This window comes from Oncorhynchus kisutch, linkage group LG30, assembly GCF_002021735.2.
Source record: "Oncorhynchus kisutch isolate 150728-3 linkage group LG30, Okis_V2, whole genome shotgun sequence".
NCBI classification, from domain to species: Eukaryota; Metazoa; Chordata; class Actinopteri; order Salmoniformes; family Salmonidae; genus Oncorhynchus; species Oncorhynchus kisutch.
The window spans coordinates 30,311,806-30,377,561 of NC_034203.2; the positions used below are offsets into that span (position 1 = coordinate 30,311,806).

The 65,756-nt window shown below is 42.9% G+C and overlaps 3 protein-coding genes across 4 annotated transcripts; 1 reads left to right on the forward strand and 2 right to left on the reverse strand.

Annotated features, from left to right (window-relative positions):
• Positions 1-1,346: 1,346 nt before the first annotated feature.
• Positions 1,347-25,599, reverse strand: LOC109874867 (afadin- and alpha-actinin-binding protein). Of its 2 annotated transcripts, none has more exons than XM_020466904.2 (14): positions 25,399-25,599; positions 18,130-18,248; positions 17,792-17,964; positions 17,342-17,554; positions 16,944-17,054; positions 16,571-16,706; positions 16,326-16,401; positions 15,978-16,197; positions 14,913-15,060; positions 11,101-11,240; positions 8,402-8,578; positions 4,610-4,727; positions 4,342-4,492; positions 1,347-2,990 (listed from the first exon to the last, which is right to left on the reverse strand). In XM_020466904.2, exons 3-14 carry the CDS (start codon positions 17,933-17,935, stop codon positions 2,837-2,839), a joined length of 1,788 nt encoding a protein of 595 aa, XP_020322493.2. In that variant the 5' UTR covers positions 17,936-17,964; positions 18,130-18,248; positions 25,399-25,599; the 3' UTR covers positions 1,347-2,836. The 2 variants fall into 2 exon arrangements, with proteins under 2 accessions (XP_020322493.2, XP_020322494.2); XM_020466905.2 differs by having other exon boundaries at positions 18,134-18,248; positions 25,399-25,589.
• Positions 25,600-32,447: 6,848 nt separating this feature from the next.
• bcl10 (BCL10 immune signaling adaptor) lies at positions 32,448-35,850 on the reverse strand. Its single transcript, XM_020467646.2, has 3 exons — positions 35,515-35,850; positions 33,941-34,229; positions 32,448-33,761 (listed from the first exon to the last, which is right to left on the reverse strand). The coding sequence occupies exons 1-3, from the start codon at positions 35,563-35,565 to the stop codon at positions 33,319-33,321; spliced, it is 783 nt and encodes a 260-aa protein (XP_020323235.1). The 5' UTR covers positions 35,566-35,850; the 3' UTR covers positions 32,448-33,318.
• A 23,406-nt stretch (positions 35,851-59,256) lies between these two features.
• On the forward strand, positions 59,257-61,663 carry LOC109874728 (CCN family member 1-like). Its single transcript, XM_031810106.1, has 4 exons — positions 59,257-59,365; positions 59,784-60,131; positions 60,335-60,543; positions 60,731-61,663. Exons 1-4 carry the CDS (start codon positions 59,257-59,259, stop codon positions 61,022-61,024), a joined length of 960 nt encoding a protein of 319 aa, XP_031665966.1. The 3' UTR covers positions 61,025-61,663.
• Positions 61,664-65,756: the final 4,093 nt, after the last annotated feature.

Sequence of the window (65,756 nt, forward strand, 5' to 3'; positions counted from 1 at the left end):
GGGGCCTTATATGTTTGCGGGTAGAATAATAGTGGTCTAGGACCTTCGTCACTAGTGGCGATAAAGAGACGTGTGGATGGAAGTAGAGGCATCACATCTTAATGATGCTGTCGATTTTAATTCCGCAGCAACCAGAAAAGAAGCATGGTTTCCTGCTTGTTTATAGTCTTCTACAGTTTGTTCAGTGCCAGCTTGTTTTTCTTGTCCTGAGGAATATACAAAACATGAACACCTGCTTTTTCCATGAGAGTGACCAGGTGAAAGCTATGATCCCTTATTGATCGAACTTGTTAAATCCACTTCAAAATCAGTGTAGATGAAGGGTAGGTTAAAGAATGATTTTTAAGCCTTGAGACAGACATGGATCGTGTATTTGTGCCATTCAGCTGGTGAATCTGCAAGACAAAATATTTAAGTGCCTTTGAACAGGGTATGGTAGTATGTGCCAGGCACACCGGTTTGTCTCAAGTGACCGCAACTCTACTGGGTTTTTCCACGCAACAGTTTCTAATGTGTATCATGAATGGTCCACCACCCAAAGGACATCCAGCCAACTTGACAACTAGGGGAAGCATTGGAGTCAACATGGGCAAGCATCCCTGTGAAACTCTTGACAGCTTGTAGAGTCCATGTCCCAATGAATTTAGACTGAGGGCAAAAGTGGGGTGCAACTCAAAACTAGGAAAGTGTTCCTAATGTTTGGTTAACTCAGTGTATACCGCAGTCACGATAACAGCTAAAAGCTCACGAGGTAGAAAAGTCAGAATTTGACCATCAGGTATTCATTCCACTGCGCTGTAGACAGCAAACCATTTGCTGTTGATGAAGAGGCATACCCCTCTTCGATCTCCCTGAATCCAATGTCCTGTCCGCTCAGTGAATGGCGAATCCATTGAGTTGGATAACCATGCGAGGCATCTGTCCAAAAGCCATGTTTCAGAAAAGCAGAGACTATTGTAGTTACCAGTCCCATTGAAAGCAAATTCGCAATTGGAGGTCATCCATCTTATTATCAAGATTATCTATTGGCCAAAAGATTGGAGGGAAGAGGTGGCCAGTTTTCCCTTAATCTCTCCTGCCTCTTTCGCCGGCCATTCCTGGTGTAGCCTGAAAATGCGGTCGGAATTACAGAGCCCAGAGCAGATGAGTCAAAGTTGAAGCCAGAATTGAGGTTAGTAACTGACAATGTGATGTTCAAAAGTTATCAATCATAAGTGATAACGGATACATTTAGTGCAAAAAAAGAATCATAAGACTGCAGCCACACAGTATGGTGCAATCTTCATGACTCCCATCATTAACCGCTAAGGGGTGCTAAACACCAAGCACAAGATGTAGTAGAGATGTCAGTTAAAAATAAATACATTTATTGCAGTTTCAGAGCAGCATATCACTTAACATTAAACATTTAGAATAAAGTTAATTAAAATAATATTAATGATCTGGGGTGAAAACAATGTGTAAACATTCAGGACTAGGCAGTAGCCAATTGATAGCTTTTCGCACATTTTCGGAAAATATCTGGTTCGTTCCACAAAAAAAGTGCTTTTTGCATCTCTTGAAAGTCCAATATCTTGAAAACTTGACTGCTGACATGCGACCAATGACAAAAAAAAAAAAATGTAATACAGAAATATCGTTTGAGTGGATTTTCTGTTTAAGTAGAAATTGTGCACCAATATTGTATTTTAGAAGTCTGTTATATTAAATTAAGTTCTCTTTCATGGAGAATAAAATAATTCCTATTTTTAATGAGTAAAGACCTGCTAAAGTGCCAAAATTCAGCATTTTGATATGTCCCTCCATGCACCCTCAGTGACTAGGAAGATTTTAACCAACATTTCACCATCATTGTAAAGCCCTAGTTATTGTTGCTTTGATAGCCATTTCTGAAGATGATTTATTTAATGGATTAGTGATTCATTTGCTATCCCTCATTTTAAGGTCAACCCTGTTACATGAACTGAGCTCTTGTTTTAATGAAACTAATCCTTTTTTATTCTAATGAAACATTGAACATCTAATAGTAAAATCATACTGTAAAAGCAGGTGAGCTGGTTCTATTCTTTTTGGCAATTTTCTGGTGTTTTGTAGTGAAACTGAGCAGGTCGAGCATAACAAGTCAACCCTGCTACCCATAGATACAGGCTAGAAAAAAATGTAACAATAAAAAAATGGTGAAGCTTGCATTCAATTGCCACTCCCTGTTGCACACCACAAACTTCCATTCCCCCTGTCACAAGGACATTAATGGCTGATATAGGATGACATCGTCAACCCTGTTACTATATTGGAAACTTAATAAGCAATTACTATAATCATTTGTAGATTCAACACCTCTTGATAGGAAAACGTGTTAAAAAAAAGTTGAACATGTGCCATTTATGATAGAATGTTAAAATTGTGACAAATTTGTTGACCAAGTAACTTATCTAAAAAAGGCACAGAACTGGTATTAGCAGAACCCTGATTTACCCAAATCAAGGTTTGGCTGCCACTTCACACTTAGACTTGGAGATGCTTTACTCAGTAAAAATCTAAAATAAAGAAAAACAAAAACAAATCTACATGTTCATTAAAGTTCTGATTCAATCGAGTTTTGGTGAACAACGATGTACCACTGTTCGTCCTGAGACAGTGGTGGTGTTGAAACATGGGTCATGTTCATTAGGGCACACAACAGTAAACAAAAATGAGTGTGACATATTGGACAAATCCAGGAAGCCCTTCCGTTACATTACATTTTCTTCTGTTTGGTGCCTAATGAACACGGCCTTGGACTGCCATCTGAGTGGTCTGTTGAGTCCACAGTAATATAAATGTCACTGGAGTGTCTTCAGGTGAGGCTGTTTTCCTCTAACCCTAGCGAGAAGATACTGCAGCAGTCTCCACCTCCGTATCTGTCCCTGGACCTGACCCGAGAATCTTCTCTACTATGGATGGTGTTGGACTCCTGCCAGCTCCCTCGTTTTGAACTGCCTCTGGAAGAGCTGAGGAATAAAGCACAAACAAGGGTTGATCACAAACCACACAGAGAGAGCCTTACAGTGGAGAAGGTGAAAAGCTTCAAGTTCTTCGGAGTACAAATCACTGACAATCTGAAATTGTCCACTCACACAGTGTGGTGAAGGCACAATAGCGCCTCTTCAACCTTAGGAGACTGAAGACATTTGGCTTTGCCCCCAAGACCCGCACACAGTTATACAGATACACCATTGAGAGCATCCCGTTGGGCTGTATTACCGCAACCGCACCACCCCCAAACCCTGGGCTCTCCAGAGGGTGGTGCGGTCAGCCCAACGCATCACCGAGAGCACACTGCCTGGCCTTCAGGACATCTACAGCACCCAGTGTCACAGGAAGGCCAAGAAGATCATCAAGGACCTCAGTCACCTGAGCACGGCCTGTTCACCCCGCTATCATCTAGAAGGCGAGGTCAGTACAGGTTCATCAAAGCTAAATAGCCATCACTAGCCGGCCTCCACCAAGTACCCTGCCCTGAACTTAGTCACTGTCTAGCCGGCTACCACCTGGTTACTCATCCCTGCACCTTAGAGGCTGCTGCCTTCTGTACATAAACATGGAACGCTGGTCACTTTAATAATGTTTATATACTGGTTTTACCACCGTCATGCAATCTCCATAGACAAACATTGGCAGTAAAATGGCCTTACTGAAGAGCTCAGCGACTTTCAATGTGGCACAGTCATAGGATGCCACCTTTCCAACAAGTCAGTTGGTCAAATTTCTGCCCTGCTAGAGCTTCCCGGTCAATTAAGTGCTGTTATTGTGAAGTGGAAATGTCTACGACCAACAATGGCTTAGCCACAAAGTAGTAAGCCACACAACCTCACAGAACAGGACCACCGAGTGCTGAAGCACGGTCTGTCGTCGGTTGCAACCTTCACTACAGAGTTGCTGGTACTAAATGTTTCTACATTTCTTAATTTCATTTTTTACTTTAGATGTGTGTTTTGTTAGATAGTACTGCATTATTGGAACTAGGGAGACGAGCATTTCGCTACACCCGCAACCAAAGAAAATCTGATTTGTGATGATCAATATTCTATTGATTTACTTCCCAGCACTGGTTTAAGACATTGATTTAAATTTCATGTGATTTATCCCAGTTTATTCTGTTGTACTGAGCCATTTACTATACGTTAGTTTTCTTATCTTTTATTATTTCTTGTTGTTGCATTGTCGAGAAGGTACTTGCTAGTAATAATTTTCTTGGACGATGTATACCATGCATATCCCATTTATACAACTAATAAAACTTGAAACACGTGTCAAACTTCAAATGACTGCCTATGACAATAGCAAGCTGGGATGGAGCACCTGCTGCTGTCTGGTATGAGGCGTAGTGTGTGGTAGAGATCAGCTGTGGAGGGCATGCCAGCGACAGCTTTAGGAGTGGAGAACGCAGCGTACGTCCGGGATTTGGTCAGCCTGGCTGGAGTGGAGGGGATCCTCATATCGGGCTCACTACCTAGAAAGGAAAACACAATTATGACCAACCATGCATAAAACAAACCACACATTAGAATATTAATGTACTTTTAAAAATTATTATTTTGAAATACTGCAGCATAAATATACGACATACTAGTTGTTAAGGCATGTTGAGTTTCTGATGCAGAATGTCTTTTTCGGTCCACAAATGGAGTCATGTTCAAGAACTGATTCTTGAGCCACGAGGCACGGTCTTCCTCGAAAGCCTTTTTCTGTGAAAACAAAAATGGACAAAACATGGGCTAAGAAGCAGTTAAAGTTCCAATGCAGACTAACATTTTTTTCACTCAATTATCAAAAATAAAAATTTCTCAAGCAAGATTTTTGCTAGGACTGTCTGTGTGGTCTGAGTAAGGAGTGGAAAACTGAAAACTAGCTGTTATTGGCAGAGTTTTGAAACTTTTATTGGTTTATTAAGTCATTTATTACCTGGTGATTACACCATCCTACCAAAACAGGCTGAAATTTCAGGTGGTCTTTTCAAACAGCTCTTACACTAAAAGGGCATCACAATTTTACAGTATTATTCCAACTAGGGCTGTTAAGTGGCCGTATTACTGCCACACCAGCGGTCACGAGTCATGATGGCAGTTCAATTCCACTTGATAATTAATAATAATAATAATAATTATTATTAATTAGGCTTTTCCAAGCTCCGATGCTGCAGATGGTCATTAGTAGCCTACCAAACTTGCCATTTGCCTGGTACTCAGCACTCCATTGTCCCTCTTATCACTCTGTCAATGCAAATGTTATCGAAAATCTAAATCAAAACACTTGAGCCCATGAGCTCATGTTGCGCAACATTTCTATAGGCTATGCAATTGTGAGAAAACCAAATGATGGACTCTATTTAAAAAAGGATCACAACAGCTTCTATAGGCTAGGCCTACTATAATTATTTTTCAACTTTCTTAATATTAAGCACATTGCTTCTCTTTACATTACGGCCACACAAATGGGATGCCGCTGGTGAATTCGATACATTATCAAGTGCTTGTCAAATTGTGAATGAGAGACTGATGAAGTAAAAAAAAAAAAAAATCTGAGCTTATGCCTTTCAAGCTACTTTTTTTCAAATCCTCATTAGAGTCGCATCATGCAACCTTACAATGTATTAAAAATCAAGATATATAGCCCAACGTTTGTAGAACTACTAAAGTTACATTAACTCAATTAAGCATATAGGAGTACCTATGTCTTTGGTTAACCGCTCAACACAATAGCTGCATGTGTGCACTCCCTCAAGTCATTGAGAAAATATTTATATTTTATTCAGCCATTTTCAATTGTATTCTTCATACTATAATGCCAAGGAATTCTAAGCAAATCGTGCCTGCTAAATTAACTAGTGGAGCCCACAGCCATTTGGCATAGCCAGATCAGGACAATGCTATTCTGTTCTTCTGAAATAGACATTTTCTTCAGATCATGCTTCTTTAGACTTGTCTAAAATAAAAGTACTTTATAGTGATGGTGTAGGTTATATTACATGGATTTATTAGACTTTAAAAATGTTTTAACTGTTCCAAAGGTCTGCATAAGTGGCTTGTAAGCGATGTGTGGAAGCCAGGAGATGCTAAATATTATTAGTAGATTTGGATAGAAAACACTGAAGATCTAAAACTGTGAATCTTGTCTGCGAGTATAACAGAACTTATGTAGCAGGCGAAACCCCGAGGACAAACCATTCAGACTCCCAATGAGTTTTCATTGGGAACCCAGATTTCTAAGGGACCTTCTTGCACTTCCTACTGCTTCCACTGGATGTCACCAGTCTTTAGAAATTGGTTGAGGTTTTTCCTTTGTGTAATGAAGCAGCCCTGTTCAAAACGAGGGTCACTTCAAGTGTACCGATAGAGGTGCGTGACCAGAAATGTAGAGTCAGTTTGCTTTCTTCCTGTATTTAACACAGATCATCCAGTCATCAATTTGATTGATTATTTACTTAAAAAAATACCTAAAGTTGTATTACAAAAGTAGTTTGAAATGTCTTGGCAAAGTTTACAGGTAACTTTTGAGATATTTTGTAGTCACATTGCGCAAGTTGGAACCGGTGTTTTTCTGGATCAAACTAGCCAATAAAATTGACATTTTGGATATATATCGACGGAATTAAGCGAACAAAAAGGACCACTTGTGATGTTTATGGGACATATTGGAGGGCCAACAAAAGAAGCTCGGCAAAAGGCATGATTTATATTCTTATTTCTGTGATTTGTGTCAAGCCTGCAGGGTTGAAATATGCTATCTCTTTGTTTACGGAGGTGCTATCCTCAGATAATAGCATTGTTTGCTTTCGCCGAAAAGTATTTTTGAAATCTGATATGTTGGCTGGATTCACAACAAGTGTAGCTTTAATTTGGTATGTGATTTCATGAAAGTTCGATTTTTATAGTAATTTATTTGAATTTGTCGCTCTGCATTTTCACTGGCTTTTGGCCAGGTGGGACACTGGCGTATCCCAGAGAAGTTAATTAACAGTCAGTTATTTGCTTGACAATCACCAGCGGACAACATGTATTGACCGCCACAGCCCTGATTTCAACCCCATCAACTCAGCAAAAAAGAAACCTCCTCTCACGGTCAACTGCGTTTATTTTCAGCAAATTTAACATGTATAAATATTTGTATGAACATAACAAGATTCATGAGACAAACTGAACAAGTTCCACAGACATGTGACTAACAGAAATGGAATAATGTGCCCCTGAACAGGGGGGGTCTGGGGGGGGGGTCAAAATCAAAAGTAACAGTCAGTATCTGGTGTGGCCACCAGCTGCATTAAGTACTGCAGTGCATCTCCTCATGGACTGCACCAGATTTACCCCTTACCCAAGATTTTTTACCCCTTTTTTCTCCCCAATTTCGTGGTATCCAATTGGTAGTAGTTACAGTCTTGTCTCATCACTGCAACTCCCGTACGGACTTGGGAGAAGCAAAGGTTAAGAAGCCATGCGTCCTCAAACACAACCCAACCTAGCCGCACTGCTTCTTGACACAACGCACATCCAACCCGGAAGCTAGCCGCACCAGTGTCGGAGGAAACATCGTACACCTGGCGACCTGGTCAGCGTGTACTGCGCCCGGCCCGCCACAGGTGTCGCTAGTGCACGATGAAACAAGGATATCCCTGCTGGCCAAACCCTCCCCAACCTGGATGACGCTGGACCAATTGGGATTGAGGGATTGAGATCCGGGCTCGTCGCTGGAAATGTCAGAACACTGACATTCCTGTCTTGCAGGAAGTCACGCACAGAACGAACAGTATGGCTCGTGGCATTGTCATGCTGGAGGGTCCTGTTCGGATGTACCAAATCCTGTGCAGGCGTTACGTGGTCTGACACTGCGAGGACGATCAGCTGTCCATCCTGTCTCCTTGTAGCGCTGTCTGCAGTTCTCATGCCTCCTTGGCACGTTGACACAGATGAGCAGGAGAACTGCAGATGGCACAGTTGAGGCATGTTGACACAGATGAGTACGGACCCTGAGCATGTTTCTTTTGGTGTTTTTCCAGAGTCAGTAGAAAGGCCTCTTTAGTGTCAAAGGTTTTCATAACTGTGACCTTAATTGCCTACCGTCTGTAAGCTGTTAGTGTCTTAACGACCGTTCCACAAGTGCACATTCTTTAATTGTTTATGGTTCATTGAACAAGCAGTGTATAAACCCTTTACAATGAAGAGCTGTGAAGTCATTTGGATTTTTACCAATTATCTTTGAAAGACAGGGTCCTGAAAAAGGAATGTTTCTTTTTATGCTGAGTTTAGTATGGATATACATACAACACAGGAAAAATTAATTTGACTGTACTGGGCCTTTAAGTGACACATCTTGGCCAAATATAATTCTTCCATCTCGAGAACTTTCCAAAAACAAAAATGGATACCTCATATCCGAGGCGAATGGCAGCTTCAGTGAAGTTCTCCCTCTCCCTCTCAAAGTTCTTCCTTTGCTCGTCAAAGAGCCTCCACTCCTCTTTGAGACGCTCCTTCTCCTCCAGAGTGTAGCAGTCATTCAGAAGAGCAGCAGTCTCATCATCATAGCAGGGAGAGTTTAACTGCTGCTGCTCACACACGGACAAACACAAGGAAGAGGAAACAGACATAACATTTGACTGAATAACTCCTGTAAGTGTATTAGACTAACCTCATCCCCAGGGCATTGCGCACAGCACATAAGTCTGGGGCGTATTCATTACACCAACTCTGTTGCAAAACCTTTCCTAAACAGAAGCTAATGAAATGGAGGGACCTACCAGAATTTGTCCAATACCAACTCATTTAGTGAAGCCCCAAAATTGCCCTACCTGTAAGCCTGTGTTTCAGACATAAGTGGATGGCAGGCAAATGTTCTACTTTTAAACTCTCACAAAACAGAGATGCTAGTTCTAGGTCCCAAAAAACAAAGAGATCTACTGTTGACTGACAATTAATCTTGATGGTTGTACAGTCATCTCAAATAAAACTGAAGGACCTCGGCGTTACTCTGGACCTTGATTGCTCTTTTGACGAACATATCAAGACTGTTTCAAGGATAGCTTTTTCCATCGATGTAACATTGCAAAAATCAGAAACTTTGTCCAAAAATGATGCAGAAAAATGTATCCATGCTTTGGTCATTTCTAGGTTAGACTACTGTAATGCTCTACTTTCCTGCTACCCGGATAAAGCATTAAATAAACTTCAGTTATTCTAGCAGCCATGTTTAGCACTCTTGGCTAGAACTCCAAAATTTGATCATATTACTCCAGTGCTAGCCTCCTTACACTGGCTTCCTGTCAAGGCATTGCTGATTACGGTTTTACTGCTAACCTACAAAGCACTACCTATCTTTCAGATTTGGTCCTGCCGTACATACCTACACGTACGCTATGGTCACAAGACGCAGGCCTCATTGTCCCTAGAATTTCTAAGCAAAAGGCTGGAGGCAGGGCTTTCTCCTATAGAGCTCAATTTTCATGGAATGGTCTGCCTAACCATGTGAGACGCAGTCTTTATTGAAGACTCATCTCTTCAGTAGGTTGAGTGTAGTCTGGCCCAGGAGTGTGAAGGTGAACGGTAGGGAACTGGAGCAACGAACCACCTTTGCTGTCTCTGGCTGGCCGGTTCCCCTCTCTCCACTGGAATTCTCTGCCTCAAACCATATTACAGGGGCTGAGTCACTAGCTTACTGGTGCTCTTCCATGCCATCCCTAGGAGGGGTGCATCACTTGAGTGGGTTGAGTCACTGACGTGATCTTCCTGTCCGGGTTGGCGCCCACCCTTGGGTTGAACCATGGGGGAGATCTTTGTGGGCTATAGTCAGCCTTGTCTCAGGATGGTAAGTTGGTGGTTGAAGATATCCCTCTAGTGGTGTGGGGGCTGTGCTTTGGCAAAGTGGGTGGGGTTATATCCTTCCTGTTTGCCCCTGTCCGGGGGTATCTTCGGACAGGGCCAGTGTCTCCGACCCCTCCAGTCTCAGCCTCCAGTATTTATGCTGCAATAGTTTGTGTCGGGGGGCTAGGGTCAGTCTGTTATATCTGGAGTATTTCTCCTGTTTTATCCGGTGTCTTGTGTTAATTTAAGTATGCTCTCTCTAATTCACTCTGAGGACCTGAGCCCTAGGACCATGCCTCAGGACAATCTAGCCTGATGACTCCTTGCTGTCCCCAGTCCACCTGGTCATGCTGCTGCTTCAGTTTCAACTGCTCTGCCTGCGGCTATGGAACCCTGACCTGTTCACCGGACGTGCTACCTTTCCCAGACCTGCTGTTTTCAACTCTGTAGAGACAGCAGGAGCAGTAGAAGGAGAGATACAAAAATATAAATCAGCAATGAAAAGACAACTGACATTTACTCCTGAGGTGCTGACCTATTGCACCCTCGACAACCACTGTGATTATTATTATTTGACCCTGCTGGTCATCTATGAACATTTGAACATCTTGGCCATATTCTGTTATAATCGCCACCCGGCACAGCCAAAAGAGAACTGGCCACCCCTCAGCCTGGTTCCTCTCTAGGTTTCTTCCTAGGTTCTGGCCTTTTTCCTAGCCACCGTGCGTCTACACCTGCATTGCTAGCTATTTGGGGTTTTAGGCTGGGTTTCTGTACAGCACTTTGTGACATCAGCTGATAAGGGCTTTATAAATAAATTTGATTTGAAATTAGATTTTAGTTGCAAAAATGTTTGAACTAATGATTACACCCCTGGTACATCAATGGTTCAAAGTTGGCCTTAGTGGGCGTGATCTTACTGAGTAAAGTGTCAATTTAATTTTAGCGAATGACACAACTGCAAGGTGTGGCTCTGTGTTTGTGGTGTGCTAGCGTACAGTGGAGGGTTAGGGGGAAGGTGTTGTGGGAGATTGGTTGGTAGATTAAGCCAATGCATATGCACCAGGATGTTCTCCCGCCCTTTCTGTATTCTCTAACGAAGGCCAAGTTCGACGCGTTGGTCCACCAGACCCTTCACGCATTTGGTCGTAAGTGTCTGGGAACAAGATTAGTAAGGCTCAAATTCAAGGCAATAAAACCAGATGTACTATAGATATTTGTAGCTCGGTTTGAAAAGAGAGCCTTGGGTTGTGATGTGGGTCTTACTAACCTGTAGGAGCTGCTGCTGTGTCTGGATGAAATCTTTACACTGCTGGACCTCCAGTCTCATCCTCTCCATCTCCTCCTCATGGATCTGTCTGGGGACCAGCTCTTTACCAGCACGCTGCTGGCTCTGCTGCACCAGGGAGGCTGATGACACAACACATTCTGATCAACGGTGAAGAAATATAGAATGTTTTGGCAGCAGAATAGTTTCAAATGCCACAGTACTGGTAGTGATTTTAAATTGATTGTCATGTACAGTACCTACATGTAAGAATATTTTGAAGATAAATACACAATGCAGAGGACTAAAGGTCAAGAGTACTAACAATCAATGGAAACAGTCATTTTTCCTGTAATAGGGAATTAATGATCAATGGGTCAGAGACACGTGAGGAATTTGTCAAGGCAGTGAGCCTGAAACAGGATACTTGTTATTAGGCCATTGGCCCAGTTTTATTGCAAGGACTTCTAATTGGTCAACCACAGGCTAGGGTTATAAAACTACATCCAGTCCCTTTGTTCTGTGCAGAGAATCACTGAGGACAGATCTGATTTATCCTCTTTGAATAAACCAATTTCTCCCCCCGATTTGCTTTGGGGTCTGTTATTGAAGAGTAACATCAACTGCTAACACTTGGTGCCTTGACGCGGATGAATTGGTCTTGAACACGGAAAAACTCAATTGTGTGGGAAAGAGAGGGCTGAGCACAACCCACAGGATTCAACTCTTAATCTCCTGATTGACTGCTAACATATTGTTGGGTGAGTCTAGACCGATATCATTTAAAAGAACCAAATTAGGTTAATATTAGTGCATGCAATGAGTGATACACATCTGTGATGTACAAGGTTTGGGTCCTTTGCTCTAGGTTTGTTAAATCTCTATTATAGGGATTCAAGTCCTCTATTTAAAAAAATGTGAGTCCTTTTTGTGAAACCTTTTTGCATAGAAGTGAGTTGCTAGTTGAGTAGCAATTTTTACACTTGGGTAATATAAAAGACTTCAATGTTTTGAAGTAAACAAGTTATGGGTAACCAGGCCCTACAGAAACAATGTGTTTGAGAAGGAAGTTTGAGTCCGAAGGGTTAAATAAATACAGTTGAAGTCAGAAGTTTACATACACCTTAGCCAAATACATTTAAAATCAGTTTCACAATTCCTGACATTTAATCCTAGTAAAAATGTCCTCTCTTAGGTCAGTTAGGATCACCACTTAATTTTAAAGAACGTGAAATAGACTAATATTAGAGAGAATGATTTATTTAAGCTTTTATTTATTTCAACACATTTCCAGTGGGTCAGAAGTGTACATACACTCAATTAGTATTTGGTAGCGTTGCGTTTAAATTGTTTAACTTGAGTCAAATATTTTGGGACGGTTTCCATAAGCCTTCCACAATAAGTTGGGTGAATTTTGGCCCATTCCTCCTGACAGAGCTTGTGTAACAGACAGGTTTGTAGGCCTCCTTGCTCGCACACACTAAATTCTGCCCACGGATTTTCTATAGGATTGAGGTCAGGGCTTGCGATGGCCACTCCATTACCTTGGCTTTGTTGTCCTTAAGCCATTTTGCCACAACTCTGGAAGTATGCTTGGGGTCATTGTCCATTTGGAAGACCCATTTGCCACCAAGATTTTAACTTCCTGACTGATGTCTTGATGTTGCTTCAATATATCCACATAATTTTCCTACCTCATGATGCCATCTATTTTGTGAAGTGACCCAGTCCCTCCTGCAGCAAAGCACCCCACAACATGTTGCTGCCACCCGTGCTTCACGGTTGGGATGGTGTTCTTCAGCTTGCAAGCATCCCCTTTTTTCACCAAACATAACAATGGTCATTATGGCCAAACAGTTCTATTTTTGTTTCATCAGACCAGAGGACATTTCTCCAAAAAGTACGATCTTAGTCCCCATGTGCAGTTGAAAACCGTAGTGTGGCTTTTTTATGGCGGTTTTGGAGCAGTGGCTTCTTCCTTGCTGAGAGGCCTTTCAGGTTATGTCGATATAGGACTCATTTTACTGTGGATATAGATACTTTTGTACCCGTTTCCTCCAGCATCTTCACAAGGTCATTTGCTGTTGTTCTGGGATTGATTTGCACATTTACCACCAAAGTACGTTCATCTCTAGGAGACAGAACGCGTCTCCTTCCTGAACGGTATGACAGCTGCGTGATCCCATGGTGTTTATACAGATGAACGTGGTACCTTCAGGCATTTGGAAATTGCTCCCAAGGATGACCCAGACTTGTGGCAATCCACAATGTTTTTGAGGTCGTGGCTGATTTCTTTTGATTTTCCCAAGCTGTCAAGCAAAGAGGCACTGAGTTTGAAGGTAGGCCTTGAAATACATCCACAGGTACACCTCCAATTGACTCAAATTATGTCAATTAGTTTATCAGAAGCATCTAAAGCCATGGCATCGTTTTCTGGAATTTTACAAGCTGTTTTAAGGCAATTTAGTGTATGTAAACTTCTGACCCACTGGAATTGTGATACAGTGAAATAATGTCTAAACAATTGTTGGAAAAATTACTTGTGTCATGCACAAAGTAGATGTCCTAACCAACTTGCCAAAACTATAGTTTGTTAACAAGAAATTTGTGGAGTGGTTGTAAAACGAGTTAATGACTCCAACCTAAGTGTATGTAAACTTCTAACTTCAACTTTATATAACCAGAGATATATATTATACATTTTTTGAAGTTAATGTAATGCCATTTTTAAGTTCGAGAACCACTGGAGAAGGGCAGAACAGCTCCTCCGGATGTGAGCATGAAAAATACATTAATGTCACGGTCTAGTGATATGAAGAACCATTTCAAAGTGGAGAAGTGTAGGCAAGCAATAAAGAAATATTCTGTCATTGTTGACAAAGATGGAATCTGTCTGATATACAAAAAGCTTGGGGAAAATACAGAGAACGTCTAACTCGTTGACAAAAACAAGATGGTCTAACTGTATTAGCCAAAGTAAAGAAGCGGGATGAGAAATGCCCTGATAAGCGTGATCGGACGTTGGAGAGATAGATAGTTTGAGGGCTCTTTGTGAACAGATAAAAGAAGAAATTCAACAATTACAGGTGAGGGTCGTAAAAGCAGACGTGTACGCGCTGTAAGAAACTACATCCTTATCATGGGTTACAGTTAATAGTTGATACCGGCTGGTCACTTTAAGGACTTTGTGAATGATTACCTTGACAATAGGACAATTTAATATTATTGTCTTGCAGACAATTATTTATTTTGTGAGTTCTCTCCTAATACAGGATTTGGTAGGAATCGTAAGAGACATCATTACACCTGTTAACACTTATTTTCTATAACTTTGTTTGAAATCTATTTCTTATTGTAACAAGAAGTAAAATATGCCCTTTGTGTTTAATCAATGGAAACAGTAGTTTTTCTGTAATAGGGAATTAATGATCAATGGGTCAGCGACATGGGAGGAATTTGTCAAGGCAGTTAGCCTGAAACCGGATACTTATTTGGCCAATGGCCCAGTTTTATTGTAAGGAATTATAATTGGTCAACCACAGGCTAGGGTTGGGTTATGAAACTACATCCTGTCACTTTGTTCTTTGAAGAGAATCAGGGGAGAATTAAAATCTACCTCTCAGCATAACATCTATGATTTGTCCTCTTTGAATAAACCCATTTTTCTCCCTCTGATTTGCTGTGCAATTGAAGAGTAACATCAACTGCTAACATACAACACCAGTTAATTCCCAGAGAAAACCATTGATAACCACTGAGTTACAGATTTATTGTTAACTTCTTTGGTAATATGGGTGATGTGATGATGTCTGTACCCTGGCTGTCCAGTCTCTCCATGTGGCTCTTCAGTCTCCTCCATTGCTGCCGGATGCTATTGGTCAGCTGCTCTCGGGCGTGTTCACATGACTGGTCCAGGGTCTCTCTACTGCAGTCGCCAACCTCCTTATCCCTGTCGGAGCTGGCCTGAAGGCACAACAATGATAACCAGATGTCACTCCCATACGTAATGTAAAGTGCTTAGAGATCTTGTAAGAGTATTATCAAAATGTATTAGGTCTTGCATCTACAGTGAGCTCCAAAAGTATTTGGACAGCGATACATCTTAATGTTTTGGCTCTGTACTCCAACACTTTGGATTTTAAATTATACAACGGCTATAAGGTTCAAGTGCAGATATTTTTAATTCAAGTTTTTTTTCTTCATACATATCAGGTGAACCATTTAGAAATTACAACACTTTTTGTACAAAGTCCATCATAGGGGACTAAAAGAATTTGAACAAATCACATATTTATATTAGTGGTCAAAAGTTTAGTATTTGTTCCCAAATTCCTAGCACGCAATTTTTTTTATTTATTTTACCTTTATTTTACTAGGCAAGTCAGTTAAGAACAAATTCTTATTTTCAATGACGGCCTAGGAACAGTGGGTTAACTGCCTGTTCAGGGGCAGAACGACAGATTTGTACCTTGTCAGCTCGGGGATTCGAACTTGCAACCTTTCTGTTACTAGTCCAACACTCTAACCACTAGGCTACCCTGCCGCCCCAGCAATGATTAGATGATTAGATTAGATGAAGATTGTTGGATGCATTTGCTGTTTGTTTTGGTTGTGTTTCATATTCTTTTGTGCCCAATAGAAATGAATGGTAAATAACATGTCATTTTGGAGTCCCTTTTATTGTAAATAAGAATAGAATGTTTCTAAACAATTCTACATTCATGTGGATGCTACCATGATTGCAGATATGATAATTACTTTCTCAATCATTATCCAAGATGAATTCCGTAATCATAGTAACATCCACAATAATGTAGAAGTTTAGAAACATTCTATTCTTATTTAAAATGTGTCACTGTCCCAATACTTTTGGAGCTCACTGTACTGTCACGTAGGGGACTTCTGGTACTCAGTTCTAGGCTGTCTTCCACATGGTCTCTGAAGCTGGAGCATGGTTTCCTAGGACTAGGACTCAGAATGGACACCATCTCCCGCTTCATCTGCTGCAGCACCTTCTTCAGCTCAACGTTCTCCAGCATCAGGGCTCTATGACGAACCTCATAGTCACTCAGCAGGGACCTGTACATCTCCCCCTCATGTCTACAATAATGGCAAATAAACACACCCCCATCAAAGTGGCTTCTCCAAAGCCATGTAGGATTTGTTGCATCAAGCGTTGATGAATGCACTTAAAAACAGACATGGTTCAGTTTGAGGAGTATTGCTACCTGGCCTCGACCTTTCCAGTCTTCCATTGGCTTCTCTTCCCATCAGCCCGTCCCAAGTAGTTCAATACGTCAATCGCTAGTAGAGATAAAAAGAAAATGAGGGACTTTTTATAAAGACAGATCGTTTTTCATGGGTGTTTATTTTTAATTTTTAAGATACTTGGTTGCAAAGATCCACATTTCCAACAACCTTTGGAATAAGGAGGTGGAAACTATGTATTGAGAACATGGTCCAGCACACCTACCAAGTTTCTTATCCCTCTTTTCCACCAGTAGCTGGTTGACGCGTTCTTTGAGTTTGGTGCTCTCCCTCTCCTTCCTCTTGGCATCATGGCTGTACTGAGAGGCTCTGCTGGCGATGATGCTCTGGAGCTTCTGCACCTGGGGTGTGTTCAGTAGGGAGAAAACATTTTGAAAAGGGGAAGTACTACCTGAACTTGTCCAACATGAACACAATTTCCTGTTGCATAATGCTTTTCTACGGTGTGCCCTACTGAACACGACCCTGGTTTGACAGGCTCACACACTGAAACTACATTTCCCATGGATGATTGCAGTTAAATAAGCATATCATTAAATATAGAGTGTAATGATTAACAATTTTATTACAAAGTCTACCTCATCTTTTTCAGTTTTAAGGCAGTTCTGCAGAGTCTTGATTTTGAGTTGCAGCTGCCTCTCTGCCTCGTGCAGTCCTGACGTCTCTCTTTTAGAGAGCTCCAGCTGATCCTGGGAACAAACACAAATGTACATGTAATGTCAACATTATATAGTCTAGTGTATGTGAATGTGCTCACCTTGACTAAGACTAAGTTATCCTATAAGCAGTAAGCAAGCACCTTTCACCCAAGGACAATGAACTGTACATCGGAAACATAGTAAAATGAGTGTCAGTGTTGTTGCGGTAAACCCCCGTCTCAGTGTTTCTCCTATCATTCTATAGGTGCGCCAACCTAGCTTTCTATTGACAATATGCACCCTGTCTGGAAAACGATGTATGGGAAAGACAGCCTGACCTTGAGTCTGGAGTTGGTGATCTGCAGGTGTTCCAGGGCGCTGGAGCTCTTCAGACTCTCCGCCTCCTGCTCCTGCAGGCAGTGTTGGCTGCGGCGCTGCATCTGGAGCAGCTCATACATGCTGTTCAGGGCTGGCACAGTGTTCAGCCCCCCGCTTACCTCTGGTGAGCTGGCCTCAATACATGCAGAGGAGAACCCCAGAGAGTCCATCTCCTGTACAAGGTCCCAAAAAGAGGGCAGACAAGTAGGTTAGCACTCAGAGGATTCAGTGCATGAGATAAATGAAGCTTCAGATACACAAAATCTCAAATCAAGTAGTGAAGAAGAATATTGATACCTGGCTATATAAACAAGCAAGCAGCACATTACACAATGCGACCTTCAGAGTATTGGGAAAGTATTGATATTCTAAATGTAACCTAAATAATAGCCATTTCAATGGTGCAGTACCTGATTAATGTAAGAGATACACCGGGGAACATTGTCCTCAGTGCAGAAGGCACTTAACACATTGTAGGAACTCTTGGTCAGTGGCATGGTGGAGGAGTGCATTGTAGGAAGGTTGTTATGATGCCACGAGGGGGACATAGTCATTCTTGCTATGCCGGAGAGCTCATGGGTTTCTAAACATAGTAGGGAAATGCAGAGAACAACCAATTGATACATTAAGAGTTGACACAGACTGGCTGACTAAGAGGTTTAAAACATTCTAAAATTAGGTAACAAAAATGCATCCCATAAAATCAAACAATTCCCCCCCCCCAGAGACGCTATTTGAATTAACTTACCTACTGATGAATCTATAGTTGCTGAAGTCCACTAGTTTTCCATGCCAACACAGCGTCAAGATAGTAGGGAGATCATCTGTGAGAGACCAACTGGAGGCTTCCCTCACTGGAACAGAATCCTGAAATAGAGCATCAAGCAGCAAGCCAATGACATAAGCGTCTAATGCAGGATAATCTGGGTTGATTCTTCAACACCATGCAGGATTAACCGTCATCTGTGTGACGTGCCAGCATGGGACGGGCTTTCAGGCCTTGTTACACTGGACTGTAGAGTGATACTTTGAGCTTGAGTAAAGAGGGTTTACATGTTAACTTCAAATCAAATGTTATTTGTCACATACACATGGTTAGCAGATGTTAATGCGAGTGTAGCGAAATGCTTGTACTTCTAGTTCCGACCATGCAGTAATCTAACCTAACAATTTCACAACTCCCCCCTTATATCACACACACGTGTAAAGGAATGAATAAGAATATGTCCATAAAAATATATGAATGAGCAACAGCCGAACGGCATAGGCAAGATGCAGTAGATGGTATAGAGTACAGTATATACATATGAGAAATGTAGGGTATGTAAACATTATATAAAGTGGCATTGTTTAAAGTGGCTAGTGATACATTTATTACATACATTTTTTCATTATTAAAGTGGCTAGAGATGGGTCAGGATGTTGGCAGCAGCCACTCAATGTTAGTGATGGCTGTTTAAGTCTGATGACCTTGAGATAGAAGCTGTTTTTCGGTCTCTCGGTCCCCGCTTTGATGCAGCTGTACTGACCTCGCCTTCTGGATGATAGTGGGGTGAACAGGCATGGGGTCAGGTGGTTGTTGTCTCTGATGATCTTTATGGCCTTCCTGTAACATCGGGTGGTGTAGGTGTCCTGGAGGGCAGGTAGTTCGCCCCCGGTGACGCGTTGTGCACATCTCACTACCCTCTGGAGAGCCTTACGGTTGTGGGCGGAGCAGTTGCCGTACCAGGCGGTGATACAGCCCGACAGGATGCTCTCGATTGTGCATCTGTAAAAGTTTGAGAGTGTTTTTGGTGACAAGCCGAATTTTTGGTGACAAGCCGAATTTCTTCAGCCTCCTGAGGTTGAAGAGGCGCTGCCTTCACCACGCTGTCTGTGTGGGTGGACCATTTCAGTTTGTCTGTGATGTGTACGCCGAGGAACTTAAAACTTTCCACCTTCTCCACTACTGTCCCGTCGATGTGGATGGGGGCTGCTCCCTCTGCTGTTTCCTGAAGTCCACGATCATCTCCTTTGTTTTGCTGACATTGAGTGTGAGGTTATTTTCCTGACACCACACTCCAAGGGCCCTCCCCTCCTCCCTGTAGGCCATCTCATCATTGTTGGTAATCAAGCCTACCACTGTAATGTCGTCTGCAAACTCAAAGCGAGCAAAGAAGTTGTTTAGTTTGTCTGGGAGCAAGACATCGTGGTCTGCGACAGTGCTGGTTTTCCTTTTGTAGTCCGTGATTGACTGTAGACCCTGCCACATACCTCATGTCTGAGCCGTTGAATTGCGACTCTACTTTGTCTCTATACTGACGCATAGCTTGTTTGATTGCCTTGGAGGGAATAGCTACACTGTTTGTATTCGGTCATGTTTCCGGTCACCTTGCCCTGATTAAAAGCAGTGGTTCGCGCTTTCAGTTTTGTGCCAATGCTGCCATCAATACACAGTTTCTGGTTGGGGAACGTTTTAATAGACGCTGTGGGTACAACATCACCGATGCACTTGCTAATAAACTCGCTCACCAAATCAGCGTATTCATCAATGTTATTGCCCGGCGCTATGCGGAACATATCCCAGTCCACGTGATCGAAGCAATCTTGAAGCGTGGAATCTGATTGGTCGGACCAGCGTTGAACAGACCTGAGCGCTTCCTGTTTTAGTTTCTGTCTATAGGCTGGGGGCAACAAAATAGAGTGGTCAGATTGTCCGAAATGAGGGAGGGGGAGGGCTTTATATGCGTTGTGGAAGTTAGAATAACAATGATCCAAGGTTGCGCCAGCCCGGGTTGCGCATTCGATATGCTGACAAAATTTAGGGAGCCTTGTTTTCAGATAAGCCTTGTTAAAATCCCCAGCAACAATAAATGCAGCCTCAGGATATGTGGTTTCCAGTTTACATAGTCAAATGAAGTTATTTCAGGGCCGTCGATGTGTCTGCCTGGAGGGGGATATACACAACTGATTATAATCTAAGAGAATTCTCTTGGTAGATAATGCAGTCGGCATTTTATTGTGAGGAATTCTAGGTCAGGTGAACAAAAGGACTTGAGTTCCTGTATGTTGTTATGATCACACCACGTCTCGTTAATCATAAGGCATACACCCCCGCCCTCCTTCTTACTAGAGAGGTTCGTTTCTATCAGCGCGATGCTTGAAGAAGCCAGGTGGCTGTACCGACTCCGATGACGTATCCCGAGTGAGCCATGTTTCCGTGAAACAAAGAAAGTTACAATCTCTGATGTCTCTCTGGAAGGCAACTCTTGCTCGGATTTCGTCTACCTTGTTGTCAAGAGACTGGACATCTGCGAGTAGTATGCTCGGGAGCGGTGCGCGATGTGCCCATCTACGGAGCCTGACCAGAAGACTGCGCCGTCTGCCCCTTCTGCGGCGCCGTTCTTTTGGGTCGCCGGCTGGGATCCAATCCATTGTCCTGGGTGGTGAACCAAACAGAGGAACCGCTTCGGGAAAGTCGTATTCCTGGTCGTAATGTTGGGGAGTTGACGTTGCTCTTATATCCAATAGTTCCTCCCGACTGTATGTAATAAAACCTAAGATTTCCTGGGGCAACCATGTAAGAAATAACACAATAAAAACAAAATTCTGCATATTTTCCTAGGAACGCGAAGCGAGGTGGCCATCTCTGGGCTCGTGTGTGACTGTATGCCAGAGGGAGGCTTTTAGGCACACACACACCTGTGTGATGTGTGCAAGGTTTAACAATGTCACGGAATTCAAAATGCTAAGATTGTTAAAGCCCTTTTTCTCAAACTATAGACAACTACAGACACATTATTCAAGTGGGCCTCAGTATGATCCTTCCATTTGTCAGATCCCTTTGACTATAATCCTAAGACTTTCCTGGTGCAACAAGCTGAACCACATTCTACACTCTCGTAACTACACTTTAAAAATAGGCCCCGGTGCAGTTATTGTGCTCTGTTTAAACATGGTGTGCATTCCATTGTAGACTGGACTGTTTTGATAGCCTTGGGCAACACGTGATCAGTGGCATGTATTTGTGGATGCCAAAGGAAACCCAGGCTTTCACAAATATTTGACCAATAAGTGTTTTTATAATTTTCCATCAATTAGCAAGTGGCTGGATCTCACCAGAGAAATTAACCGCACGAGGGAAACAGCACTCCTCTGTCCCAGTATGTGTAGCCCATGTATCTAATGCTGTCTGGACAAAAAGAGTGACATTGTAGCTGTAGAATTTGATTGACTGATGCCAGCAAGCATTTGGCTTCCCTTGATACATCCCTTGATACATTTTAAATAAAAGAAACAGCATTGAGTAGAGCTCAACTGTGGGTTGTACGGGAGCAGCAAACCCCCCCCCCCCCCCTACCCCCCAAGGGAGGACAGTTGGTATGTGGCTTCACACCAATCAAATCCTAAGCAAAAGGTAATTTTAGTTTCTGGTCTGCTTGTGTTGATATCCTAGGCTAGCCAGCATTTAAGCTAGCCTACGATTACAAAAATTAAAGCATACTGTATTACAGAGTAGAGGTCGACCTATTATGATTTTTCATACCGATACCGATACTGATTATTGGAGGACCAAAAAAGCCGATACCAATTAAATCGGCCAATTCTTTTAAATGTACTTATAATAATGACAATTACAACAACACTGAATGAACACTTATTTTAACTTAATATAATACAACTTAATAAAATCAATTTAGCCTCAAATAAATAATGAAACGTTCAATTTGGTTTAAATAATGCAAAAACAAAGTGTTGGAGAAGAAAGTAAGAGTGCAATATGTGCCATGCAAGAAAGCTAACGTTTCAGTTCCTTGCTCAGAACATGAGAATATATGAAAGCTGGTGGTTCCTTTTAACACAGGTCATCTACAAGTCCATGCTAGGTAAAGCTCCGCCTTATCTCAGTTCACTGGTCACGATGGCAACACCCACCCGTAGCACGCGCTCCAGCAGGTGTATCTCACTGATCATCCCTAAAGCCAACACCTCATTTGGCCACCTTTCGTTCCAGTTTCTCTGCTGCCTGTGACTGGAACGAATTGCAAAAATCGCTGAAGTTGGAGACTTATCTCCCTCACCAACTTCAAACATCTGCTATCTGAGCAGCTAACAGATCGCTGCAGCTGTACATAGTCTATCGGTAAATGACCCACCCAATTTTACCTACCTCATCCCCATACTGTTTTTATTTATTTACTTTTCTGCTCTTTTGCACACCAATATCTCTACCTGTACATGACCATCTGATCATTTATCACTCCAGTGTTAATCTGCAAAATTGTAATTATTCGCCTACCTCCTCATGCCTTTTGCACACAATGTATATAGACTCTTTTTTTTCCCTACTGTGTTATTGACTTGTTAATTGTTTACTCCATGTGTAACTCTGTGTTGTCTGTTCACACTGCTATGCTTTATCTTGGCCAGGTCGCAGTTGCAAATGAGAACTTGTTCTCAACTAGCCTACCTGGTTAAATAAAGGTGAAATAAATAAAAATATTTTTTAAAAATGAGTCTTCAATATTCCCAGGTAAGACATTTAGGTTGTAGTTATTATAGGAATTATAGGACTATCTCTCTATACTATTTGTATTTCATTAACCTTTGACTATTGGATGTTCTTATAGGCACTTTAGTATTGCCAGTGTAACAGTATAGCTTCCATGACTCTCCTCGCTCCTCCCTGGGCTCGAACCAGCAACACAACGACAACAGCCACCATCGAAGCAGCGTTACCCATGTGGAGCAAGGGGAACAACTACTAGAAGGCTCAGAGCGAGTGACGTTTGAAACACTATTAGCGCGCGGTAACTAGCTAGCCATTTTATAAGATACGTTTAATGCTAGCTAGCAACTTACCTTGGCTTACTGCATTCGCGTAACAGGCAGTCTCCTTGTGGAGTGCAATGAGAGAGAGGCAGGTCATTATTGCATTGGACTAGTTTACTGTAAGGGTGCAAGATTGGATCCCCCGAGCTGACAAGGTGAAAATCTGTCGTTCTGCCCCTGAACGAGGCAGTTAACCCACCGTTCCTATGCAGTCATTGAAAATAATGTGTTCTTCACTGACTTTCCTAGTTAAATAAAGGTATAAATAAATATATATATATTTTTTAATGTATTTATTTTAAATCGGCGCCAAAATACTGATTTCCGATTGTTATGAATACTTAATTAGGGCCTATTTCAATCGGCCATTCCGATTAATCGGTCGACCTCTATTACAGAGCCATAAACCGTTTTGCCAACATGAGAGAGGATGGCATTGGCGGTCAACTAGTTTACAAGTAGGCACACACACACACACACACACACACACACACACACACACACAGAGAGAGACAGAGACCAGTACCATGGACAGCCACATGATATTTAGCAACATTGGACTGAATAGTTTTTGGTCTCTACGTTTGTTTTCAGTGTACTAAACTAAGCATATATAACCTTGATTTGATCATGTTTAAAGGTTTAAAGTTGAAATGGTACTAAATTATTATTATTTTTAGTACAATTTCATTCAAACCCGGACGACGGGCGAATTGTCCTCCGCCCTAAGGGACTCCCAGTCACGGCCGGATGTGTTACAGCCTGGATTCGAACCAGGGACACAGATGAAGTGCCTTAGACCACTGCGCCACTCAGGAGCCCAATAGCAGAGGCTGTGTCAAATTCCTTAAAATGACGTTGAGGCAGCTTATGGTAGAGAACATTAAATTCTCTAGTAACAGCGCTGATGGACATTCCTGCAGTCAGAATGCTAATTGCACACTCCCTCAAAACTTGAGACTTCTGTGGCATTGTGTTGTATGACAAAACTGCACATGTCATGATCATGCCACACCTGTCCGGTGGATGGATTATCTTGGCAAAGTAGAAATTCTCACTAACAGGGTTGTAAACAAATTTCAGCAATTTGTTTGAGAAATAAGCTTTTTATGCATATGGCACATTTCTGGGATCTTTTATTTCAGCTCATGAGGATCAACACTACATGTGTTTATATTTTTGTTCATTGTATAATATTTGCTTTGTGGACTTCACAGAACAGATGTTGCTCGCCTGTTTTGTGATGAAACAAACATATGTAGTTAAATTTATTCAACCACTGACTTATTTACATGCCTTATTGTTTATCACGGTGATGTTCGAATGGGAGCAAACAGTTATCACAACATAGGTTGTAATATTGTTTTATACTGGCTTGGCTTCCTCAGTGATTTTACCCACACACCGGAGTAGAAGGTAAATCGAGCCACAGTGGCAGAAGTTATGTGGTGTTCTTATCCATTTAACCAGGCTGCATTGGTCTCTTATCTGCACTCAACTTAAATGGGAGTTAGTGTTTCCCTATGTCACGCTTAACCAAAACAGGGGAGTTACAGAGCCACATCCACTCAATGTGCCTCCATCTGAATTTAGCTTTGGGACACAACCAATGATTTTGGACACCACATTGAGAGTCTGTATTAGTTAGTCCAACCAATACAGACTCCCGACGTTACGTCCCAAAATAAATCTGATTCCAATAAGAGCAGGCAACTGACAAGAAGCAAACATTTTAGTGTTGACAATAGCAGACATTGTGTGAGTATACCGTTATAGCCTAACGTTAGTATCAACACACCAAACTATATTTTCTTATCATTTTTTGAGATGCTGCAAGTGAGATCAATAAACAGGAGGCTCAGTTGAAACCGTAGTCACACTCGCATGTAAACACTTAGCGAGATAACGTTAACTAGCTAGCAAATTAAATTGGCGTCATCTAAAGTTTGATTAACGTTAGCTAAAAGTTAACTCTGTAAACTACTATTAACGTTCGCTAATCTGTTCCGTTGGCGTTGTTGACCTGGCTGGTTTACCTAGCTAGCCAGGTAGAAAGCTACTACAGTATATATAGTTAGCTGCTGGAGTACTAGCAGCTAGCTAGGTTTTGATGAAACGTTGCAAAATATTTTTGTAGCTAACTAGCTAGGACTCTCTGTAACTCCCCATGGCTGGGTGCCGGCGTTAATTTAGTGTGGATACTCACTTGATTTTGGGTCCGACGTGGAGTGAGGGATTATATTGTTTAGCCTGCCTGCCAATTCCAGAAGGCTACAATAGTTTTTATTTTTATTAAATAAGTGAAATCCGTCTCTATCGAGCTATAGTTAGCTAACTAAGTAGTTCTTAACCGTGAATGCCATATTAGCCCACATTGGCAAGATAGATTTTTTTTTAAGTCCTCCTCTTCTTGGCTTCAAAACAAACACCACCGTCATTGGCGGGCGCGTTGTCAAGCAACCAGTATCAGTCCACTGTATTGGATCATGTGCACAACCGTCGTTCCTCTGACGGACTATTTATCCAAAGGTTAGGGCTAACTGTGATCCTTGGGAAGTCCCTACCCTAAACCCTTACTTTAACCCCTACACTTTAACCATATAACCATAACCTTTATCTTAACCCGTCATTGTAAATAAGGTCGTCATTGTAAATAGGAATGTGTTCTTAACTGACTTGCCAAGTTAAATAAAGGTTAAATAAATAAAAATATATCCCTTACCTTTAACGTTTTAAATGTCAACTTCAATGGGGTGACTTCAGAGTTGGACGTTCTACGGACATTTTTGCGAATTAGGAATGCTGTCAGGTGCATTTATCCTCCCTATGAGTGATTATACGTTATATATACGCCTATTTCAGCTGTTGCTGACAGGCGTATAAAATGTAGTACACAGCCATGCAATCTCCAAACATTGGCAGTAGAATGGCCTTACTGAAGAGCTCTGTGACTTTCAACTTGGCACAGTCATAGGATGGCATCTTTCCAACAAGGCAGTTAATTTCTGCTCTGCTAGAGCTGCCCAGGTAAACTGTAAGTGCTGTTATTGTGAAATGGAAACATCTAGGAGCAACAGCAGCTCAGCTGCGAAGTGGTAGGCCACACAAACTCACAGAACAGGACTGCCGAGTGCTGAAGCACATAGCATTATAAATCGTCTGTCCTCGGTTGCAACACTCACCACAGGGTTCCAAACTGCCTCTGGAAGCAACGTCAGCACAATAACTGTTTGTCGGGAGCTTCAAGAAATGGGGTTCCATGGCCGAGTAGCCACACACAAGCCTGAGATCACCATGCGCAATACCAAGCGTCGGCTGGAGTGGTGTAAAGACTCTGGAGCAGTGGAAACACTTCTCTGGAGTGATGAATCCCGCTTCACCACCTGGGAGTCCGAGTGATGAATCTGGGTTTGGCGGATGCCAAGAGGACCCTACCTGCCCCAATGCATAGTGCCAACTGTAATATATGCACACAGTCGATGCGCGTGCATATATTAAAACTCCAGATTCTTCTCCCTTTACCATATATATATATATATATATATATATATATATATATATATATATATATATATATATATATATATATATATATATTTAAAGCTATCTAAACCATAGTATTATCCTCTCATTCAGAACACTTGAGGCTATCACCCCAAAAAAAATTCATGAAATGGTGTGCTCTTGTACCTTTGTCGACGTATCAGTCTATGTCAAAGATGTAGTTGCCAGGAGAGATGCTGCGTTTCCAGTATAATTTCTGTGAGGGTCAGAGGGGTGTACTCCACCTCTATCTTCTCATATGCATGGTTCCCTGCTGTCGGGTTCTGCAGGCGTATGAACTGAAAATAGGAAAATAGTGTATAGTGAGACATGATATGATTAACATATCATGCCCCAAGGGTCAATACTGGGCCCCTCCTGTTCAGCTTGTACATTAATGATCTGCCTTCTGTCTGTACTGGGTCTGAAGTTCAAATGTATGCAGATGATACAGTGATATATATGCATGCAAAGAGAAAACAACAAGCTGCACAAGAACTCACTACTGTAATGGTCCAGGTTACAAAGTGGCTCAGTGACTCGTGTTTGCATCTCAATGTGCATGTTCTTCACAAAGAGGGCAACCGGTGCTACTGAGCCAGATGTCTATGTGTCAGGGGAGAAGCTCCAGGTGGTATCTGATTTTAAGGCACCTTTAGTCAATCTGCTTTCTCTGTGAGAGCTTCCCATGTCTGGAACACACTGTCATCAGACACACGTAACTGCATCATCTATCACACTTTCACAAAAAACATGAAAACATGGCTAAAGGCCAATCAGATTTGTGAACATAATCCCTAGCTGTGTATTGTCACTTTCCATGTTGTCTGTTGTCTGTAGCTTGTGAGGTGTGGAAACACTTTGTTGCTTTTATGGATTTTGTCTTGTTGCTTTTTGTGCTATGTTGTTCTGTCTGTATGCTATGTCTTGCTTGTCCTATGTTGCTCTGTGTGTGCTCACTGCTCATTGATTGTCTGTATTGTAATTGTTTTTAATAATCTGCCCAGGGACTGCGGTTGAAAATTAGACAGCTGGTTAAAATTGGCATTTTTACATGAAATGTTGTTTAATGTGCACTGTCCCAGTAAAAATACAAATAAAAAAAATAAGATAAACTCAACTCAACATATACAAACATGTTCTTGGCCAGATTTGTTTTAAGTGATGCAAATGAGGAAACATACTATGTTGTGTTCATTTAATTTCTGCTCTGCTAGAGCTGCCCCTGTGAACTGTAAGTGTTGTTATTCTGAAATGGAAACATCTAGGAGCAACAGCAGCTCAGCTGCGAAGTGGTAGGCCACACAAACTCACAGAACGGGACTGCCGAGTGCTGAATTCTGTCCTCGGTTGCAACACTTACCACAGACTTCCAAACTGCCTCTGGGTGCAAATATTACAGTTTCACTATGAACAACACTGTAAACAACACCTTGCTCCACTGTTTGATAGGTCCCACATGACTGTGTAATTGATGTAGATGACACATTGGTGAATAAACTACAGTGTGCTTTAAATACTGCACTGTAATCTGCAGAAGACAATGATTCTACACGGGCAGTCAATGAACAGTGGGAAATACTTCACTGACTAGGTAAATTGAAGTCTGCAATTGATGATGCAATAGAGGTGGTCATATACATCTGTTCTGGTGTACATGGCATATCTGTCCACAGGCTGATCCTGATGTTCTTTCAAGAAGAGGTGTTTAAACACCATCAGGTTTTCCTCTTTGGAGGTCTCCATCATCTCGTTACTCAATCCAAAAGAAGCAGAGGAAAACAAACATGAAATAGATACAGAAATTAATTCTGCACAACACAAACCATTTCAGATTATATTTTAATTAAAAAATATATATTTTTATACATGCTCATTCTAGGAACTTCCATAATAGTGAAATCCCACTTTATCGCCTCACAGTTTTATTATTATTATTTTTTCACATGCACAAGTACAGTGAAATGCCTTTCCTGCAAGCTTTAACCCCAACAATGCAGTAATCAATAACAATGTAGTACTAAAAATAACAAGGTAGAACAAAAACACAAGATAAAAAAATAAGAATAAGAAGAACAGGTTAAAGTAAGCATACTATATACAAGGTCAGTTCCAGTACCATATTTACAATGAGCAGAGATACTGGATCAATAGACGTAGATATGTATAGGGGTATGGTGACTAGGCATCAGGATATATGATAAAAAGAGTAGCAGCAGCGCATATGAATATTGTATGGGAGTGGGTGTGTGTAAATCAAATCAAATGTATTTATATAGCCCTTCGTACATCAGCTGATATCTCAAAGTGCTGTACAGAAACCCAGCCTAAAACCCCAAACAGCAAGCAATGCAGGTGTAGAAGCACTGTGGCTAGGAAAAACTCCCTAGAAAGGCCAAAACCTAGGAAGAAATCTAGAGAGGAACCAGGCTATGTGGGGTGGCCAGTCCTCTTCTGGCTGTGCCGGGTGGAGATTATAACAGACATGGCCAAGATGTTCAAATGTTCATAAATGACCAGCATGGTCCAATAATAATAAGGCAGAACAGTTGAAACTGGAGCAGCAGCACGGCCAGGTGGACTGGGGACAGCAAGGAGTCATCATGTCAGGTAGTCCTGAGGCATGGTCCTAGGGCACAGGTCCTCCGAGAGAGAGAAAGAAAGAGAGAGAGAGAGAGAATTAGAGAGAGCACACTTAGATTCACACAGGACACCGAATAGGACAGGAGAAGTACTCCAGATATAACAAACTGACCAAAGCCCCCCGACACATAGAGTATAGAGTCAGTATAAATGTATGTGGATATTATATGTGTGTGAGCAATGATTGCGTGACTTTTTGTATGTGTGTTGGAGTATCAGTGTGTGTAGTGTGTAGGGCACTGTGAGTGTGCATAGAGACAGTGCAAAAAATAAAGAGTGCGTAGGCTGTCTCATCGTCGCCGGTGAAACAAAACCCACAACTAGGTTCACCTATTTTTAACCCTTACCTGAAACTTTGGCTTGTTGCGGTTTTCGATCCTGTACTAACTGGCTCGCTGACATCAGCTAACAAACTGATAAACCCTGAGAATTCTGACACAGTAGCCCGAATTCTTTAGTTAAATGCTGGGCACTATGCTTTGAAACCCTCTGTACAATGACTGACCTCAAGTGAGTTGGAGTCGTGCGTGGCCACGCAGTCATGGGTGAACAGGGAGTACAGGAGGGGAATAAGCACACACCCTTGTGTGTTGAGGGTCAGCGTGGCGGAGGGGATGTTGTCTACCCTCACCACCTAGGGTCGGCCTATCAGGAAGTCCAGGATCGTTGCAGAGGGAAGTGTTCAGTCCCAGGGTCCTAAGCTTTGTAAATAGCTTGGACGGGACAATAGTGTTGAACGCTGAGCTTGAGTCATGAACAGCATTCTCACATAGGTGTTACTTTTGTCCAGGTAGGAAAGGGCAGTGTGGAGTGCAATAGAGATTGCATCATCTGTGGATCTGTTATGGCGGTTGATGTGAGCCATGACCAGCCTTTCAAAGCAGTTTATGGCTACAGACTTGAGTGCTACGGGTCGGTAGTCATTTAGGCAGGTTACCTTAGTGTTCTTGGGCACAGGGACTGTGGTGGTCTGCTTAAAACATGTTGGTATTACAGACTCGGACAGGGAGAGGTTGAAAATGTCAGTGAAGACACTTGCCAGTTGGTCAGCGCATGCTTGCAGTACAGGTCCTGGTAATCCGTTTGGCCTTGCGGCCTTCTGAATGTTGACCTGTTAAAAGGTCTTACTCACATCGGCTGCGGATAGCGTCATCACACAGTCGTCCGGAACAGCTGGTACTCTCATGCATGTTTCAGTGTTATTTGCCTCGAAGCGAGCATAGAAGTAGTTTAGCTCGTCTGGTAGGCTCGTGTCACTGGGAAGCTCTCGGCTGTGCTTCCCGTTGTAGTGTTTAATGGTTTGCAAGCCCTGCCACATCCGACGAGTGTCGGAGCTGGTGTAGTACGATTCGATCTTAGTCCTGTATTGACACTTTGCCTGTTTGATGGTTCGCCGGCGGGCATAGCAGGATTTCTTATAAGGTTCCAGGTTAGAGTCCCTCTCCTTGAAAGCGGCAGCTCTAGCCTTTTGCTCAGTGCGAATGTTAACTATAATCCTTGGCTTCTGGTTGGGGTATGTACATACGGTCACTGCAGGGATGACGTCCTCGATGCACTTATTGATGAAGCCATTGACTGATGAGGTGTACTCCTCAATGCCATGGGAAGAATCCCGGAACACATTCCAGTCTGTGCTAGCAAACCATTCCTGTAGCTTAGCATCTGCTTCATCTGACCACTTTTTTATTGACCGAGTCACTGGTGCTTCCTGCTTTAATCATTAGGATAGAATTATGTCTGGATTTGCCAAATGGGGGGCAAGGGAGAGCTTTGTACGCGTCTCTGTGTGTGGAGTAAAGGTGGTCTAGAGTTTTTTTCCCCCTGGTTGCACATTTAACATCCTGATAGAAATTTGCTTAAACAGATTTAAGTTTCCCTGCATTAAGTCCCCGGCCACTAGGAGCGCTGCCTCTGGGTGAGCATTTTCCTGTTGGCTTATGGCGGAATACAGCTCATTGAGTGCGGTATTAGTGCCAGCATCGATCTGTGGTGGTATGTAGACAGCTACAAAAAATACAGATGTGTCACGTTCTAACCTTAGTTCTGTTATTATATCTTTGTTTTAGTATGGTGGGGTAGCCTAGTGGTTAGAGCGTTGGACTAGTAACCGGAAGGTTGCAAGTTCAAACCCACAAGCTGACAAGGTGCAAATCTCTCATTCTGCCCCTGAACAGGCAGTTAACCCAATGTTCCTAGGCTGTCATTGAAAATAAGAATTTGTTCTTAACTGACTTGCCTAGGTAAAAAAATATAAAAAAATAACCAGCCAGCTGGTTAGACAGGAGCAAGGGGGAAAACGCGTTTAGGCTTGACGAGCAAAACGAACTGGCAACAGACAGAGAACACAGGTATAAAGACACTGGGGATAATGAGCGACACCTGGAGGGGGGTGGAGACAACCACAAAGACAGGTGAAACAGATCAGGGTGTGACAGAAATAACATCTACTAAATATGTGTATGCGACTAATACAATTTAATTTGAGCCTGTGTAATATGATCCCACATTATTCCTATATTGTCCTTTTGCTCATTTGATGACTCTGCAGAGGTCATTGTGGTACTTCTTGTACTTGTTCCTGTCTTGAGCCGTAGCCTCAGGGTTGTCCGCGATAGCCCTGTTTACGTAGCCCTATCCTTTAGTTTAGCGCCAACCTCAGTGTTAATACAGGGCTTTTGATTGGGGAAACAGCTGTAATAATAAACATCTTCATCATCGTAACACTTTGATAGGTTCATTTCTTTTTACATAATTGGAATGGCGACGGTTTATTACTTACCTGTACTCCAGAGAAGCACTTGCTTACGTTATACAGAGCAGCTTGTTTAACATGTGACAAATCTAATTTCTTCTGTCAACATTGGACAGAACAGGGAAGGAGACACTCAATCACTGTGACTGTCATTCTCGAGCGGCATTCTGAGATTGACCCGTTTTCCCAAAACAAAAATAAAGTTATCTAATACAGTAGGCCTATGTTACTGATCAGCTTAAGTTTCATGCATGTAATTGCCTAATCTAATGGTCATAAAATCACAATGAAACTTCAGAAAATAAGGATAGAATGTATCACACATTTTACAGGAAATGTCTCCTGTGTCTCATATTCCTTTTATTTATAGAAGGTCTACATTTTCAAGATCTCAAATATAAAAAGTACTGGTCCATCAATTATCAAAATAGCAGGTATTAAAGTTCACTTTCTGAATAATAAGTAACACCGTTGTACTACATTACACATTCATCGCCTTTCACAATAAGAAAATGTATCTATAGTATAACAATACTTTAGTCTAGAGTAAAAACATTAACCATTTCAGCGTAGGTTTACCAAAGTTTGTGGCTACAGTTTGTGTACCATAAAGCATATGCTGAACCATTAATTCCAGTGTTATGTGTCAATACAGAGAAGTTGTCTTCTGATGCTCTGGGCTCCTTACAAGGAAACAGCTCTACTGTAGCTGCCATGGTGTGGCATGTTGATGCCAGTCTCTCATGAAGAACTCAGACGCCCATAATTCATAGGAAAATATATGAGCAGTAGTGTTGATGGAGAATGATGACCTACAACTTTAGTCCAAGTTTAGGATAACGTGTAGCTATCTCAATCTGTCTCTCTGTGGGTAAGGGGCATCTTATGAAAGATGACTTGATAGGAGCAGAGTAAAATTCATGAAGGTACAGCTTATGATTGAGACATAATTAGTAAGTAGTTACTTGTATGGTTTCTTCATTGAATTCAAAATAAGCGTGTCCAGCTTTCTAATAATCCAGAGTATAATGTAAGGCATGGAATATACTTTACGAGTTGCTATTTGTTTGATGTATCACTGAACTAAAACCCTTGAGAAAACACAAACTGGTACAAACAATAAAATTGAAGTGTGAATGTTTGTGATGAGTAATGATGTGGGAGACATTCCAGGGCAAGGGGCGATCCTCAGTAAGATTTCGGTGGGGGCCGAGGTGAGAGGTCCCTGTATGATGTGGAAGTAGGGGGGATGGAGCGTGACCTCAGGGGCTGGAAGTTGGCGTCCCCTCCGCTGATTGCTGTGCTCCTGTGTGGTCCAGCATCCATGTTAGATAAGGCCTCCTGTGGCAGGTGGGGAGCTCCTGGGTCTCCAGGCCTGGGCAGTTTGGACGAGGCCTGGGATGAAGACGCAACCATGCTATCTCCTCCCATGGATGATGACACCTCCTTCCCTTGGCTGGAGGCAGCGGGCAGGTTGAGGGATCTTAGGGCGTCAGAGGTGGATTGGCTCCCTTCTCCGTTGTACGGCATGGTGGATGCCAGGTTCGTCTCATATGACAGCGTCCTGGACAGATCTTTAGCGGCAGTGTCCTGGGTTGGCAGGAAGCCCGAGGAGGAACTGGATGCCCCTGCTGTAGAGGACCCAAGGGAGATGGTCATGATAATGATTCTAAGACGGCGTTAGCACACTGAGCTAAAGCCTATTAGCTTAGGGAGCTAACACAAATATTCAGGTCTCATGCAAGATTACTCATCACTCAAGTGTGGTTCACTGCAGTACTTTCATTATACACACAGACACACAACGTACCTCTGAGAGCCTCTATCCTCTCATTCTTCACTTTCTGCACCTCATCAGTGATCTTGGTGATGATGAAGTTGAGAGTACGTCCTTGCTGGATGGACTCGACCAGGGCGTCCAGCCCCCGAGGATTCTCAGCCAGGTAGTCCAGCAGCATGCCTGTCCGTTTACTCTGCGTGCTCCTGCAGCTGATCTCCTCTGTGTCGTCCCGCGTAAGGATCTTGCGCGAGCGCAGGTAGTCAAAATGGCGGTCGACCCGGATCTTGTCACAGAGGTACGGTCGCAGCCTCGTTAGGACCTGGACAGAGATGAGCCAGATGGAAACTGTGGGTGTTTTGTGTTGTGTTGAGGGTTGGGTTCTGGACAATCTGTATGTTATATAGGGACATCATTTGTTAATGTGTTTTATCAAGTGTGTGAGACCAGGGGACAGACTGCTGATGGCAATACTGTAACTGTACTGAAGGACATGTAAACATGTCTGGACAAAGAATAATTAGAGGAAGGATATGCCTTTGTTGATCATTATGAGAAAGGGGTTAGTTATAATATGCACATCATTACTCAACTTGATTTACACTATACACACACAAAGGCTACTGTAAAAATTGGGTAGCCTATAGAGCATGGGTGCTCAAACGTTTGGGCTTCGTACATAATCCGAGTTGTGGGCCACAGGCCGGACAAATATACATTGTTTACCTTTTTATAATTCTAAATAAACAATCTCTTTTTTAGGGTCTTGAAATAATACTTTTTTGAAAGTAATTACACTTAAAACATTATCCAATCGTCACCATATAACTTGACACCTAAGAACACATTCTGATTGCCAGTATTAAATATGTATTAAGTCATTCACCATTGTTGTTTCCATGTAATTCAACCAAAAATATATATGTGAAGATGTTGAATCATGGAAAACTGATTTCATTTGAAATTTCATATTTTCTTCACCCAACTTTTAACCTAAATCCAATGACATGGTGACATTTATTTGTTGATTTCACATTGAATTCATGTTAGTTGACAACTAAACCAAATGTAAATCAAATCCAGACATTGAACTGTCATCTGTGCCCAGTGGGAAGGCTTTGGGAGCCCTAAAGTAGTGAGAGTGACTAACAAAATCTATGGAGGCCCACTGGAGGTCAGGGCCCGTCAGTAATTTGGCCAGGATTCCTACAAGGTTTAGAGGGATGCCTACCTAACATGTTAGCTGACATGGGCTAATTGATTTGACTGTATGTGACTGAATTAACAAGAGGAACATTTCTAATGAACTACCAAATTTCGAAATTGCATGTTGTGTGTTCTAATATGATATCTCTCAACATTAAGTTGAGACCCTGCCTGACTGACTTCCTAAAAAATAAAACATTTGGACTCTGGGACCCCCTAGTGCCCTGGTTTGGTCGGCCCTGCTAGGGTGCGGCATACGTTCGTTACTTTCACTTCTTCATTTTGCGCATTTCTACATTTAAAGTTCTCATCTCTATAAATTAACAACATTCTGGCAAATCATTATTGTAAAACAGACTCCCTGACAGTTGAATTGTTAGTCAGACAAATAGGCTACTTACCTCCTTTTTAATATCTGCCATTTCATCTTCTGTCAGGTGAGGAACATCCATTCTACTTACCCTACCTAAGCCAAGGTGTCAAATTCACGTCTTCCGGGTACTTTTAGAGAATAAAAAGGCACACTAAAAAGACTTACACCAAAAGATAGGCTCCCGTCCACGAATATTATATTTTCCAGTGTGTAACTCTAATAGCCTATATTTGCGGATACAAAACAAAAGCTTCGACTGCCCCAGTACAGGAACGTTTCTCACCAGTGGAACAGCTGCAAATTATTACTTCCTGATTCCATGAACGGGTTTACCCAAATCATGTGCGGGCAAGAGAACGACGAGTGAGTGTTTTTCATTCAATAACGCTACTTGTACTAGCACACCACCACAGTTAATTCCCCTGGTGATAAACCACATATTCCAGTCTCCAAATAATGTAATGTAATTACCATTAAAAAAATGTATGTGCGGCTCAATTTAATTAAATATTTAATTACCATTATATTCTTTTACTAAACATTTGCAAAAAATAAATAAATAGAATGTTCTTTCATAAAGAGACCTTGGGATGGGGCTATAACACTAAGCAACAGGCTATCATATCAGTGCCACTGAGGCAAGTACCTAAACTACACTGATATAAGGGAATCAATCAATTGAAATAAATTCATTGATCTATGGAATACAGACATGCATCTGTTGGTTACAGAAACCTTCAAAAAGAAAAGTAGGGTTGTGGATCAGAAAAACCGTCAGTATCCGGTGAAGAGCACAATTATCCAGCGTGCTGGTAGCCATCGAAGATGAGCATTTTCCTTCTGATGTTGGTTACGACACCGTACTGCAGTCAGGTCAAGACCCCGGTGAAGATGAAGAGGATGCAGATGAGCTTCCCTGAAAAGGTTTCTGGCCATTTGTGCAGAAATGTTTAGGTTGTGCAAACCCACCGTTTCATCAGCTGGCTGAGTGGCTGGTCTCAGACGATCCCACAGGTGATGAGGCTGGATGTGTAGGTCCTGGGCTGGCGTGGTTGCACGTGGTCTGCGGTTGTGAGGCTGGTTAGACATACTGCCAAATTCTCTAAAACGATGTTGGATGCAGCTTATGGTAGAGAAATGAACATTCAATTATCTAGCAACAGCTATGGTGGACATTCCTGCAGTCAGAATGCCAATTGCACTTTCCCTCAAAACCTGAGACATCTGTGGCATTGTGTTGTGTGACAAAACAGCGTATTTTAGAGTGGCCTTTTATTGTCCCCAGCACAAGGTGCACCTGTGTAAAGAGCATGCTGTTTAATCAGTTTCTTGATATGCCACACCTAACCAGTGGATGGATTATCTTGGCAAAAAAAGAAGTGCTCACTAACAAATGTGTGCACAAAATCTGAGAGAAATAAGCTTTTTGTGCGTACAGAACATTTCTGGGATCTTTTATTTCAGCTCATGAAGATTGGGAGAATGTCATATGGTCAGATGAAACCAAAATATAACTTTTTGGTAAAAACTCAACTCGTCGTGTTTGGAGGACAAAGAATGCTGAGTTGCGTCCAAAGAACACCACACCTACTGTGAAGCATGGGGGTGGAAACATCATGCTTTGGGGCTGTTTTTCTGCAAAGGGACCAGGACGACTGATCCGTGTAAAGGAAAGAATGAATGGGGCCATGTATCGTGAGATTTTGAGTGAAAACCTCCTTCCATCAGCAAGGGCATTGAAGATGAAACGTGGCTGGGTCTTTCAGCATGACAATGATCCCAAACACACCGCCCGGGCAACGAAGGAGTGGCTTCGTAAGAAGCATTTCAAGGTCCTGGAGTGGCCTAGCCAGTCCAGATCTCAACCCCATAGAAAATCTTTGGAGGGAGTTGAAAGTCCGTGTTGCCCAGCAACAGCCCCAAAACATAATTGCTCTAGAGTAGATCTGCATGGAGGAATGGGCCAAAATACCAGCAACAGTGTGTGAAAACCTTGTGAAGACTTACAGAAAATGTTTGACCTCTGTCATTGTCAACAAAGGGTATATAACAAAGTATTGAGATAAACTTTTGTTATTGACCAAATACTTATTTTCCACCATAATTTGCAAATAAATTCATAAAAAATCGCACAATGTGATTTTCTGTATTTTTTTCCTCTAATTTTGTCTGTCATAGTTGAAGATTACCTATGATGAAAATTACAGGCCTCATCTTTTTAAGTGGGAGAACTTGCACAATTGGTGGCTGACTAAATACTTTTTTGCCCCACTGTGTATATATATATATATAGAGAGAGAGTAGTTTAGCTGCTGCACCTTGATATGACCAGGTAACATTGTCATCATAATGCCATAATATACTTCAACTCATAAAATGCATGTTAATGCGTAATACATGCATAATTCATTAATTAGCCTACTTAGTAGATGTATATGTATTATTGTTTCTTAGTTGCTGAGAGTGTGTCTGTCTTTATAACTGTTTGTGTTTTTAGTTATGATGACACTGAGGTCTAATATCAAAAGGCTGCTTAACACAATATGAGGAGATTATTAATTGTCTGAGGCTGTACTAGGGCAATGAAACACGTCTAGGCTTGGTATAAAACTAATTTTCCTTGGTAACATGAAAACACATGCCAAATTGACTAAGCAGTCATGTAGAAAATATAATTTGTGTTGAAATATATGTATTACAGAACATAACCAAAAAACAAATATCATTGTTAACTATAGAGTGGGAAGGCTAAAGAGTGGGAAGGCTAAAGAGTGGGAAGGCTAAAGAGTGGGAAGGCTATAGAGTGGGAAGGCTAAAGAGTGGGAAGGCTAAAGAGTGGGAAGGCTAAAGAGTGGGAAGGCTACAGCTCTGACCAGGTTGAAGGAAGTCAACAAGAGCAGGTATTGGCAGAGGACAGTGGAGTTTCCTTTACTCTAATTGCCAGGTGAACCGCTTTGTATGAGAAGCCAAACGTAACATTCCAGAAGGCAAAAAAAGAAATTCTAAAGTGGCACAACTTGCGCCTTCTCAGCTTTCAGTTGCAGGTTCTCTTTAATCATGATATTACAGGACTCCTTTGAGGACCATTGCTTCCCTGAGGTTATTGTTGTTAGGCTTGTTGTTTCATGCCCTGAAATTAAATGTTTGTCTGTCACTGTTGGGGTAGGTTGATGTTCCTCCAACTCTTCAAATAATAATTTGACTGAGGGAATCTGCCCTCAATCCATTTTTGGTACTTTTATCCATGAAGATAAAACAATAGGTAGGCAGCTTCACTGCATGTAGTACTGTGTTTATGTACTCTCATTCTCATCAACACGCGCAGTACAAGACTAGAGACTCGGTTTCTTTTACTTTAACAACAAACTAACTAGTTATCTAAAAATAGTTTACAATAGTTTCCTTATTCATATCTGGATCCTGGGACGCAGTTAGCGTTAACGCTGGGACCACTGATATATGTCCCGGGATCCTAGCTCAAATAAGGTGGTAATACATTGGCAAAGCAGCTAGCCTAGCTGCTAGTTATCAAGCTAGGCAACCTGGGCTACTATTGCAGGATACCAAGCACGCTAAGCAGTTAGCCCTTGTGGCTAGGACCGTACTTCTCGGTTTTCTACTGCTGGCCTCTCATTTCACGGAGTGAATAGCTCGTCCTACTATCATTACTATCTTGCCACCGAAAAAAGAAGAGGATCACATCTCTGCTGGGCAGGTATGTGAACTCTTGGAGAAGCAGAACGTTTTTGACCAACAAACCGGACGACCTAACTAAATGTTACACACTTCTAGGAGTAGTGGGTGCGCACTTCTAGAAGTAGAAGCAGAGAGCAGAGGGTAAAGGACAATCGTGTTTATTCCGGCACAGAAAACGGTCACACCAAAACACCAGGCGCATACAAATGACCGGCCCAAAAACAGGACCCAAACAGTCCGGAGAAAACAAGAAAATAGCACAACCACAAAAATGAACAGAGGAACAAGCCCGCACAAAAGCAGGCAGGCATAACCGGCTTAAATAGCCCTAACCAAAACCTAAACAAGAAACAGGTGTACCCAATAAGACAAAACTAACAGAAAAGGAAAAGGGGATCGGTGGCAGCTAGTAGACCGGTGACGACGACTGCCAAGCGCCGCACAAACAGGAAGAGGAGCCACCTTCGGTGGGAGTCGTGACAGTACCTCCCGCAGCCAGAGGGCGAGGCGCAGGGCAATCCAGATTGAGGCGATGGAAATCCCTCAGTAGTGACAGATCCAAGATGTCCCCCACCGGTACTCAGCATCTCTCCTCCAGACCGTACCCCTCCCAGTCTACGAGGTACTGCAGGCCCCTCACCCAGCGTCTAGAGTCCAGAACAGCACGTACTGTGTATGCTGGGGACCCCTCGATGTCCAGAGGGGGCGGAGAGACCTCCGGCACCTCACCTTCCTGCAGGGGACCAGCTACCACCAGCCTGAGGAGAGACACATGAAACGAGGGTTTAATACGATAGTACACCTCGTTTATCCTCCTCAGGACTTTAAATGGCCCCACACATTGCAGTCCCAGCTTCCGGAAGGGCAGGCGTAGGGGCAGGTTTCGGGTCGAGAGCCAGACCCTGTCTCCCGGTGCGAACACGGGGGCCTCACTGCGGTGGCGGTCAGCGCTCCTCTTCTGCCATCCACCAGCTTGCTTAAGGGATTCCTGGACGTCCCTCCAGGTCTCCTTAGAGCGCTGCACCCACTCCTCCACTGCAGGAGCCTTGGTCTGACTCTGATGCCACAGTGCCAGGACCGGCTGGTAGCCCAAAACGCATTGAAAAGGTGACATGTTCGTGGAGGAGTGGCGGAGTGAGTTCTGAGCCACCTCCGCCCATGGAACGTACCTTGCCCATTTTCCTGGCCGGTCCTGGCAATACGACTGCAGAAACCTACCCACCTCCTGGTTCACTCTCTCCACCTGCCCATTACTCTCGGGGTGATAACCTGAGGTCAGGCTGACCGAGACCCCCAGACGCTCCATAAACGCCCTCCAAACTCAGGACGTGAACTGGGGACTCCGATCTGAAACGATATCCTCAGGCACCCCGTAGTGCCGGAAGACGTGGGTAAATAGGGCCTCCGCAGTCTGTAGGGCCGTAGGGAGAAAGGGCAATGGGAGGAGACGGCAGGACTTCAAAAACCGATCCACAACGAACAGGATCGTAGTGTTCCCCTGAGACGGGGGAAGATCGGGAAGAAAGTCCACCGACAGATGAGACCACGGCCGTTGTGTAACGGGGAGGGGCTTTAACTTTCCTCTAGGCAGGTGCCTAGAAGCCTTACTCTGAGCGCACACTGAACAGGAGGAAACATAGAACCTCACCTCCTTAGCTAAGGTGGGCCACCAGTACTTCCCCCTACGACCCCTCACTGTCCTCGCCACACCAGGATGACCCGAAGAGGGTAGCGTGTGAGGCCACTGAATCAATTGATCACAGACACCAAGCAGCACGTACTTAAGACCTGTTGGACATTGTGGAGGCGCAGGTTCAAACCGTAACGCCCGCTCGATGTCCGCGTCCACCTCCCATATCACCGGTGCCACCAGCCTTGAAGCTGGAATGATGGGAGTAGGATTGATGGGCCGATCCTCGGTGTCATAGAGACGGGACAGCGCGTCGGCCTTCGTGTTGAGGGAACCTGGTCTATACGAGATAATGAACCTAAATCTGGTGAAAAACATGGCCCACCTTGCCTGACGAGCATTCAGTCTCCTCGATGCCCGGATATACTCCAGATTACGGTTGTCAGTCCAGGTGAGAGGAAAGGGTGCTTGTCCCCCTCAAGCCAGTGTCTCCACACCTTCACGGCCTTTACCACAGCTAACAACTCCCGGTCCCCCACATCATAGATTCGCTCCGCCAGACCGAGCTTCTTCGAAAAGGAAGCGCAGGGGCGGAGCTTCGGTGGCGTGCCCGAGCGCTGTGATAACACGGCTCCAACCCCAGCCTCGGACACATCCACCTCCACTATGAACGTCAAAGAGGGGTCCGGATGTGCCAACATGGGAGCGTCGGTAAACAGCGCCTTCAAATGATTGAAAGCCCTGTCCGCCTCTGCCGACCACCGTAAATGCGTCGGCCCCCCTTCAGCAGTGAGGTAATGGGAGCCGCACCTGGCCAAAACACCTGGGTCATATGATTGAGTGTAGTCTGGCCCAGGAGTGGGAAGGTGAACGGAAAGGCTCTGGAGCAACGAACCGCCCTTGCTGTCTCTGCCTGGCCGGTTCCCCTCTTTCCACTGGGATTCTCTGCCTCTAACCCTATTACAGGGGCTGAGTCACTGGCTTGCTGGGGCTCTCTCATGCCGTCCCTGGAGGGGGTGCGTCACCTGAGTGGGTTGATTCACTGTTGTGGTCATCCTGTCTGGGTTGGCGCCCCCCCCCTTGGGTTGTGCCGTGGCGGAGATCTTTGTGGGCTATACTCAGCCTTGTCTCAGGATGGTAAGTTGGTGGTTGAAGATATCCCTCTAGTGGTGTGGGGGCTGTGCTTTGGCAAAGTGGGTGGGGTTATATCCTTCCTGTTTGGCCCTGTCCGGGGGTGTCCTCGGATGGGGCCACAGTGTCTCCTGACCCCTCCTGTCTCAGCCTCCAGTATTTATGCTGCAGTAGTTTATGTGTCGGGGGGCTGGGGTCAGTTTGTTATATCTGGAGTACTTCTCCTGTCCTATTCGGTGTCCCGTGTGAATCTAAGTGTGCGTTCTCTAATTCTCTCCTTCTCTCTTTCTTTCTCTCTCTCGGAGGACCTGAGCCCTAGGACCATGCCCCAGGACTACCTGACATGATGACTCCTTGCTGTCCCCAGTCCACCTGGCCATGCTGCTGCTCCAGTTTCAACTTCCACCTGACTGTGCTGCTGCTCTAGTTTCAACTGTTCTGCCTTATTATTATTCGACCATGCTGGTCATTTATGAACATTTGAACATCTTGGCCATGTTCTGTTATAATCTCCACCCGGCACAGCCAGAAGAGGACTGGCCACCCCACATAGCCTGGTTCCTCTCTAGGTTTCTTCCTAGGTATTGGCCTTTCTAGGGAGTTTTTCCTAGCCACCGTGCTTCTACACCTGCATTGCTTGCTGTTTGGGGTTTAAGGCTGGGTTTCTGTACAGCACTTTGAGATATCAGCTGATGTACGAAGGGCTATATAAATAAATTTGATTTGATTTTGATTTGAAAACCCCGGATAAACCTCCGGTAGTAATTGGCAAACCCTAAAAACCGCTGCACCTCCTTTACCGTGGGCGGAGTCGGCCAATTACACACGGCCTTAACGCGATCACACTCCATCACCACCCCCGAGGTGGAAATGCGATAACCCAGGAAGGAAACGCCTCGTTTGGAGAACACACATTTCTCAGCCTTAACGTACAGGTCATGCTCCAGCAGTCGCCCAAGTACCTTGCGCACCAGAGACACATGCGCAGCGTGTGTGGCGGAATAGATCAGGATATCATCAATATACACCACCACACCCTGCCCTTGAGAGAATCTCGTCTACAAAGGATTGAAAGATGGCTGGAGCATTCTTTAACCCATATGGCATGACATGGTACTCATAATGGCCAGATGTGGTACTAAACACGGTTTTCCACTCATCTCCCTCCCGAATACGCACCAGATTATACGCGCTCCTGAGGTCCAGTTTCATGAAAAAACATGCTCCGTGAAATGATTCTACCTTTGTAGCGATGAGAGGTAGCAGGTAACTAAACCCCACTGTGATGGAATTGAGACCTCGATAATCAATGCAAGGACGCAGACCTCCTCCTTTTTTTCCACAAAAAAGAAACTCGAGGAGACGGGTGACGTGGAGGGCCGAATGTACCCCTGTCCCAGAGCTTTAGTGACATATGTCTCCATAGCCAACGTATCCTCCTGTGACAATGGGTACACGTAACTCCTGGGAAGTGCAGCGTTTACCTGGCTTATCGCGCAACCCCCTGTTGATGACGTGGTAATTTGGTCGCCCTCTTCTTACAGAAGGCGATAGCCAAATTGGCATATTCTGAGGGAATGCGCATAGTGTAAACCTGGTCTGAACTCTCCACCGACGTGGCACCGATGGAAACTCCTATACACCTACCTGAACACTCCTCTGACCACCCCTGGAGAGCCCCCTGTTTCCATGAAATCCTGGGATTGTGACTAGCCAGCCAGGGAACCCCCAGCACCACTGGAAACGCAGGTGAATCGATAAGGAAGAGACTAATCCGTTCCCTATGATCCCCCTGTGTTACCATGTCCAGTGGAACCGTGGCCTCCCTGACCAGCCCTGACCCTAACGGTCGGCTATCTAGGGAGAGCACGGGGAAGGGTGGATCTATCGGCACCCGCGGATTCCCAACCTACTGGCGAGTCCGCGATCCATAAAGTTCCCAGCTGCGCCTGAATCAACTAGCGCCTTATGCTGGAGAGAGGGAGAAAACTCTGAAAAATACATTAATAAAAACATGTGACCAACAGGGAGCTCTGGGTGAGTTTGGTGCTGACTCACCTGGGGTGACCGAGAACGAGCTCCTCCTGCACCCGACGAGCTCCTCCTGCACCGGTCAGAAGTGTGTCCTCTCCGAGTCGTGACACTAAAGATGTACAAGACATTAAAACAAGCCTTCAGTTCACACATAACGATGTGGATGTATTGAAGACCACACAGGATACACTCTCCAGAAACTGTTCCTCTATGCGGAATGAAATCACCACAGTCAGGGAGGGCCCCCAGAACATGTCTGGGAAGGCTGATTACCTGGATGGACAATTGAGGAGGAATCATCTTTAATATCGATGGTATCCAGGAGAGCTAAAGTGAAACATGGGCTGAATCAGAGGACAAAGTTTGAAAGCTGTATTCTGAGGAACTACAACTGGATCAACAGGTAGAGCTGGAACGTGCTCACCGGTCTGGGAAACCAGGGGGCACTGATGGTGTCAATGGAACCAGACCCAGGCCAATTGTAGTGAAATTTCTCAGGTTCAAGGATAACTTGCAGTCCTTGAAAAAGCCAAACGCCTTAAAGGGTCCTTCGTCTTCATCAATGAGGATTTCTCAGATTCAGTCCGTCAAAGAAGAAAGGAACTAATACCAGCCATGAATTCTGCAAGAGAACGAGGTGACATAGTATATCTGAGGTATGACAAACTGATTGTTCACCCTCCCTCCAATGGAGTTAGGAGGAGTGACAGACAAGTAATTCCAGCCTCACACACACACACTGACCTATTATCTCTCTCTCAGATTCCAACTGCTGATTCATGTTTGGACAAATAAATACTGTAAATCTACCAAAGAAAGGTTTGTTTTTTGCTCACTTGAATATATGCAGTTTAAGGAACAAAATTAATGAAATATGCTGTCTAGTGCAATATCAGAGACTCACTTGGACTCTTCTTTTGAGGATGCTGAGATCTCTATACATGGTACAATTTATTCAGGAGGGACAGAAATATAGATCAAATCAAATCAAATCAAATTGTATTTGTCACATACACATGGTTAGCAGATGTTAATGCGAGTGTAGCGAAATGCTTGTGCTTCTAGTTCCGACAATGCAGTAATAACCAACAAGTAATCCAACTAACAATTCCAAAACTACTGTCTTATACACACAAGTGTAAGGGGATAAAGAATATGTACATAAAGATATATGAATGAGTGATGGTACAGAGCGGCATAGGCAAGATACAGTAGATGGTATCGAGTACAGTATATACATATGAGATGAGTATGTAAACAAAGTGGCATAGTTAAAGTGGCTAGTGATACATGTATTACATAAAGATGCAGTAGATGATATATAGAGTACAGTATATACGTATACATATGAGATTAATAATGTAGGGTATGTAAACATTATATTAGGTAGCATTGTTTAAAGTGGCTAGTGATATATTTTACATCATTTCCCATCAATTCCCATTATTAAAGTGGCTGGAGTTGAGTCAGTGTGTTGGCAGCAGCCACTCAATGTTAGTGGTGGCTGTTTAACAGTCTGATGGCCTTGAGATAGAAGCTGTTTTTCAGTCTCTCGGTCCCAGCTTTGATGCACCTGTACTGACCTCGCCTTCTGGATGATAGCGGGGTGAACAGGCAGTGGCTCGGGTGGTTGTTGTCCTTGATGATCTTTATGGCCTTCCTGTAACATCGGGTGGTGTAGGTGTCCTGGAGGGCAGGTAGTTTGCCCCCGGTGATGCGTTGTGCAGACCTCACTACCCTCTGGAGAGCCTTACGGTTGTGGGCGGAGCAGTTGCCGTACCAGGCGGTACCAGGCGGTGATACAGCCTGCCAGGATGCTCTCGATTGTGCATCTGCGCTGCTGCGCCTTCTTCACGATGCTGTCCGTGTGGGTGGACCATTTCAGTTTGTCTGTGATGTGTATGCCGAGGAACTTAAAACTTGCTACCCTCTCCACTACTGTTCCATCGATGTGGATAGGGGGGGTGTTCCCTCTGCTGTTTCCTGAAGTCCACAATCATCTCCTTAGTTTTGTTGACGTTGAGTGTGAGGTTATTTTCCTGACAACACACTCCGAGGGCCCTCACCTCCTCCCTGTAGGCCGTCTCGTCGTTGTTGGTAATCAAGCCTACCACTGTTGTGTCGTCTGCAAACTTGATGATTGAGTTGGAGGCGTGCGTGGCCACGCAGTCGTGGGTGAACATGGAGTACAGGAGAGGGCTCAGAACGCACCCTTGTGGGGCCCCAGTGTTGAGGATCAGAGGGGTGGAGATGTTGTTGCCTACCCACACCACCTGGGGGCGGCCCGTCAGGAAGTCCAGTACCCAGTTGCACAGGGCGGGGTCGAGACCCAGGGTCTCAAGCTTGATGACGAGCTTGGAGGGTACTATGGTGTTAAATGCCGAGCTGTAGTCGATGAACAGCATTCTCACATAGGTATTCCTCTTGTCCAGGTGGGTTAGGGCAGTGTGCAGTGTGGTTGAGATTGCATCGTCTGTGGACCTATTTGGGCGGTAAGCAAATTGGAGTGGGTCTAGGGTGTCAGGTAGGGTGGAGGTGATATGGTCCTTAACTAGTCTCTCAAAGCACTTCATGATGACGGAAGTGAGTGCTACGGGGCGGTAGTCGTTTAGCTCAGTTACCTTAGCTTTCTTGGGAACAGGAACAATGGTGTGGGAACAGCAGACTGGGATATGGATTGATTGAATATGTCCGTAAACACACCAGCCAGCTGGTCTGCGCACACCAGCCAGCTGGTCTTCTTTTTGTAATCCGTGATTGACTGTAGACCCTGCCACATACCTCTTGTGTCTGAGCCGTTGAATTGAGATTCTACTTTGTCTCTATACTGACGCTTAGCTTGTTTGATTGCTTTGCGGAGGGAATAGCTACACTGTTTGTATTCGGTCATATTTCCGGTCACCTTGCCCTGATTAAAAGCAGTGGCTCCTGCTTTCAGTTTCACGCAAATGCTGCCATCAATCCACGGTTTCTGGTTTGGGAATGTTTTAATCGTTGCTATGGGAACGACATCTTCAACGCACGTTCTAATGAACTCGCACACCGAATCAGCGTTTTCGTCAATGTTGTTGTCTGACGCAATACGAAACATATCCCAGTCCACGTGATGGAAGCACTTTTACGAAGTCGTTTTTTGGGGTCGCCGGCTGGGATCCATTCCGTTGTCCTGGGTGAAAGGCAGAACACAGGATCCGCTTCGCGAAAGTCATAATCTTGGTCGTACTGATGGTGAGTTGACGCTGCTCTTATATTCAGTAGTTCTTCTCGACTGTATGTAATGAAACCTAAGATGACCTAGGGTACTAATGTAAGAAATAACAAGTAAAAAAACAAAAAACTGCATAGTTTCCTAGGAACGCGAAGCGAGGCGGCCATCTCTGTCGGAAGTAATCCGGTGGGGGTTCGAGTTGCAGTCCATCAAAACAACCTAAGGACTTAATGTTGAATGGATTAGAGGCGCTATGGGTACAGGTGCATTGACCACATTTGAAACCTGTACTAGTTGGTTGCTGCTATAGGCCACCTAGTGCTGATGTGAAATATCTTGATGTAATTTGCGAAATGTTGGATAAGGTAAGGTATCTGATGAAAATAGGGAAATATATTTTGGGGGAGATATGAAAATAGATTTTTTTAACACCAACTGTCCAATGAGAAAGAAACTTATTTCTGTTGCCAGTGTATGTAACATGACCCAAGTTATGACATTACCAACCAAGGTCCGGTATCACATCATCAACTTGTATCGATCACATTTTTACTAACATTGCTGAATATTGTATCAGTGGCACTAGGTTGCAGTGATCATAATTTGGTTGCACTCACTAGGAAAACTAAAATACTGTCCCTAAAATAATCAACCACAGGTCCTACACAGGGTTCAATCAGGACTCATTTGCGGATGAGATTAAGAATGTGCAATGGTTAGAAGTGAGGATGATCCTGAAATATCACTAAATTTGGATGCCCCATGGACTGATGATGAGCTGAGAAATGTAATGATTCAACATTATGATGCCAAAAAAGTAACAGGTAAATCTGGCACTCTGCTTGATAAGCAAAGTTATTTTAAATTAAGAAATCTTGTGACCAAGCTAAACAAAGGAAAGAAGGTATTCTATCAGAACAACATTTATGAAGTAAAGAGTGATGGGAAAAAGCTGTGGAGAACGTTGAACACTATTATGTGTTGGATTCGAACATGTCCGCCTCTTTTATTGAATCAGAGGGTATATTTATTACAAAACCACATGACATCGCATGCTACTTTAATTAATATTTTACATGCAAAGTGGACAAGTTGAGGAATGCTATGATTCCAACTAATGGCTCCATGCCATATACCCTTATAAAAAATTATATCATGAAGGAGAGGCAATGCATGTTTGAATTTCATCAAGTAGAACGGGAAGAGATAGAAAGGATGCTGTTGTCTCTTTTGGATGACAAATCGCCTGGTACAGATAATCTTGACGCCAAATTGCTTAGAGTTACAGCTAACCAAATATCTACCCCAATCACTCATATTTGTAATAAGTGCTTGATGTATGGAGTGTGCCCAGAAGTCTGGAAAGAGTCAAAAGGTTATTCCACTACCTAAGGATAAAACATTTGCATTTACTGGTCCTAATAGTCGTGCTATAAGCTTGCTGCCTGTGTTAAGTAAATTTGATATCTGTACAAATCAAGGATTATTTCGCATGAAATGGTCTGATAACGGGTTTCCAGCATGCATAAAAAGAAGGGCATTCTACGAGTATGGCCTTGGCACAAATGACAGATGATTGGTTAAAGAGTATGGATTACAGGAAGTTAGTTATGAATATTATGCAAATGCATCAGAATCCCTCATGGCTTCATGTCAAATACAAATGACTATCTAGTCTTCTGATTTTCTTTAAGAATGTTATATTTTTCAACCAAAAAAAAGTATTTTCAAGTCAAGTTAGTACATTCTTGCAACACGCATAACCACCAAACCAGACAGGCAAATTCAGGGCAGCTACAACAACCCAAGCCAAGGACAAATCGCCTTAAATCTACAGTTTTATATGGAGCCGATAGACCATATGCGATAGACCATATGACTGGACTGCGAATAGAAAGCATCAACTGAATGTTAAATGTGTTTCCTGTCAGGTATTTCAATTATCTGTATTGTCTAATTATTGAATGGTTGAAGTCTTGATTGTGGTTGTTTGTTATGTCTTGTTAATTGGTTTTGGACCCCAGAAAGATTAGCTAGCGTTACGGCTTATGGGGATCCTAATAAAAAAATACAAGTACAGTACAGGCTTGGTGTGAAAATGTGTTCCTCCATGACATGAGAGCAGTACAATTTACAGTCCTCACAGGAACAAGCCAGGCAAGGGTTATAAAATAGTGAACAAAATAAACTCCCTCAAAACACAACTAGCTCTCTTCTCTGTGTTAGGAAACAGCCTAGAGACCAGACTGTATTGTGATTAGCAGCATGTGTTCAGCGGCAGACCATGTTTACTGACGAGTCAGCAATCGGGAATGTCAGACCAGACGAACACTATGTTCCTGTTCTGAGTGCCCATTGCATGCAGCGAAAGGAAGGGACCCAAAACGAGATACTCATTTATAGAAAAGATGTAATAAAACTGGATTTGCAAACACATCATGAAAACGGACGCAAAGCCACTACAGACGTTCCTGTGTACCTTATAAAAGGTGTCAGTCAGACCCATAAAAATGTTCAGTATTTTCAAGCCACCTCACTACATCCGGTCCAGTGGCGGTCGGTGAAATATAAGATGAGGGAGGATTATTTATTTTTTGATGAGCATGCCCTTATTTCTATTACAGCGTATTGGATGACTGTCATTTATTTTCCATTCACCCAACTTAATGTAACATCGATAGGTTTAAGCTACTACATGATACTCACATGTTCCCTATACCCATAATGAGGTTGCTACAACCTAGCCTATGAATGAAAGTTTATAATGTAGGTGCACAGGTTGAGAGAAATTTAAGTAATCAAGGTGACAGACATTGACATTCAATAACACCTTGCACAATCTGGCCTGGATCTAGCTGATCTAGAGTGTCATTAGTCCACAGTTGCAAACAAGAGCTTCTATTGGACTAATTCAGGTATGTTTATCCCCGTTTCGTTCCGTTTGCTTCAGTTTAATAAATGTTTTTCAACAAAATCGGCGGAATGAATACACCCCTGATCACATGTAAACACAGCTCACTTTCATAGCAGCCACATACAAACAGCATAATCCCTTTAATTGCTGGATAATTCCTTCTCACATCAATGCGCTCTCCTCCTCTCACCTTTTCCCTTCGCTTGTGGACTTCAGTGCACAACACATGAGCTGACTGTGACCTGGCGGAAAAACCTTTCCAAGCCAAACCTTCATATCATAACCGCTACACACAGCCTACATCATTGTCACCACATTAGCTCACGTTATGTCAGCATCGCTATTAGAACTAGCACATTAGTAAACCTGCTACAATCATACAGTACAGTGTACAGTTGGCAAGCAGTTTAGTAGCTACACTGGCGGGCCCCGGTGCCAATAAATTAATAAAACCAAAATGTTGGATAGCCATCGCCAGCTAGGTAACATAGCATCCCTCTCTGTTTGAGCAAGCTAAACTAGTTAGCTGCATTTGCAAGCTAAGTAAGTGAAAGTGAAAACAAATATACAGTACCAGTCAAACGTTTGGACACCTACTCATTACAGGGTTTTTCTTTATTTTTACTATAACATATATGGAATCATGTAGTAACCAAATTTTTTCTAAATAAATCAAAATATATTTTATATTTGAGGTTCTTCAAAATAGCCACCCTTGCTTTGATGACAGCTTTGCACACTCTTGGCATTATTCTACAATGTAGAAAATAGTACAAATATAGAAAAACCCTTGAATGAGTAGATGTGTCCAAACTTTTGACTGGTACTGTATATATACAGTTGAAGTTGGAAGTTCACATACACTTAGGTTGGAGTCATTAAAACTCATTTTTCAACCACTCCACAAATTTCTTGTTAAAACCTGTTAGGGATAGGGGGCAGCATTTTCACTTTGGATGAATTGCGTGCCCATAGTGAACTGCATCCTACTCTGTTCTAGATTGCTAATATATCCATATTATTATTACTATTGGATAGAAAACACTCCGAAGTTTCTAAAACTGTTTGAATTATGTCTGTGAGTATAACAGAACTCATAGGGCAGGCAATCTTCCAAACAGGAAGTGGAAATTCTGAAGATGGGTCTAATTTTAAGTCATCGCCTATTCACGTCCAAACAAGATACTGATCTGTTAGCACTTCCTACGCCTTCCACTAGATGTCAGCATTCAGTAGAACGTGGAATGAACATCCTAGTGTGAATTTCGACGGAATGGGAGGGGAATGAGTCACTGTCCTGGCAGAATGCCATTTCCTGGTTGCGCAATTGTCTGTTGATATCACCTGCATTCCATTTGACTGCAGACGAAAACGAATGCTCCGGTTGGAACGTTATTGGATATATATGAAAATAACATCCTGAAGATGGATTCTCTACTTAGTTTGACCAGTTTATTCGACCTGGAATATATCTTTTTGAAGTTTTCGTCTGAGTTCGCCTGGACCAGTGTCAGCTTTTGGGCATGTGAGCTGAAAGTGGTAGCAAATGCAGCTAATTGGACACTAGTAATGGACGTTATGGATCAAAACAACGATTTATTGTGGAACTGGGACTCCTTGCACTGCATTCTGATGAAAGATCATCAAAGGTAAGGGAATATTTATGATGTAATTTCGTATTTCTGTTGACTCCAACATGGCGGAGAAATATATTTACGTCTTAGCGGCATTTTAGATTATTGCATGGTATGCTTTTTTCGTAACGTTTATAAAAAATCTGACACAGCGGTTGCATTAAGAACCAGTGTATCTTTAATTATATGTAAAACATGTATCTTTCGTCAAAGTTTATGAGTATTTCTGTTATCTGATGTAGCTCTCTGTAATTACTCCTGATATTTTGGAGGCATTTCTGAACATGCCGTCAATGTAAACCGATATTTGTGGATATAAATATGCATATTATCGAACAAAACATAAATGTATTGTGTAACATGATGTCATATGAGTGTCATCTGATGGAGATTATCAAAGGTTAGTGATTCATTTTATCTCTAATTCTGCGTTTGTGACTATCTTTGGCTGGGGAAAATGGCTGTGTGTGTTTTTGGATTTGGTGGTGATCTAACATAAATATATGTTGTGTTTTCGCTGTAAAACATTTAAAAAATCAGACATGATGGGTAGATGAACAAGATGTTTATCTTTCATTTGCTGTATTGGACTTGTTAATGTGTGAAAGTTAAATATTTCCTTTTTTATTTTATTTTATTTCTGAATGCTGAATGGGGCGGGGGGGGGGGGGGGGGGGGGGGGTCCAGTTAGCGGAACCATAAGAAGTGTTAACAAACTATAGTTTTGGCAAGTAGGTTAGGACATCTACTTTGTGCATGACACTAGTCATTTTTCCAACAATTGTTTACAGATTATTTCACTTAAAATTCACTGTATCACAATTCCAGTGTAATGTAATAATGTTCTTCTATCATACAAGTCCAACCTTAATTCATAACTGACCACCCGTTGAATCCACAGTTTAGAGTATATGTACTTTTAGTCAAATTGCTCAACAATGTGTGGACCTTGGGGCTATGAAGGAAAAAGTAAAAAAATAAAAATAAAATACAACTAAGTCAGCAATTTTCCAGGACAGAGCAGTGTGACGTTCCTCAAATATGAGATCTGCTGTTCAGCTGTGTAAATGTGCCTGGATTTAACTCAACTGTCTGGGCTATGTGCACACTCAAGTTAGACAAGGACTAAATGAAAAGATATGCCAATCTGGTTGGCTAGGTTTCCTATTCACACAAGAAATCCTGAAGTAAAGAACAGGGATGAAGGGTGGAAAGTCTTTTTGTTATTTCATAATTGTTGTTCTTTGATGTGGTTATGAAATTATATTTTCCAAAAGCACCCTCCTGTTTCATCTTGAATGGATGTTCCTTCAGGCATTCCTCAAGCACATTCTGGAATCTCTTTGTCTTCTCTCAATCCTAACTCACTTATTCTGGCTGAACAAAGAATTCCAGGAGGGGGCAAACATTCCAAGCTCTCTCTACTTGTCTTTTTAAAGATATTTGGGTTAGACAAACACTAATCCACTCACATCCAGATGGGTGACTGGCAGGCATTTCAAATATGACAAAAGATGGAATTTAAGAAACTACAGAACACAGGAAAAAAAAAACTTTCAATACAAACACTGACCATAGATTATAGGTTATTCTAAACACTTGGGCTGGCCTGCATCCGAGGGAGACACATTTATCAATATAAATATGTAGCTCATCTTTCAATATTTCGGCTATAATACATTTGTGCTGAGTAAGTGTCACACCCTGACCTTAGATATCTCTGTTTTCTATATATTTTGGTTAGGTCAGGGTGTGACTAGGGTGGGTACTCTAGGTTTTTGTATGTCTAGTATTTTTGTATGTCTAGGGTTTTTGTATGTCTATGTTGGCCTGATATGGTTCCCAATCAGAGACAGCTGTTTATCGTTATCTCTGATTGGGGATCATATTTAGGCAGTCAGGGAGTCGGATGAGGAGCTTGACGCAAGATTACGGAGAGAGGTGCTAGCATTGAGAGCGCTGCAGAGTGGGCGTGCTGAGGTGCGTGTCATCAGCCCGGTGCCACCTATACCGGTCCCACGCATCAGGCCTCCAGTGCGCCTTCACAGTCCAGAGCATCCGGCGACAGTTGCCAGTCCAGAGCTTCCAGCGACAGTTCCCAGTCCAGAGCTTCCGGTGACAGTTCCCAGTCCAGAACCTCCAACCTCCAACCCCACAGTCCGGAGCCTCCAGCGACGGTCCCCAGTCAGGAGCCTCCAGTGACTGTCCCCAGTCAGGAGCCTCCAGTGACGGTCCCCAGTCAGGAGCCTCCAGTGACGGTCCGGATCCTCCAGCGACGGTCCCCAATCCGGGGCCTCCTGCGACGGTCCCCAGTCCGGGGCCTCCAGCGACGAGCTACAGTCGAGTCTTCAGCGACGAGTTGCAGTCCAGATCCTCCAGCGGTGGTTCCCAGTTCTGAGCCTCCGGTGATGATCCACGGTCCGGTACCGTCACGCCCTGACCTTAGATATCTCTGTTTTCTATATATTTTGGTTAGGTCAGGGTGTGACTAGGGTGGGTACTCTAGGTTTTTGTATGTCTAGGGTTTTTGTGTGTCTATGTTGGCCTGATATGGTTCCCAATCAGAGACAGCTGTTTATTGTTATCTCTGATTGGGGATCATATTTAGGCAGGCCTTTTTTTCCCACTTTCTGGTGTGGGATCTTGACTATGTGTAGTTGCCTGTCAGCACTCTATTGTATAGCTTCACGTTTTGTTTGTTTTTTTGTTCGGTGTTCATTCTTTTAATAAAGAGAATGCACGCATACCACTCTGCACCTTGGTCTCCGTCATACGACGAATGTGACAGTAAGGTTGTGATTTTGGGGAATATTCAGAGGCGGAAACTTTCCATGGGAATTAACGGCAATATATGGGAATTAACAGGAATTTTTTTTTTTTTTTTTACATTGGATATATTTACCATATCATATGGAGACAAGCATAAACATTTTACCTTATCATAATGTCAGGATTTGGCCAGGATTGTTCAGGTTTTGGTCACTAGATGCCCCCATTGTGCTTTTTTGACCCTTTTGTTTTTCCCTTGTTCTAGTTATTAGTTGCACCTGTGCCTCATTTCCCTTGAATGTATTTAAACCCTTCGTGTTCCTCAGTTCTTTGCTCTGTGTTTGTATGTTAGCACCCAGCCATGCTGTGAACTTTTGTTTCTCTAGTTGGATTTTCTTGAGGTACTCTGGTTTTGTTCTTGTTTATTTTTGATTATTCTTTTGAGGTTTGTTTTTTTCCCTGCTGTTCTTACCACTTTGTGGATTTTCCTTGTGTCTTGGAGGATATACATTTTTTTCTCTTGGAATTACTTTTGACGTTGTGGAATCATCTGCCTCATCTTCTGGGTTCTGCTGACTATTAGTGGCTCAGTTTACTAAGTGACTGTTTCTCACACCGGAGACCCGAGTTCGTAACTGGGTCCTGACAATAAGTAGACATAATTGCAAATGATAAAATCAATCCAATAGAAATAAAAAACAATTTAGTTATGAATTGAACTTTAATTAAATGAGTTGACTCTTCACATGGGATGTTTTCCACTGAACAACAAAAGGGAATATTGAATGATCCCCAAGGATCCAGCGCATCTCCCAAAAATGTTTTCCACATACATCTGTAAAACGATAGTCTAGAAACTAAAGCTTTGGTTGTCTTCCTCTCAGGCTTCCTTGTCTTCTCCCTGGACCTCCTCAATGTCCACCTCTTGACCATCAGACTGAGGCCTCATCTTCACTGTCACTTTCCAACCCTGTTGAGGATGGCTCGTTGTCAGTCTCAAAAAGCCTAAAATTTGCCCAGATGGCCATCAATTTTTCAACCCTTGTATTGGATACAAGAGATCCAAGGAAATGTTTAGATATGTGATGCGTTCTTTGGTGTGTGTTCCCAAACAAGGACCAGTTGCGCTCTGAGGCGGCTGATGTTGGTGGGATTTGGAGGATGGAGGCAACAGGGGAAACAGACTCAGATCCACAAAGTCCCTTCCACCAGGTGGCTGATGAGATATGTTGGCACGACTGCCCTATTGCATCGACATCCCAAAGCCCATGCTTGGAAGTGTACTTCGCCAGACTGTCAAGAACCTTGCCCTCATCCAGGCCAAGGTGGCAAGACACGGTAGTGATAACACCATAGGCCTTGTTGATCTCTGCACCAGACAGGATGCTCTTTCCAACGTACTTGGTGGGTATGGGCTTCAAGCAGAAATCTTCACACTTTTTGATGTATTTCAGAACTGCAGTTTCCTCTGCTTGGAGGAACAGTGAAGTGGGCAGGGCATTATGGATTTCTCACATCTGCAAGCAGAGTCTGAACATCAGACAGGATGGTATTGTCTCCCTCAATCCGTGCAATGGCTACTGCTATAGGTTTCAGGAGTTTCAGGCTGCTTACAACGCTCTCCCAAAATACATAATTCAGGAGGATCCTCTTGATGGTGCTGCCCATTTTGGCAGACAGTGATATGACAATTTCTTGGAGAGACTCCTTCACCTGGAGGAGACAGTCAAACATAACAACACCACCTCAACAGGTGTTGCTGGGGAGCTTCAATGTGGTGCTCTTATTCTTCTCACTTTGCTTGGTGAGGTAGATTGCTGCTATAACTTGAGGACCCTTCACATATCTAACCATTTCCTTGGCTCACTTGTCGAGTGTATTCATTGTTTTCAGTGCCATGATGTCTTTGAGCAGCAGATTCAATGCATGAACAACACAGCCAATTGGTGTGATGTGAGGGTAGGTCTCCTCCACTTTAGACCAAGCAGCCTTCATGTTCGCAGCATTTTCTGTCACTAGTGCAAATACCTTCTGTGGTCCAAGGTCCTTGATGACTTCCTTCAGCTCATCTGCAATATAGAGACCAGTGTGTCTGTTGTCCCTTGTGTCTGTGCTCTTGTAGAATACTAGTTGAGGGGTGAAAATTCTGTAGTTAATTATTCCTTTGCCTACAAACATTTGACCACCCATCAGAGATGATTGCAATTCAGTCTGCGTTCTCTATTATTTGTTTGACCTTCACTTGAACTCTGTTGAACTCTGCATCCAGCAAATTAGTAGATAAAGCATGTCTGGTTGGAGGGTTGTATGTTGGGCAAAGAACATTCAGAAATCTCTTCAAATACACATTGCCTGTGAGCATCAGAGGTGAACCAGTTGCATGCACAGCTCGAGCAAGACATTCATCAGCATTTCTCTGACTACGTTACTCCATTGAGTCAAAAAAACTTCTGATTCCAGGAGGACCATGAGCTGTTGCTATCGATAAGGTGTCAGATTCATAATTTTAACCTTGAATAGAAGTAGAGTGACTTGTCAGAGGTTGCTTGTTGTGAGCACTGAGGGAATTTTATGCACTTGGCCAGATGATTCTGCATCTTTGTTGCATTATTCATATATGATTTGGCACTGCATTTGCAAATGTACACCGTTTTCCCTTCTACAATTAAATGTCTCCACACATCAGATAGTGCCCGTGGCATTTTCCTGTAATGATTAGGAAAAATATAAAAGAAAATAAATACAATTCCATTAACAGATAGTTAAGCAGTTAGATTAAACAACTCCTTTGTAAGATTTTTTGAAAATGAAACATATGGAAACAGGTGAATTAAGACTCCTCAGTTAGCAGGCTCAAGCAAGCTAAAACCCACATGGTAGCAAAAACTAACTAGCAGAAATTGTTTACAAGTTAGAAATGATTTAAACACAATTTTCTGTAGGCAACTATTTACTAGTTAAAAAAAACGTGTCATATAAAAGATATTCACCTCACCCAGTATTTTAATAAAACTTACCAGAAAGCATGTAGTCCTTGGCTCAGACCATGTAGTAGTGTGGGCTCAATAGCATCTCATTAGTGTGCAAGATCTTGACAATCAGCTGTACATGGATGGAAGAGTGCACTGCACATGTGATGGAAGAATGCACTGTGCATGCAGAGGGTTGCAATTCCATTGAATTGGGGATAGTTCAAACAAAATATGCCACAAGACCTAGAACTGCCTTGTGTATCACACAAAAAAGGCTCACTGTTGTAAGCTAACTTTTTTGGTGAATTTAAGCAAAATTCCCAAAATTCCTGGGCTTAACTTCCTATGGAAAATTTCTGGAAAGTTTCCGACCTTTTGCAACCCTAGTGCTGAGCCATCACATTTAGACCAATCCATCACATGGCTGGGCAAAATAGTCACATAGTGTCATTGTGAAAAAGTAACAAAAGTATTTTTAAAAACCTTTATTTAACTAGGCAAATCAGTTAAGAACAAATTCTTATTTACAATGACAGTCTACCAGGGAACAGTGGGTTAACTGCCTTGTTCAGGGTCAGAACAACAGCTTTTTACCTTGTCAGCTCTGGGATTCGATCCAGATACCTTTCAGATTACTGGCCCAACGCTCTAACCCAGGCCTGGGCAACTCCAGTCTTTGGGTCCTGATTGGTGTCCCACTTTTGCCTCAGCCCCTGCTAACACACCTGCCTCCAATAATCAACTAATCATAATCTTCAGTTAAAAATGCAATTAGTTTAAATCCGGTGTGTTTGCTAGGGATGGGGGATAAGCGTGACACCAATCAGGCCCTGAGGACTGGAATTGCCCAGGCCTGCCTAACCACTAGGCTGCCTGCCACCCCAAAGTAGCACATAATAGAACAATTATCATACAGGTATAGATATTAAAAAGGGTAACTACAATAGAAGAGAATATAACTTAATATAATATAATAAACTTATTCCAGATTTTCTCAGCTGCACTCTAGGACAGAACATAACAGCCAACATATAAAAATATCTTAAAATAAATACTTTAAATACATGTTTGACTTCAGTTTCCAACATTAAATAGCCTAAAAAAGAAAGGAATATAAAATAATCCCTGTAAAAAATAATGTAGACAGGGTGGTACTTGGCTTGAATGGAACATTGGGAGACATTCCTCGCATAGTTTTGGAACAATTCACCCCATAGGCTACGTCAGATCTCTTTCGGATATAAAAAATTAGAGGCTACACCAGCGAAACAGAAGACTATATATACCTTGTAATTCACGCTGTAGTTAAGCCTACATTGTGTGCTCCGTGTCTGGAATAATCAATCTAAAGGAGGCTTTTTCTTTACTAAGGAAGATAAGAAGACTATTTCAATAGACATGAATATGTTGATGCTTTCCTTTGTTTTTTTCCTTTATGGGAGTTTTACTTCGGTAAGAAAATATATATATATTAATTAATTAATCGTAACCTACAATTAAAATCCGTGCTTGATTGTCAATGCCGAGGGTGGGTGATGGTGATTAATTCAGATAGTCCTCACTCCATTTTACAGTATTTGTAGAATAAATAACATAAATTAAGTGAATATTTGTAGAAGTAATAACATGAATGAAGTGAACATTAATTTATCTTATAACATGTTTTTGTTATTTTAGGTATCTGCATCTTGTCCCTCCGAATGTTCGTGTCCTCCTGAGTTAGCCAGGTGCGCTCCAGGAATCAGCCTCGTGCCAGACGGCTGTGGATGCTGCAAAGCTTGCATGAGGCAGCTCAATGAGGACTGCAGCAAGACAGAGCCATGCGACCACATCAAGGGACTGGAATGCAACTTTGGGGCTGGTTATGGCACAGCTAAAGGCATCTGTCGAGGTATGATTGGGGCGGCAGGTAGCCTAGGGGTTAGAGCGTTGGGCCAGTAATGGAAAGTGTTGCTAGATCGAATCCCAGAGGTGACAAAGTAAAAATCCATCGTTCTGAACAAGGCACTTAACCCACTGTTCCAGGGTAGGCCTTCATTGCAAATAAGAATTTGTTCTTCACTGACTTGCCTGGTTAAATTAAAAAAATGATACAAGTGTATTGGAAATACTGATACCCTGCTGTGGTCACTAACTTCTATAAATTAGTACAGACTCCAATGGGTTTGCCTGTAGGATTTTACGGTTAGGAACTTGTTAATTACAAATGAGGAATTATGCTTTTGGTTTATTTACAGTTCATTCTATATCATTAGAATATTACACATGACTCACATTGTAACAGTCTCCCTGTCTGCTTCTCCAAACAGCCAAATCAGATGGAAGACCCTGTGAGTACAACAGCAAGATCTACCAGAATGGAGAGAGCTTCACTGCCAACTGCAAGCACCAGTGTACATGCATGGATGGTGCCTTGGGGTGTGTGTCCCTGTGCCCCCAGCAGCTCTCCCTGCCAAAAATGGACTGTGCCATATCCAAGCTGGTCAAAGTGCCCGGTCACTGCTTTGAGGAGCTGGTCTGCCTTGAGGAGAAGGGGAAAGCCTCAGTGGACAAGAAGGTCAGCAAAGATGGCCGCAAGGATAAGCATTCTGATGATGACTTCACAAAGAGAAACGAGCTGGTGTCTTTCATCAGAGGAGGACTCAAGTCTTTAGCTGGTGAGTCAATGGAACTCTGTTTATTCCAATGGTTCAGTTTTGAGCTCCTATTGATAAAAAACTTTGGAATACATCCAGACAGAGAGTTTAAATGGAAAAGCGATTTATTATCCCCATCTGTATGTAGATTTCAACTCATGTCCAAGTTTTGTGAGACCCATCCAATACACATTGACTAATCGTCTTGCCATCTTTCCCCACAGCTTTCAGGAGTAAGCCTGAGAGTCGCTTGATGTCCAAGGGGAACAGGAGGTGTGTGGCTCAGACCACAGCCTGGTCCCCCTGCTCCAAGTCCTGTGGTACAGGAGTTTCCTCCAGGGTCTCCAACAACAACAGCCAGTGCAAGCTGGTGAAGGTGACTCGTCTCTGTGAGGTCCGCCCATGCTCCCAGTCATCCTACTCATTCCTGAAGGTATGCGTCTATATATTATACGGTCATTTTTCAGATGCTTTTATCCTAAATGACTTCTACAGATATATTGAGTATTTTTGGGAATCGAGCCGGCAGGAGCAATGCTGATATCACTTGATGAAACGCATGCATGTCCAGTACATCAATATTTTGTTTCATATTGTTCTTGTTCTGCTCTCACCAACAGAAGGGTAAGAAGTGTAGTGGCATTGCGAAGGCCAGCCGTCCAGTGACGCTGACCTATGCAGGCTGCAGCAGCGTGAAGAAGTTCCACTCCAGGTACTGTGGTTCTTGCCTGGACGGGCGCTGCTGCACCCCTCAGCAGACCAAGACTGTGGCCGTTCGCTTCCGCTGTGAGGACGGAGACACTTTCAGCAAAGACGTCATGGTCATAGAGTCCTGTTCATGTGACTTTAGCTGTTCCCATAACAACGAGAAGCTCTCTGGGCTCTCCAATGATATTCGCGAATCCAGAGTCTGAGGGGAAGGTTTAGGGTTCCACACCCTGTATGTAAACTAGGATTACAAAGGGGTGAGATGACGGGGAGTAAGGATAACTCCATATGTGCACTGCTATGCTGGAGACATTTATTTTGAGGATTTTAAAAAATGATTTGCTTCGTAATATTGGAGTTATTGGCTGCTTCGATATGGAGCGTTTTATGTTGTAATATTTCTGTTCAATGACAACTTGTTTTGTATGCATGGCTATCTTTTTGTGTTTATTTGTAAATATGAAAACATCTGCTTCGTGGCAGCTACTAGAATGATTTAATCACGAGTAGATTTGTCAAACAAGTGCCATTGCGTTTAATACCACAACATTATTTGTATTTATTTCTAAAATCTTGACGTTTTCTTAAGATATGATAGGCCATATTGGAAAATCATGTTTTCGACCATTTGTTTTTTAATGTTATTTATAAAATGTATGTATTTATGGAACCTGATGCTCTGTTGTGAATGACTAGATATCACAGTATGGACAGTTGATATTTAACCTAGTTTTATTGACATTGCTTTCTCTAGTTTAATCTATCCTCCGCCCATAGTTATTTTAGAGTAAGGGATACCTGCTGTGTTTCTGGCTGACCCACTTCTGAGGGGATCTAGAGTTGAATGGATGGCTCAAATGTGTGTATATGTGTGTATATATATATATATATATATATATAAAATCTAGTAGTTCATTGTGTTTGTGGGTCATCTAATCCAGCTCCTACATTTCATGCAGTCTGCACAAACATCAACTCATCATAAAACCTCTAAATACATCCAAGTCTATTTTCATACAGTAAGTGTCTTTAACCTGATCTGTGGGCCATGATCTGCAACGGTAGTGGAGATCTCTGTTAATGTTGTACATATATTAGAGGTTTTTATGTGGTTTTTGATAAGTCATTGAGTTGTTGATTGGATATGCCTGGTTGTTTTTACCCCCTTAGTTGCAGGACAGTTGGTGGGTTGGCTTGTCTGTTTTGGCTAGCTAATGTTTGCATTTAAAAGATGCATCTCCACGCCTGTCACCTGATATAGCGGTCCTGGATGGCAGGGAGCTCAGCCCCAGTGACGTATTTGGCTGTCCACACTACCCTCTGTAGCGGCATGCGATTGAGGGCGGTGCATTTGCCATACAAAGCATGTTGCCTACCCTCACCACCTGGGCTCGGCCCATCAGGAAGTCCAGGATCCAGTTGCAAAGGGAGGTGTTCAGTCCCAGGGTCCTGAGCTTGGTGACGAGCTTGGAGTGGCCTATGGTGTTGAACGCTGAGCTGTAGTCAATGAACAGCCTTCTCACATAGGTACTCTTACCTACAGTACCAGTCAAAAGTTTAAGAACACCTACTCATTCAAGGGTTTGTCTTTCTTTGTTCTATTTTTTACTTTGTAGAATAATAGTGGAGATGTCAAAACTATGACATAACACGTATAGAATCATGTAACCAAAAAAGTGTAAAACAAATCAACATATATTTTATATTTGAGATTCTTCAAAGTAGCCACCCTTTGCCTTGACAGCTTTGCACACTCTTGGCATTCCCTCAACTAGCTTCATAACAGGTTTGTCTTGTTAAAAGTTCATTTGTGGAATTTATTTCCTTCTTAATACATTTGAAACAATCAGTTATGTTGTGACAATGTAGGGGTGGTATACAGAAGATAGCCCCATTTGGTAAAAGACCAAGTCCATATTTAACTAGGCAAGTCAGTAAAGAACAAATTCTTATTTACAATGACGGCCTACCCTTCCCTAACCCTGACGACGCTGGGCCAATTGTGCGCCGCCATTTGTGCTCCGCCCTATGGGACTCCCGATCACGGGCAGTTGTGATACAGCCCGGTATCAAACCAGGGTCTGTAGTGATGCCTCTAGCACTGCAATGCAATGCCTTAGACCGCTGCACCACTCGGGAGCCAATAAGCGAAGAGAATAAGCAAAGAGAAATGACAGTCCATCATTACTTGAAGACATGAAGGTCAGTCAATTCGGAAATATCAAGAACTTTTAAAGTTTCTTCAAGTGCAGTCGCAAAAACCATCAAGTGCTATGATGAAACTGGCTCTCATGAGGACCGCCACAGGAAAAAAAAAAAACAGAGTTACCTCTGCTGTAGAGGATAAAGTCATTAGAGTTAAGTGCACCTCAGATTGCAGCCCAAATAAATGCTTCACAGAGTTCAAGTAACAGACACATCTCATCATCAACTGTTCAGAGGAGACTGCGTGAATCAAGTCTTTATGGTTGAATTTCTGAAAATACACCACTACTAAAGGACAACAATAATAAGAAGAGACTTGCTTGGGCCAAAACACATGAGCAATAGACATTAGCCCGGTGGAAATCTGTCCTTTGATCAAATTTTTGGTTCCAACCGCCGTGTCTTTGTGAGATGATTTCCGCATGTGTGGTTCCCACCGTGAAGCATGGAGGAGGTGGTGTGATGGTGTGGGGGTACTTTTCTAGTGACACTATCAGTGATTTATTTAGAATTCAAGGCACATTTAACCAGCATGGCTACCACAGTATTCTGTGGCGATACGCCATTCCATCTGGTTTGCGTTTTTCAACAGGACAATGACCCAACACACCTCCAGGCTGTGTAAGGGCTATTTGACCAAGAAGGATTGTGATGGAGTGCTGCATCAGATGACCTGGCCTCCACAATCACCCGACCTCAACTCAATTGAGATGGTTTAGGATGAGTTGGACCGCAGAGGGAAGGAAAAGCAGCCAACAAGTGCTCAGCATATGTGGGAACTCCCTCAAGACTGTTGGAAAAGCATTCCAGGTGATGCTGGTTGAGAGAATGCCAAGTGTGCAAAGCTGTCATTAAGGCGAAGGTGGCTACTTTGAAGAATCTATTTTGAAATGTTTAACATGTTTTTGGTTACTACATGGTTCCATATGTGTTATTACATAGTTTTGATACAATGTAGAAAATAGTTAAAGTAAAGAAAAACCCTTGAATGAGTAGGTGTGTCCTTACTTTTGACTGGTACTGTAGGTGGGTGAGCGCTGTATGGAGTGAAATTGCATCGTCTATGGATCTGTTGGGACGGTATGCAAATTGGAGTGGGACTCTAGGGCATCTGGAATGATAGAGTTGATGTGTGCCATAACCAGACTACAGATGTGAGTGCTATAGATTGCTAGTGATTGTTGCAGGTAGCCTTAGAGGTCCTGGGAACAGGAATGATGGGGGTCAGCTTGAGAGATGTGGGGATTACAGACTGGTACAAGGTTGAAAATGAATATGCCTGCCAGCTGTTCTGCACATGCTCTGAGAACACGCCCTGGAATACCGTCCCCGCGGCTTTACGAGTGTCAACCGGATTAAAAACATTACTCACGTCGGCCTTGGAGAGTGAGATTACCCAGTCCCCTGGGTCAGCAGTGGCCCTCATGCACGTGTGTGTATTTGTGTCTGTAATAAAAAAAAGTGTGTTATACCTTCTCATTTGCTTAACATGTCAGGCATCAGCATGAAAGAAGAATGAAAGAGAAAGAGAGAGAGACAGAGATGCATCACTGACAGTATTACGTAAGCAGACTTGGACAGGGGGGAAATGAGGGCATTGACGCACACAGAAGTAAAATGCGTCCATCGTGTGTCTGAGGAGTACCAAAGTCGGCTCCTCTCCCTGTTCGGGCAGCGTTCGGCGGTCGACGTCACCGGCTTTCTAGCCATCGCCGCTCCATTTTTCATGTATCCATTTGTTTTGTCTTGTTCCCTGCACACCTGGTTTTCATTCCCCAATCAATCAACATGTATTTATTCCTCTGTTCCCCATCATGTCTTTGTGTAAGATTGTTTGTGTTACGTGTGTATTGTTGATGCGCCAGACTGGCTTGTTTTTTCGGTGTTATTTTTCACGAAGAAGTTTATTGTTAAACATAATTCTTGTGACTGTTTTGCACTTTTGCCTAAATAAAGTGTGCGCCTGTTCACAAATCTCTGCTCTCCTGCACCTGACTTCGTTACCAGTACACACACATCCGACAAAGGTCCAGAGTTGAGTTTGAGGGCCCTAGGGTTTGATGAGTTTACATAATAGCAGCTCACCACCAGACAAATGCAGGCAGGATTTTGACTCAACCAAGAGCCCCATAATCATACCATAATCAATGGTGGTCCAGTACACTGGGTATTCTGGACAACTAATCATTTGAGGTCAAACCTTCCCTTCTGTGAACGCTGTAACAGAGGTTTGAAACGTCTAAATTACAGCCTCTTCAGTCTTTGGCTGTAATTAGAGGCAAAGAAAACAGAATGAAGTCAGAATGAAGTCATCATCACATTGTCACACTCTTTGGTCCAACTCATGGCAGCCAGCTAATATACCCTCACATAGAATGTATGGTTGTATGGTTATCTTATGGTCAGTGAAGGGAAACACAGTACATCGTGTTGATTAGGTCCAATGGAAACAACACTGTCCATCTCTGGCTGTCACAGGGAGTAACAACTGTTCCTGGATGTCATCAGATGTGTCAAGTCAAGCTTATGTAACAAAGCATTGTGAGAGATGCCAAGGTTCCTGTTGGTAGGCCAGGCTATGGAGTGTACCTTAGTTCGACTGGAGGCCTGTATACCCAAACAACCTCGAAAACTCAATATCCCAGTTCACATAAACACATCAACAGCGAAACACAAAGAGGCCAAGAGGGGAAGTAAGAAAGTATCAGTGGACATGTGGTTCACGTTGCTGCT

Excerpts from the sequence above, each read along its gene's own strand:
- LOC109874867 (XM_020466904.2), bottom strand. The coding sequence starts at position 17,935 with ATGACTATGTCCCCCTCGTGGCATCATAACAACCTTCCTACAATGCAC. Across the intron at positions 17,055-17,341 it reads TCACCAACTCCAGACTCAAG|GATCAGCTGGAGCTCTCTAA; the intron begins GTCAGGCTGTCT and ends GTTTGTTCCCAG. Across the intron at positions 4,728-8,401 it reads CCATTCGCCTCGGATATGAG|AAAAAGGCTTTCGAGGAAGA; the intron begins GTATCCATTTTT and ends TTGTTTTCACAG.
- bcl10 (XM_020467646.2), bottom strand. The coding sequence starts at position 35,565 with ATGGATGTTCCTCACCTGACAGAAGATGAAATGGCAGATATTAAAAAG. Across the intron at positions 34,230-35,514 it reads TGGCAGATATTAAAAAGGAG|GTCCTAACGAGGCTGCGACC; the intron begins GTAAGTAGCCTA and ends ATCTCTGTCCAG. Across the intron at positions 33,762-33,940 it reads GAGGATAGAGGCTCTCAGAG|CAGGGGCATCCAGTTCCTCC; the intron begins GTACGTTGTGTG and ends GGTCCTCTACAG.
- LOC109874728 (XM_031810106.1), top strand. The coding sequence starts at position 59,257 with ATGAGGCAGCTCAATGAGGACTGCAGCAAGACAGAGCCATGCGACCAC. Across the intron at positions 59,366-59,783 it reads AGCTAAAGGCATCTGTCGAG|CCAAATCAGATGGAAGACCC; the intron begins GTATGATTGGGG and ends TTCTCCAAACAG. Across the intron at positions 60,132-60,334 it reads AGGACTCAAGTCTTTAGCTG|CTTTCAGGAGTAAGCCTGAG; the intron begins GTGAGTCAATGG and ends CTTTCCCCACAG.